General features: G+C 39.3%; 1 protein-coding gene across 1 annotated transcript; it reads left to right on the top strand.

Annotated features, from left to right (window-relative positions):
* The first annotated feature begins 41,809 nt into the window (after positions 1–41,809).
* LOC106910740 (proenkephalin-A-like) lies at positions 41,810–68,740 on the top strand. Its single transcript, XM_088014834.1, has 3 exons — positions 41,810–41,990; positions 42,358–42,504; positions 68,061–68,740. Exons 2-3 carry the CDS (start codon positions 42,361–42,363, stop codon positions 68,655–68,657), a joined length of 741 nt encoding a protein of 246 aa, XP_087870960.1. The 5' UTR covers positions 41,810–41,990; positions 42,358–42,360; the 3' UTR covers positions 68,658–68,740.
* The last annotated feature ends 3,349 nt before the right edge of the window (positions 68,741–72,089 follow it).

Raw genomic sequence — 72,089 nt, 5'->3', positions numbered from 1 at the left:
ATGTGACTCTTTCTCGGCCTGGTAAAGCATCTCAACATTCCCCCTGTTAGGCTCTAAAAGAGCCCAAGAAGGAGAAGACAAACCCTAGAGTAGACACTGTCCCTTCCGGAAAACATCCCCCGAGGCTTTTACAGATCTTGACATACATTTCATCATTTCAGTCATTGATGTTGTCTTTCATTCATGTCATTTCATCTCATTTCATTTCATTTCCATTTTGGGGGTAAAAACGGACAGGGCACCCCTAGGCCTCTTAGGCGGTGGATCGAAACCACAATGTCCCTCTTACAATCTAATGAAGAACACGTAAGGAAATAAAATTGTTAAAGGATGTTAGAGTGTTAAATTTGGATGAACATAAGTCAACCCACCATGGCATGACTGTTTTTTCTTTGTTTTTTGTAGAAGAAAATATTTTTACAGTTTTGTCAGAGCTTCATCATCTGTAATTACACATCCATCATAAAGTCGAACGATTACATTTTCTGGAACCAAATATTATTATCATTACCTTTATGTTGCTTGTTATTTATTTATTATTTCTTTTTGTTACCTCAGGTCAACGTCATGCCATAGAAGGTTGATGACCTATTAACCCCTAGAACCCGACGGAACCACCGGTGGGTCCAGCTGCCGGGACCTCGGCTCCACGTGCCTTTAAATTTTTTTTTATTTTTTATTATCCGCTAAAAGAGGCTTTGATCTTTCAAAAACTATTCCGCATAAAGGTTTTGCCCAAAATGTTAAGTTTAAATTTATTTATACCCCCTGAGGGTATAAGAGGTTTTAAAGAACAAAGTATGAAATTTTTGTGTTAGTTTTTTATATATATTTTTGTAATCCAAGTTAAAAAGAATAAATGGGTGAAGTGTTAGGATATAATTTTCATCTTTAAAGTAAAAAAGTATTAAAATTATATTCACTAAGTTGTTAGAGTTAACCAAAATGTAAATATAATAGAATGTTAGGATGATATTTCAAAACTTAATAAAATGCAAAAATGAATAAGTGTTAGGTTAATATTTAAAATTAATAAAATGTAAATTGAATAAAAGGTAGATATTACTTAAAACTTAAAGTAAAATTAGAAATGTTAAGCTACCATCCTTTAAAGTCAATGAACCCATAATGAGTAATGCATAAAACAATGTGTTAGTTTTATAAACCAAACTTATTGAAATTTCTATGTAATATTTAAAAGTTAATGAACTGCAGAAAGGATGCAATGTTAAACGAAATGAAATGGTAAGAAAAGCTTAGAAGTGAGTATTGAAAGGCACAGAACAATGAACACATTCATAAAACAGCAAACCATTGCAATAAATCAGGATCAAGGGCAGCAAAATCAAAATATACTGGTATGAATTAACTGTGATGAGGAAACAAGTAAAAATGCTCTCTAAGGAAAATGCAATAATAGTAATAAGATCTAATCATATCAGTCTCTCTATAGCGAGCCCTATCTACGTCAAATCAGTTTCTGCGTGTGTCCAGATGTAGAGCCGGCGCAGCTCGATAGGAAACCCCAGCAGGCCTGCGAGGCTTCAGTGGCGTTTCAGATTTAACTCGGTCCACCAATCGTGGAAGGCGCCCACAGTCTCACAGCCCGGCACACCCAGAAAGGATTGGACTTCATTCTGCAACAGAAAAAACACAACAAAAAGCGAAATCAATGGATTATATAAAGAACATTAAAGTGAATGAAAAAATTCTGTTTTGTCACTAGATACTAGTACTGCCCTTATACTATAGAAAGCTGGAGTTCAACGGTCGTCTTTAGGTTCTGGGAAACCATCTGATAGGCAGGTGGGGTTCTATTGGTACCGCTGGTTTTGGCATATTCAGAGGATCAGACAAAATCAGAAACCAAACAAAAAATCATGTAAAGGATCAGATTATGAAATAAATGTGCAAAACTGCCCACAGTCATGTTTTATCAAAGAAATATCATTTGAAATGTATATAAGATTTATCCCTAATAGAAACTTTACCAGAAATCTTAAACCATATATAAATCTTTTGCTTTTGTTATTTTAATTAACTTCAATCAAATAGTCCTCATTTAACAAGAAGTAACCCTCTACACTAAAGGCCTGTAAAATATCATCAATAGTGTGAAAAGTTTATGATACGTGTTAAATTAAGATCCCTTGTACTATATTGCATTCATGTAATAAAAGACAACCTTATTTTGTCTCAGACCAAAAACTGTAAATTATGATTATGAGAAATGTTTAGGCATTGGATCAACAATTACACATAGAACTAGATTCTTTTTTATTCTGTCAATCCTTTTGACCAGCTTTAAGTGGTTCCATAATTGCTCATTTGTAAATCCCAATTTAGACCAATTTTTATGTGAATCCTCATATTTTCTTCCCATTTTAAACCCTCATATAATGATTAGCCTGTTTTTTTTACAAGAATAAAGTTAACCCTGTCACTCCATATTTAACTGACTTATTTTATTCTCATGATTTTAAATCCCATAAGTTCAACAATTTTAACCTTTGAATAATTTGTTCTCTTGAATCCCTTCTATAGAATGTTTACTTAACTGAATTACCCTCTTTTGTAGTGTTGATTATATTTATCAATGTTTTTGGCAGTTTTGGGGAGAAGTTTGATACAACTAGATTTATTAGATGATATAATGTTCAGGTTAGACCTTTCTGCATGACTTGGTTAAACAAATAATTTTGAATTATAGCAAGAGAGAAGCAGCAATCAAACAATTTAAACTCTATTTTGTAGAAATCTAGTTGACACATGACATTGTTAATTTTAATGTATTCAATTCAGAATATTCAGTATTACTTTAGAAACTCATTCAAATAGTTAAAACATTTGTGAATTTTGATTTAACCTCTTTTATATTTTGCTGAAGCCCAGAACTGATTTCTCAATTTCTTAGATTAACTCAGAATTTGCTTGAATAGTTTAATTCCATTCATCTCCCCCTGTTTCTGTATTGAAACACTGTATAGTGTTTCGGTACAGAAACTCCTAAGAAACCCACGAAAATCATTTAGCCCAAATTGGGTTTCATTGCTAATTATAACAGTTGGATGTAATTAAACCAGGGTGTTTACACCTCAGTGAAAGAATTTAACAGTTGATCGAAAAAATGTGCAGTAAACCCATAATTTGGTTGAGTAATTTTCCGAAGAGTAGATTTTCCTAAGATTTGAAATGGATTCCAAATAAATTTAAGTCATAACTTGAAATAATAGTCGTCTTAATTGTAGCCAGTGTAATTTTAGTCAACTAGAACTTAGACCATCCTCTTTTGTATTTGAAGTGTGGTCGGATGTGGTTTTGTAAATCAGGAAATTAACAATTTTACCGTACTTTTATCCTGTTTCAATTGTTATCCTGGTGGAGGAGAGAAACATATTAGCCTCATGATGTTGGACAATCAGAGTTATAATCATTCAGGCAAACAAAATATTTCTGTAAACTGCAGAGAGTTCTAACACCCTGCTGCACCGTAAAACTTATTCTGGGGGTCAAAGAGCAGAGGTCAGAGTGCAAAGGCAGTAGATAATGAAGTTGCTGTAAATAAACTAAGTTGAGAAAAAGTGGCATCACACAATTCAAAAATTCTAGAAAAACTATTAAGAGCTACAAGGTTTCGTTGGCAGCCATTTTGTCTCCAACCTGTAGACTGAGGGAAATCCCAGGACCAACCATGGCAACAGACAGGACCGCCTCTGAGTCTCAGTCCGACTTTACGTGTGATGTTCCATTTGCCCCATCAGAAACTGTCCAGGGCAGCATTCAGTCCCGCTGTGCAGAAAAATCTGGACAAAGTATGTGGCCCCCCTTGTGTGGGAGAGGGAGAGACTGAGAGATACAGCAGATGAATCATTGTTTTCAAACCTCCGTCTCACGTCGGGCAGAAGCCGTTGGTCTTTTCTGCCATAGGAGACCCTCAGAAATGACGCCTGGGTCTCGTCCTTTAGCCAGGTGTTTCCTCAGAGATCACAGTCAGACATCCAATGCGAGATCCTGTAGGCTGCAATCCGCCTTCAGGTGACAACAGGAAAAATCAATCCAACCTCACTGACCTCTGTAGAAGGTGTAAGAATCGTCCAGTAGGTCTTTGCTCTCAGACAGCAGTCCAGCAGAAGATGGCACAATTCATGTGTAGAAAGTGCAAATGTCCAAGTCAGCGTGGCTAAGAACAGCGGAGGCCCCTACAAAAACCCGGCCCCTACAGTCCGTCAGACCACAGGAAGCAGAACTGCTAGAGTAAAACACAAAGTAAATTAAGAAAATAAAAGTGTATGCCACCTTTTGCTCACATAATTATAAATTAAATGTCTTTTCTTTAGCTTGTGACGTAGATGAAGAGTTGCCTCTTTATTTTGTTTCCTTTTTTTTTTGTTTCAGCCAGGCTCAGGGTCACTGGAGCTGCTCAGATAAGGGCCACTGCCTCAGTCTCTGAGCTCCAAGGAAAGATAAAATAGAAATGCGTTAAGATGATTCACCCTCAGATGTTTCAGAATTAACCAATTATGGAATCTACTCCTCTCAAAATTAAACTCTCAAAGATCATTAAAAATGTAAACCAAATTTAGTATTTCAGCTACATACACTTTTCAGAAATTGGTTATTCAAATGCATATGTAAAATAATTAATTCAATAGTGTCCAATTCTACATAAAAGCATCTTTGTGAAATTGCCACGCTTTAAGACAACCAGTAAAATTTCCTTAATAATTTAGGTCAAAAAGAAAACTGTAATCAAATATTCTCCATACCATTAATGAAAATATTACCATTATCCTGATATTTTTCAAAACTGCTGAGTGTTGTATTTATGTATTATTTTTTTTAGAATTTAAAAAATTGTTCACATTTTATCTGAATTTTTCCTACGTCCCCTTAGGGGCTCTGTAGAAGTTTATAGTACTTTTAACCAAAATTTTCTTAATGACAACAATTACATCCAACTGTAACTTTATACAATTAAAATTAGAGGTGATGCAGGAAATTCATTAATATTTAAATAAACATGGCATAGATATTGATTGAAGCTATTCAATTTTACATTACCAATTTTAATGTAGTAAGATCTTCTATATGACTCTGTATTTCAGTCATGCAGGAAGGCACTGTAAGAGCTCATTAAATAATCTCACAATATACCAATGTCAAATGAATAAATTCATAATTAACCATATCTTTAAATCGATTAGATTTAAAGATATGGTTATCTTCTCCACCCCCTGTTGATATAATTTAAAAATTTGAAAGCAATTTTGCATGTTACTATTCTCCAAAACTAAAATATTCCAGGGTGTGTCACAAGTTTTCCAAATCTTCTGTCTAGAATTGAAAGTAGACTATGAGATGTTCTAAATGTAAAGATTTATCATAAATGTTCTAAATATAAAGATTTATCAGAAATGTTTTATGTTTATAATTTATCATTTCCCCCTTTTGTTTTCTTATGTAAACAGAAAACAAACAAAATATTTTTCAGAGACTCTTTTTTTGTACATATGTCTAAAATGTCCAACTGAAACTGTACTGCAAAGGCCAAAAGCTTCATTATTTTAACGAGTTCAGATCAGAATTTGGATTGCTTTCCTAGAAGGCAGTGTCAATGTTTATTTTGGATTGACAAAAGAAAAATTGATCAATTTAGGCAGAGGAGCAAAAGATGTAGACAAAAATTATGCAGTACTGTAAGATGTCTTTGCGTTTCAAATCAAATGTTTTGTTGGACTTGGATTCATGTATTAATTTAATCAAAATTTAAGGCACACAAATGTTGTGAGCCAGTTGTTGTCCAATCAGTTTGTTTTTACATAATCAATTATTATCATATCCACTTTAAAAGTTTCATGTCCAATTTGTGCCTTTCTACCAAGACACGCATGTGTTTCGAAATCAGCAGTTAGTTCAGTTAGTAAATTAGTTGCTTGGTTTGTTATTAGGAAAAAAATAAAAACAACAATAATATATATAAAAATGAAAATTAAATAAAACATGTCAAACCAAATGAAACGGTCACGTAATAAATGCCGTCTGGTCTTAAACCAAAGCTGAAATGTGATTACTCCTTTTCCAACCTATCATTTCCCAGTTTGAAGTAAGGTAACCGAATTATCTGGATTTGGAATCATAAATTGTCTTTGAGACAAGAATATTTTGTAACCAATGTAATGAACCTTAATTGAATCCGGAGCTGTTTCATAATCACCTTTTAATTCATACAAATATTCATATTCATTTACCAATTCTGTTCCCTCTTTAGGAATCCTGTTTTGATAAGATAATGAGAGAGACAAATTTTGATTAGTCCATGATAAAGTTCAAGTCTGGTATAAACCTCATTTTTAAAGTTTCATTAAGTTCAAATTTAACCCCATCAAGAGCTAAGCAAAAATTTCTAGAATTTCAACCCATTAGATGTCACTTTATTTTGTTTACAATTTTACCTGTTATGTAATTTCATTTCATCCTTCATACAGTTCATTTTACCACATGTGAATTTAGTGAATTATGCAGGATTAGTTTAGTTTCAACCAGTTTTCCCTTAGTGTCATTTATTCCGTCCAGCCAATATTTCCCCAAAGGCTGTCTAACAGGTCGCCTCCTTTCTGCACCAGGTATTCTAGCCCCCCTTTTTTTTTTAAATTTTTCTCTTTCTCCCTTATTTTCATATTTGTCATACTTTGACAAATAGGTTATTAATGCTTCTATTTGCTCACCGAGCCCAATCCATGGCCCGATGCCCCACTTTGGATAGTATTTTTCCTTTTCAAGTTCACCCTCCATCTGTTTAGGCTAAAATTTAGGCTAAAAAATCACCTCTTTTCTTACAGTTTTAAAAATCACCTCTTATATCTTTTCTCTTTTTTTTTTTTTCAGTTTTGCTCGCACGGCGGCAAGGAAATCAAACACAGAAGAAAATCAAACCCAGCAAACAAAATCAAAAACCTCCCACAGATTATAATTTCCCAATGTTGACCATGGTTTTAAAACACATTGCAATAAACATAAAAGAGTACATTTAAACACATAGCGTCTGCTCAGCAGCAGAAGCTTACACACACAGCTTTCAGATACACAGAAATGGATCCACGCTTTACAGCTCCTATTTTTGTCCTCTTTTTAACTCTTATTTCACTTATTTACTTCACTTATTACTCTTTAGAGGAACAAATCGCGATCAACCTTTATCTTATTCTCTTATCTCTTTATTCTCTTGTCTCATCTTTTTTCCTATGGTGGACCGCTTTCACCGCATTCGCTTTTCTCAAGCAAAGTCTCAGATTGGCTTAACGCGTTCTTTTCCGGGGGCAGTACTCCTCGAGGATAAAACCGACAAAACCTAGTCTTTACCTTCCACTCATCTGGCAGAAGGGTGGGACGACAAGTTCCCACTGCAGAGCCAATCGACCTTTTACTCTGACTATTAACTACTTAACTCTTTAATCTTTAACTTTAAACTTTAACTCTAACTTTACTCCTTTGAACAACTCTAAAGCCATTAGACAAACCAATCAAAAGCAGTACGAACAACAGCTGACAATGAACAATGGCTGACAATTTAGACAACTCGGTGACAAGCAGACAAACCTGGGAAACGGTAGACAACAGCTGATAACTGATAACTGAAATTTATACAGACCTGAGAAACAGTACAACGGTGTATATTAAGGAACAAGTGTCCTTACCTTTTGTTTGGGCCCTACACCAGAGTACTGTTTCGGAAAGTCTGCGCCTGAACGGCCAGTCCAATCTCTGCTCATGTGTCAACACAAAGCCATCCTCTGCTACCAACTGTTGAGAACGAGAATCTCAATCGATGAATCATAATTTGTATTGACACACAGAGCATAAAATCAGCCAAAAAAAGCATTCAGACTTTACTTATTTTATTAACTTTCAGCGCTGAAAGGAGACGCTTTACCATTACATCCGAGAAGAGTTTCTAAAAAAGTCTGTGCAGCGTCTGAGGAGAAGGAGGAGGGTAGCTGATTATATGGACTGAAGACACTCCCTGAAATCACACCATGTCTCTGTGGCCTGATAAGTTTCTGTTTCTCGTGAGAAATGGACCCTGGTGTCTAACAGAATCAAAAATGTAACTCTTTACGATGGGCCCTTTGTCTAACAGCGTGTGACTCTTTCTCGGCCTTGGTAAAGCATCTCAACAGTAGACTGTGAGATTATCAACAATTTAGCATAGTTAACATAGCTACAAACTACTGTTTGCCTCCTTTTCACTAGCATTTAATGAATTAAGAAAAAAAATTACCAACATATTCATATATTGAACTTGTCCCTTGTACCTTTTACCACTTAACAGGTGAGTCAGTCACCTGCGTTAACTGGGTCACGAGCAGCAGTTCTAACCCATGTCCCTCCTGACCTGTCCTCTCCTAAGTGAAATTAAAGCTGCAGTATGTAACTTTTATAAAAAATATTTTTTTTTTTCCACATATTTGTTAAAACTGTTATGTTGAGACAGTATGGTATGAGAGGTAATCTGTGAAAAATCTATTTCCTCTGCCTTCTCCCAGTGCTAGAAACAACCAATCAGAGGCAGGAGAGTTTTAGCGCTGTCAATCACAATCTCATGTTTCTCATCCTTCCTCCCCTTTGCTCTGTGCTATGCTGCAGCTAGCATAGCCTGTTGTAAATGCTTAGTCTAGTAAGCATAGCTACCAGTGACGGCAGATTTAGCAGTGAGTGAATGAAGTTGATTGACGGTGCTAAGAGCGTCCCAATGGTTCTGATTGGTTGTTTTGGTCAGAATGGTGCATTACTTTAGCTAGCAACAGTAGTTCAGGAAGGATGTGGAGGAGATTGATTGTTTTCACAAATTATCTGTCTCATAACAAACTGCTGCGACATGGTGACAGCTTTAACAAATATGGAGAAAACATTTTTTTTTTATTAAAGTTACATACTGCAGCTTAAATAAAATGCAACTACATAGCAGTTTTTCAGAAGTCTGGATTGCTTCTTGTATATTTTGTATGTTGCCTATGGCTGTTGGTCATGGGGAGACATTTCAGTAATCTAAAACTAATAGAAAAAATGTAAGTAACCTAATTGTTTATTGTATGCAGACTGTGTGCATGCTGAATTTTACTCTTGCATGTAAAATTCATGAGCAGTAAATATAGTACTAGTTATCAGTATTGGACCAAAGTGTCATGGGGTGTGGTTGGTGGGAGGTGGTGAGGATGAACGCAGAGACCCAGGTTGTGATGAAGATAAATATTTAATGATGAAAGCTCAAGTCAGTCCAACACAGGCGGCTTGGCAGAGAGTTTAGTGCACAGCTAATACCGGTAGCTGCTTACAGAGAACTGAACACGAGAGCTAACACTAACCAGGACTATACAGTTCGACTGGAGAACGGAGACAGACAACAATAACAACTGACATAAGACGTACACACGACGAGGGCCCGACAAAGACAACAGGTGGGACTAAATACACTGGGAGAGTAATCACAGGAACGAGACACAGCTGGGATCAATCAACGGAGAAGACGCAGAAACAACAGAGACTCACAGGACAGAAACTGAACACAGAAAAACCTTAATATAAATACACAGAAACACGGATCATGACACAAAGAAAGCAAGGCAGTTGGAAGCCTTTGAAATTGTGACTCTTATTGGGTCAGATAGACTCAAGAAATTGTAACAGCAGTTGTGTGAGGGGGGGCCCAATTTTATTTTTTGTCAGGGGGCCCAAGATTCCTGGCGGCGCCCCTGCGTTTAAGGAAAATTGCGGAATTACACTACTGAGCATTGTTTTAAACATGCCAAACCCATAGAGGACAGTATAGAGCAAAGCTAAAACCTATGTCTGGAGGGAGAGGGATATAGTTGGTGTAAAACAGCTGACCTCGAAGCACTCTTTCGCCTTTGCAATTCAACATATTGGAGCAGTTGGGCATATAAAATAAACAAGCAAAAAGTATCTGAGCAAATGTAAAAATCAGCACCTCCAGGGTGCTGTGGTGGCACATTGGTTAAGCACAACTTACATATGGAGGCCTTAGTCCTCGACGCGGTTGTTGCAGGTTTGATTCCTGGCCTGGTGACCTTTGCTGCATGTCTTACCCCCTCTGTGATTACTCATTTTCCTGTCAGTTCACTATCAAATAAAAGCCACAGCCAATAAAACCTTTAAAATCAGCACCTCTCTGAGAGCATTCATCTTTCCTTCACTACATGGCTAAACAGTAGCAATTGTTACATATGTGATGTCAGTACAGCATTATTTGTAGCAGATGGTTACTTCTAAATCTCCAGATTCCAATGTCCACACATAGGGCTGAAACGATTCCTCGAATCATTCGAGTACCTCGATTACTAAAATTCCTCGAGGAAAATTTACCTGCCTCGAAGCTTCGTTAATTTATGTTTTATTAGTTAGCGCACCGTGTTCCGGCCGGGACTTCATTTGCGTTGCGCGGAGCTCTCACTTCCGCCTCTGAGTTGTTGACAAAAGCTAAGTCTCAGCGGCATAAAGTCCAATCTTCAAGATTGGCCCGTGGGGATTTTATTGATTGATGATAATGCCCGACTTTTTATCGTTTTTGGGGAACCAATAAGCATCCTTAAAATGACTGGGGAATGCCTGTAGTACGGCAGCATTTCTCCTCCGGGGCTGGTGGTTGAAAGCGAACGGCGGGAAGAGCGCTGAGGTGAGCGGATAGCCTGAACAGGGCGGGCGGCTGAGTAGCTGATGCTTACCGTGTAAATGTAGCTTTACCGACGAACCGCACAATAAATTTCATATCCCGGTCTGAAGAAACGGGTGGCGGAGCGCATCGTACATGGCTGGTAGATGAGTTTCTGAGTGTGACCAGTGAAGGTGTCGTAAATATCCCGTATTGCTTCCCCCCGTGTTCGTCCCCCGGTCTAACGGTTCGTCAGTCCGCTGGTCTATTTCCTCCCCTCCACCCCATCTTACGTTCGTTCATTCGCCCTCTCCTCCCACTCCAGGCGGCATTTCCCGTATTTTCAAACCCAAAGCGTGACAGGTTAGGTGGCAAGGTGAGTTTAATTAATCTATTAAACTCACTGAAAATGAATACATAAACTAAAAGCTGGATTGTAGACATTTTTTATAAGCATATTTGTGAGCCTGCCTCTTTGTTATTAAATTCAATATAATTTCAGATTTTTCTATAACTTTTCTTCTGGTTAACTTAGAAAGTGAGCTATTATTGTTACAGGTTAGTTTTCTAAACTACAAAAAAGCAACTGTTAGGGATGCTCAAATATGAAAAATTGGACTGATATTGATATCTGATAGTAACACCTGTATTATGCCAGATTTACCAATATTTCATTTTATAATTTTTTTTATCCGATTACTCGATTAATCGTAAGAATAATCGATAGATTACTCGATTACTAAAATATTCGTTTACAACAGCCCTATCCACACACAAATTCAAAAAAGGAGAATTCGTAAGTCTGACCTTTGGCCAGAGGCTTTATTAACAGTAATTTTTAGTAATTTTAAACAGTTTACATGTAGATGAAAGGCCAAATTGCATGTGGACAAGGTCTTAAAACCAAGAACTTGTAGCAGTACATTGTTTTCAATAAACGTTTAATCCTTTTCTGTTTTCTGTAACTGCTGCTGCTGTTAGACCCATTTCCTTTTGCGACAGAACAATCCAACCATCGAGACTGCAGTACAATAATGGGCCCACTCCACACAAGAAATTATTCTGGGTCTAGATGCCTAACATCAGTATCCAATTATCTAACCATCTGCTCTCCCCACAGTTTATTCAATATCTTTCAGTTTGTTGATAGAGCTGCAGCACCTGCTGACTGCATGCATTTGCTGAAGCTGCGCAAGCGGCAAACTGCAGTCTGTGGTTTCTCCGTCATTGGCTTATTTAGCAGTGAGTATGTGACCTTCGTCTTGGCTCTGACTGGTTATTTTTGGTCAGGAGTTTTGCAAATCACAATAACAGCTCAGATAGGAGGTGGAAGAGATTGATCTTCTTACAGATTATCTGTCTCATAACTGTCATGATATGGTCACAGTTTTACCAAATATGTAAAAATGGATACTTTTTCTTAATAAAAGTTACATACTGCACTGTCAAGCCTGGAGCCTCATCTGTTCAGTTAGCGTTCATGCAGATCAGAAACCAATGTGTTTTGTCCATGCTTCCATTTTCTTATCTGTCCGTTTTGATCTGTTTTACTATGCTGCATTAAAGCGTATTAAAATAAGAGAACTTTAATATAAGATATTGTACTTCTTGATTGCATTTCTCATAACAGAATTGAAATGTTCAAAACTACTTCTTCAGTCTTCAAATCAGCATGTCAATTGTGCACATAAAAAATCAATTTCTCATTTCTTTGAGCAAGTTGTTTTGTACATCATGCAAGTGTTTATGGGTATTTTTTTTTGTCTGGTTGCAGATGTGTGGTGGGGAAAAATTGTCAGCAAACTTTGCTGTACAGCAAACAAAGGTGGTTAATTAAGCCTCCAGCAATACAGCAAAGTTAAAAATCACAGCCCTCCCATCAGTCCTCCTGCTACATCCAACAGACCATTTATATGCTGGTCAACCCTGTCTTTTCAATTTACTCTAACCCTTGTAACAGAATAAAGATGGAATTTTGCAACAATTTCTTAATATTACAAGTCATTTTAATAAGAAATAAAGATTCAGATTGATCTGACGTAACAAAGCTCAATCCATGTGGTTCTGACACATTTGTCAGTAATCAAGAGGATGTACATTGCCACTTAAACTGACCAGGTAAGTATTGAGGTAAAAATAAAAAATAGAGCAAATATAGAAAATGGAAACAGAGCTACAGATAGGAATACTTTCTATTTAAAGAAAAGCAAAAAAGTTTTGACCCTAGACCAGTGGTTCTTAACATTTTTTGAGGTACCGAACCCACCAGTTTCATATACGCATTCACTGAACCCTTCTGTAGTGATAAATAAAATATGATCCCCACCTCCGCCCCCCCCCCAAATTCAAGAAATAGGGGTGACCCAACTAGAGTCTAGTTGGGTCACCCCATGATCACCAAGTCTTCTTAAAAGGTAGAGTCTCTGAGAACAGTTCTTCAAAATATAGTCAGTGTTTTCAGCAAAGTTGAGCTGACTGTCCAGGAACGACCCAAGGTATTTAAAATTTGCCACAGTTTCAACAGGTTTTCCATCGAAAGAAACTGAAACCACTTTAAGGTCTTGTTTAGATCATTTAATTAGCTCTACATGAGAATGAAAATTTAATAATAAAGACTTTGCGGTATTCTGATTTAGTAATGTAATTATACTAGTTGTGTTACCACCCCCACGCCACTAGAGGCAGTAGCAACCCCGAAAAGATGTGACTAAGGAGCAGATTTAGAAGCATAGACATAATATAAGCATAGACGCCTCATGGACCGCTCCAGCGCAGGAAATACGGCGGCCATCTTGGAGCGGTATACCCTCCTACTTTGCTCAAGCAAAACAGCAGAAGATGCCTCAGCACTGAGGGATATTGTTGTTCTGGTCGATGGATTATTGATGCGAGGGCTCCACAGACAACATTTCACAAGTAAGATGGACATATTGTGTATATATTGTGATTAGAATATTACTTTACTGTATTTATGTCCACCGGCGAGATACCAGCTAATATTAGCTACAGTGCTTGGTGTAATACGGGTTCAGCCCCGCTATGAAGGCTAACTGAGATTCTGTACATCTAAAAAAATTAATTATTCTCTAACATTGACTTAGATTATCTGACACAAGGGCCTATATTAGAAATGAAACAATATAACACATATTATAAAACTTATGTGTTATAACATTCACCGGCAATGTTTACACAGGTGGTAAAGACTATTATTTATATTCTTTCACTCTGTCAAAAGTAAGATACATCCTAAATCTTCCGTTTTTGTTTTGAAAGTTTCCTAAAGACACGATGTGAGGAAGAAGAGGGAGATATCTATAAAGAGAGACGGATTCACTGCAGCACGGATGAATCTCACATCGGATTTTGGACCGTGTGTTAGCTTTAGTGGCTAACACACGGTTAGCCACTAAAGCTAACCAAGTCGGATTTTGGACTCAGCCGACGAGTCCAAAATCCGAATATATATATATATATATATATATACACGTTTATATATATAATTCAGTATTAATTATTTATTTGTGCCATTATTAATCTTTATTTATTAGTGTTTGTATAGTTATATAAATATATATTGATATTACTAAATAATTTATTAAATACATTATGAACGGCTGTGTGCTTTGTAATATGCTCTTCATACATCGATATCAGAATATTCCATTCCTATTCTATTGTTATAGCCACTAAGCACATTTAAATATGAACTATGTATTAAAAACATACTTAAAAAATACAATTGTTTATAAATGTTGCTTTGATAGATGTTTGAATATGGTTTACAGTAACAAAAAAGTGTGTTATGATCGATTAAATGCGCTGATACATCATTGTGCCTGCTAAACGCATAACGCTGAGTGGAGTGGAGTACCGCTCCAAGATGGCCGCCCTAAATCTCGTCAGCGACAATAGGCGAGAGCGGTCCATGAGGCGTCTATCCTTATATTATGTCTATGTTTAGAAGTACACCGAAAGCTACAGAATGGGGTATATGCCACGGACTTCCGTTTTAGCACTTCCGCATTTTTTTTCCACATAGCCTGCTTCCGGTGCACAGGTCACTCTGTGTTAGAGATGGAGTTTTTCACTTGGTCCTTGCTGGATTTGCCCACAGTAACCGTTAACCATTTTAAAAACAAAAAGCAGCAGGAGGATGTAACTTCATAATCTCATTTTCTAAGCAGAATCTCAGAGAGAAAAAAAGAGAAATTACGTTGTGTAAAGCAAGAACAGATTATAGCAGTCAAGTGGAAAAATTCACTCTAACGTGGATAATAATTATGAAACAGCAAAGGTAGATAATCATATATTCGGGATTCGGGAAATACGTGATTTGCACCATTTGTTCTGTGGGTTTTTTATGTGGGTCGGTGCCACTTAAACGGCTGTAAAGCAAAGGTTTTGGACCTTAATCTGACTGACTTCTTGTGTGGTTTGGAGCATTGCTGCTCTCGGCTGTTTTTAAATTACCGTGCTCGGTATCGCTCCGACTGCATGTTAAATGTATTTTATATAATTGTCACATAAACAAAAACTAAGGAGTTGCCTAAAAATAATTTCATACTCCATATAACATAAACGCACATCAACACACACGTATTGACTTACCTTGTGCCGAATCGCTGCCTCTGTTCTCAGCCTGTTCCCGTTGCAGTGGGTTTCCTCCGGCATTATTTTCCTCCAACAAATTATTCCACTAAACGAACCACGTACAACTCCCTTTATATCCCCCATCTTCCCATTTCTGACGCTGGATCTTCAATATCCTCAAGCTTTGAAATAGCAGGCAGCTACAAACCGTGTGTTAGCTGTAGTGGCTAAGTTTTGGCTACAGTCCGCTGTCGCCTTGATATCAGCTGGAAAATGAAAAAACTAAGCACTGGATGGTACCGACTAATTACTGGAAACAACGGCACACCACAAAATTCAGTCGTTGTACCAGCAGCTCACAGATATTTTAAGTTTTGCGTCTTTTTCATGGTACAGATCTTGCAGCTTCGGCCAAGAACAATAGGAGCAAACAGGACCCGGAACCAACCTATGTGGAATAAATTCAAACGGAAATACGTCACCACCTCTCATGGCATATACCCCATTTGGTAAAAACGGTGAGCTTTGCTGAAGTAATTAAAGACACAAATTCAAATCCATGCTGAGAGTGGAGCTCCTTCAATCAGTGCTCCTCCGCAGCACTGATTGGCTCAGCAATGTAACATGGTCCTCTGCAGCAAGTAATGGCAAAACGGGGCATCATCACGACTTTACACAGTGTGTCTTTACCTCCGCGGCAGAGGCTCTGCCGAACCCCTGAGACCGACTCACCGAATCCCTGGGGTTCGATCGAACTCAGGTTAAGAACCACTGTCCTAGACATATGACTTACACACTGACCAGGGCTGTGATTTACTATAAAAAATAAAAATAAAAACACACACACACACACACACACAAAAACTACAGTTTAAACTATTTTAATCAAATCATGGTCTGTTTAAGAAAAATATTCTACTGATGAGATTATATTAATTGAATAATGAATCTAAATTTAACTTGAATTTAGGCCTACTCAAAACAATGTTGATTTGTCTAATATTTAAACGTGGTTAAAGTTAACACTAGCATTAAAAGTAGCATAATTAAGCTAACACCATCTATATATGTAGATAAAGTTCTATCCATCTTGCTATATATATATATATATATATATATATATATATATATGTGCACCGCTTGGATTGATTACAAGAAAGCCTATGACTCGATGCCACACACTTGGATCATTGAATGCTTAGAGATGTACAACATCAATAGGACTCTAAGAGCCTTCATTGCAAACTCGATGGGGCTGTGGAAAACCACCCTTGAAGCCAACTGCAAACCACTTGCACAAGTGTCCATCAAATGTGGCATATACCAAGGAGATGCTCTGTCCCCACTGCTGTTCTGCATAGGCCTGAACCCCCTTAGCCAAATCATCAACAAGACTGGCTACGGATACCGACTCAAGAATGGGGCCACAATCAGTCACCTCCTCTACATGGATGACATCAAGCTGTACGCCAAGAACGAGCGAGACATCGACTCACTGATCCACACCACCAGGATCTACAGCACTGACATTGGGATGTCATTCGGACTAGAGAAGTGTGGCCGGATGGTTACAAAGAGAGGGAAGGTCATCCACACAGAAGGGGTCTCACTCCCAGAGGGAACAATAGCAGACATAGAACACAGCTACAAGTACCTGGGAATACCACAAGCAAATGGCAACCTCGATGAGGTCACAAGGAAAGGAGCCACAGCCAAATACCTCCAACGAATAAGGCAAGTCCTGAGAAGCCAGCTCAATGGCAAGAACAAGATCCGTGCAATAAACAGCTATGCCTTACCAGTAATCAGATACCCTGCCGGAATAATTAGCTGGCCAATGGAAGAGATAAAGGCCACGGACGTTAAGACTCGGAAGCTGCTAACCATGCATGGAGGGTTCCACCCCAAATCCAGCACCCTGAGACTGTACACAAGCCGTAAGGAAGGAGGCAGAGGACTAGTGAGTGTGAGAGCCAGTGTCCAGGATGAAACATCCAAGATCCATAAATACATCAAGGACAAAGCCTCAATGGACGATGTGCTCAGCGAATGTCTCAGACAATGGGGAACAGAGGACGAGGTGCTGGAGGAACCATCATGGGAAGACAAGCCCCTACATGGGATGTACCACCGACAAATAACTGAAGTGGCTGATATCAGGAAATCCTACCAATGGCTGGAGAAAGCTGGACTCAAGGACAGCACAGAGGCCCTCATCCTGGCCGCCCAGGAACAGGCACTAAACACCAGAGCAATAGAGGCTCAGATCTACCACACCAGACAAGACCCAAGGTGTAGGTTGTGCAAGGAGGCCTCTGAGACAGTCCAGCACATAACAGCAGGGTGCAAGATGCTGGCAGGGAAAGCATACATGGAACGACATAACCAAGTGGCGGGCATAGTGTACAGGAACATCTGTGCCGAATATGGACTGGAAGCCCCGAGGTCAAAGTGGGGAACACCCCCAAAGGTGGTGGAGAATGACCGAGCTAAGATCCTGTGGGACTTCCAGATCCAGACAGACAAGATGGTAATGGCGAACCAACCGGACATTGTGGTGGTGGATAAAGAACAGAGGAAAGCCGTTGTGGTGGATGTAGCAATACCAAGTGACCACAACATCAGGAAAAAGGAGCATGAGAAACTGGAGAAATACCAGGGCCTCAGAGAGGAACTGGAGAAGGCCTGGAAGGTGAAGACCACAGTGGTGCCTGTGGTCATAGGGGCCCTCGGGGCAGTCACCCCCAAACTGGAGCAGTGGCTCAAACAGATCCCAGGAACAACATCAGACATCTCAGTCCAGAAATGTGCAGTTCTAGGCACAGCCAAGATACTGCGCAGAACCCTCAAGCTCCCAGGCCTCTGGTAGAGGACCCGAGCTCAGAGGATGAAAGAGACCACCCGCGGAGGGTGAGAAGGGAATTTTTTTTTTTTATATATATATATATATATATATAAACATCATCGCACAGATAATCAAAACACTTAACATTTACATAGCATCTTTGTAAGATTGTCCTTGTTAGCTAGTGTAACCTGTGTATAGTATTAGTGTTCTTTACTGATAACCTAGTTTTATAGTAGGTTAACCTTGATGTGTTCTGCTTTGTGTTCAGTTGAAGAAGGGAGTCAGACCACAGGAGTTGCTGGTTGTTCTTTAATGCAGGTTGCTGGCAGAGACCTGCACAAATAGAAATAAAAATGCCCTTTAACATGCAGCTCTTCCATTCACAGGAGTCGGAATTCTCCTCTTCTCAGGCAGCCTAGTGCCAACTCAAAGTAATTGGCGTAGTAGTACTATTAGTACTATTAGTAAAGTAGTAGGGCTGCACAGTGGCGCAGTTGGTAGAGCTGTTGCCTTGCAGCAACAAGGTTCTGGGTTTGATTCCCAGCCCCAGTCTTTCTGCATGGAGTTTGCATGTTCTCCCTGTGCATGTGTGGGTTTTCTCCGGGTACTCCAGTTTCCTCCTGTTAGGATGGCCCTTAGCAGCTGGAGGAAGTAGGAGACTTGAGGCACAGAAACTGTGCAAACCCACTGGGTGTTTATTCACCAACATTTAACAGTCGCTGGCTGTTCCAATTCACAACCCACCAAGAAACAGGGTAAAACAAAATACATACACACACAGTTTGACTAACTAAATCCTCAGAATAATATATATTGCCAAATACTATTAATTTTAAGCATCTCTAAAACACATTTATCAATATAAATATAAATCCAACATTAAATTTATAAAATGCCTAGCTCTACTGCTCCCCCTCTTCCATCTGCTTTGGTCTCTTCTGGAACCTTTAAAAGGTGCTCAGGCCCCCGGGGAATCTTTTAGCCTGAACACCCTGTAGAGGAAGAGAGAGGTAAGCCACACCCCACAAAGCCTTCAAACAATCACAATACTTATATTATCCTTTTGTTTGTATTTTAACAGGACACCATCAGTTCCAGCTGAGATGCAACTGAATAAAACAATCAATAAAACATTTCAATCTGTTTGTATCCATTTCATTTCATTCATCATGCATTTCTTTTATCATTTAACAGATTTTAAGTGTTGTACTGCCAAGTAATGAAGACCTTCATTACACCTCCCACAGTCCAAAAACATGTCGGGTTAATTGGCCTCTCCAAATTGCCCCTAGGTGTGAGTGTGTGTGTGCATGGTTGTTTGTCTCTGTGTTGCCCTGCAACAGACTGGCGACCTGTCCAGGTTGTACCCTGCCTCTCGCCCAGAACGTTATCTAGAGATGGGCACCAGCAACCCTCCCGACCCCACTAAAGGACAAGGGTGTAAAGAAGATGGATGGATGGAGTAGAGTAGTAGTACTATTGTTCCCAGAAATAAATCCACAATAACACAAAAAAAATAATGTAAGGTAAGTGTTGAGAGAAAGGAGGCAGCGACTACTGACAAACAGCTGTGCAAGACAATGGTACCAAATCAGGACACACAGAACAGCAAACATACGCTTTGCATGGGACACAGAGACAGAAGCTCCAACATAGTAACAAAATGGGTGCACACATAAAAACACAACATAACCCAAACACCAACCATACATTTAAACACAAAATGTTCGCTCTGCGGCAGAACCTTCACTCTCAGCCGGTTTTTTTTTACACACACACAATCACTCCCAGCACTTTTCACACACACATAGAAATGGATCCACACATTACAGCTCCTATTTTTGTCCTCTTTTTTTACTCTTATTACAGAGGATCAGATCAACGATCAACCTCTTGTCTTAAATTTTTTCGTATGGTGGACCGCTCTCAACACATTGCGTTTCTTGAGCGAGTCTCAGATTGGCTATCCCATTCTTTTCCGAGGGCAGTACTCCCCGAGAGTAAAACCGACAAAACCTAGCCTTTACCTTCCCCGTGTCCGGCAGAAGGGGGGTGCGGCCAACTCCTACTGCAAGCCAATCAACCTTTTTACTTTGACTCTTAAGAGTCAGAGTCAAGGTTAAGACAACTTAACTTTAACTCTTAACTTTACTCCTATGAACAACTTGAAACAATAAGACCAGTCAGAAGCAGTACGAACAACGGCTAACAATCGAACAATGGGTGACAACTTAGACAATTCAGTGACAAGCAGTATGAACAATGACTGATAGCTGAAATTTATACAGACCTGAGAAACAGTACAATGATGTATATTAAGAAACAAGTGTCCTTACCTTTCATGTAGGCCCTACATCAGAGTATTGTTTCTGAAAGTCTGCGCCTGAACGGCCAGTCCAATCTCTGCTCATGTGTCAACACAAACCATCCTCTGCTACCAATTGTTGAAAATTACTTGTTCAACACCGATAGAGCAAAAATGTGCCAATGCACGGAGCAGAAAATCAGCCAACACAAAGCAATCAGACTTTACTTTTTTTAGCGCTAAAAAAAAAGAGACGCTTACCCTTACAGACTAGATGTGAATGTGACCGAGTCTATACAGCATCTGATCAAAAAAGGGAAGATTTGTTGCTTATGATCTAAGAACACGCCCAATGGTCATCCGATATTTTGCATCACCTAAGTTTCTATTTCCTTGGAGATGGGAGTGAGAAGATGGTTCAGTTTCTGTATCTGTTACAAATACAAAGGCCTTTGTGTGAAAATATAAGAATGTAATGTGTGAAAGCATGTGAGTGTACTTGACCTTGATGAGCGTCTCAACATAAGGTAAGGTAATTTTATTTATATAGCACCTTTTCAGCAACAAGGTAATTCAAAGTGCTTTACATGAATTAAAGGGAAATATAAACAAAATAACCAATAAAAATAAAGAAAACTCTGAGATAATTGCATAACCCAGATGTTTTGTGTACTTAATATAACCAGCTTAAACATTGTAGAACAAAAGAACCAAATATACATGCCAGCACAAATAGAAATAAAATACCCTTAACATGCAGCTCTTCCATTCACAGGAGTCAGAATTCCCCTAGATAAGCACATGGAGAAACCCTGTGACTAACATCTGCTCTAACATTTACAAAAAATGTTCTGAACTTGTCATAAACAATACTCCTCTGTATGTATTAAAACATATAAACATTCACAGCTGCATGTACTTACAATTATTTTATATATTTCATAAAATGCAAGCTTAACCAAAAGCAAAGAAAATTTCCTACCTCTTCTCAGGCAGCCTAGTGCCAACTGAGGGTAGTACAGTACTGATGTCATAAGACACTCTTAAAGTGACAGTACAGGTACTAGTGTTTACCAAAATAAATAAAATACAATTCTTAAAATATAACAAAAAATAGGATTCTTCAGTTTTAATAAGGATTTGGTTAAATTTCAAACATAATAAAAAATAAAAGCACATTTTCTAAACTTGTTACATTAGGTCAGACATATGAGGTATTATGGTGAATACAAACAATTTATTAACTTACCTTTTAAGTTATTGTGAAGTTTGACACATCCAGCTTAAATCCTTTGTCGATGTTGGAGCGTTTCAGGACGTCTGAATAATTCTATAAGCATCAATAGTCCTGCAGCAACCGAGGAGCCATTGTTAACATACTGTTTGTTGCCTGTGCACCGGAAGTAGTCTATGTGGCAAAAAAATGCGGAAGTGCTAAAACGGAAGTTCGTGGCATATAGGCTATTAGTATTTTATATATGCACAAATTTCTTTTATTTTTATGAAAGTATTTTATTTTACCTGAACACTGTCTCAGCTGTGTGTTTGTGTGAGTCTCTGTGTACACACAAAGAAACATTATGACCACCAACTTCTCCAGAATAAGAAATATTACAACTAATCAGTCTTACGTTTTGACGCATTTTCATAAATGACTTCCCTGTCCTATTTCTTGTCTGTAACATTATTTGTTACATAACTAAATTGTTTTTGATATCTGCTATCATTCTGAGGTCTCTCCACCTCATCTATGTCCTTTATTATCTTTACCTTATCTCATCTCCAAAACCTCTAATAGAGGAAAATAGTGCGTAATTTTCTAATTTCCACTATTCCCACTGCCCTTTGGCACTGCCGCCCACCTGAATGTTCTCATCTCCCCAGTCACGCTGTCCAGCACATCTCTCTAATCATTATCTTTTTTTTTTTTTTTTGCTTTGCATTTTGGTCCAAAATGTTTTAGCAAACAACCTGTTTCTCTCTCTCTCTCTCTCTCTCTCTATATATATATATATATATATATATATATATATGTATATATGTATATATATATATATGTATGTGTGTATATATATACATATATATATATATATGTATGTATATATGTGTATATATATATATATATACATATATATATATATATATATATATATAATTGGTTTCTGTTATATATATATATAAATTCCCTTCTCACCCTCCACGGGTGGTCTCTCTCTCTCTCTCTCTCTTTCATCCTCTGAGCTCGGGTCCTCTACCAGAGGCCTGGGAGCTTCAGGTTCTCCTCCAGTATCTTGGCTGTGCCTAGAACTGCACATTTCTGGACTGAGATGTCTGATGTTGTTCCTGGGATCTGTTTGAGCCACTGCTCCAGTTTGGGGGTGACTGCCCCGAGGGCCCCGATGACCACAGGCACCACTGTGGTCTTCACCTTCCAGGCCTTCTCCAGTTCCTCTCTGAGGCCCTGGTATTTCTCCAGTTTCTCCTTTTTCCTGATGTTGTAGTCACTTGGTATTGCTACATCCACCACAACGGCTTTCCTCTGTTGTATATCTGTTGTTTATATATATATATATATATATATATATATAATTTATTTTTTTAACCTACTTTCTGCTTTGTATTAATTAAAATACTCTTAGGAAATAAAACATGAAAGGCAGTCTGACTTTCTCAACTTGAGGACTCAAAGGTTTTACCACCATTTTCAAACATGCTCTGCTTCTACTTGTTTCAAAATATGCACATAAAATGTTGTGCAATCTGTGAAGGCACATGCACCTGGGATGCATGCGCCTTCTCCATTCTAGCTTGACTGTTCACTGAAGAAGCATATACACACAAACACCCCTCCACTCACACACATGCACACAAAGTATGTCTTTCTATCTTTACAAGCACTATGAATTAACTTGCATTCAATTCACACCTTAGTTCTAAACCTAAACCTTGGGCCCCAGAAGGACCAGTTGATCCCCACAATGTAGTATGTCTAGAAAGTGACAATGTATCAAATGCAAGCACTCAGACACAATATGCAAACACAAACTAGAGAGATGACTTCATAAGGCAAATCTTTATTGAGGTCTGTGATAATAAAAGCTGAAATGACCCGAACACCTTAGTGATGTTAGCAGAACACCTTTTCCTAATTAAAAAACATGTTTGTTATACTTGTGCTGATAATGACTTCAGCTGGACGATGAAGCCAAGGTAAAGAGTTGTATAATGTTTCAGCTGTGTCAAGCAGTCAGAAATCTGGCTGTAACTTCTAATTCCTGAGGTTTAAGTTTTAATAAAATGTTTAATCATTTTAATTTTGTATTCTGTAATAAACTTTTAAATTAAGTAATACTATAAAAATGTGATATTATGAATTACTTGATAGGTATTGGTGAACTTATCACTTATAGAGAAACTGATCCTTGAAAAAATGTAGAAAAAAAACATTGAAATGAAATGTATGTCTAACTCCTGATGAAGCGCATCAGAATTAGCACCCACCAGTAGGTATCACAACATCAGTGACCTGCTCCTGCCAAATTGAAGGTTGATATAAGTATGACATAAAATTAACCCCCCTCCAAAAGAAAACTAAAAATTTGCACAGCATTGTATCTTTAAAGCCACAATGATTTTGTACTGATATGTTCACGGCTCATTTGACATATTGTCTACCCACTAATGCAGTAACAGCACACAGATCAACATCTGTGGGAGACTAGAGCATGCCCAGGGATGAAAATCCTCTAAGAATGGTTTTCCAAAGAAAAGTGCAAAACTATGGAGAGCCATTTCAGCCAAAATTAAATAAATAAATAAATGGGTTAAATAAATAAAAAAATGAGTAAAATAAATCAAAAAATGAAGTAAATGAGTGAAATAAATAAAAAATGTGTTAAATAAATAATTTAGCTTTTTCATTAAACCAATTTTCAATTTATTTATTTTTCATATTATCAATTTCCCAATTTCTCTTTTTCATTTATCTATTTGTCATTTATCCCTTTATCCATTTACCCATTTTTCATTAATCTATTTTTTAATTTAACCATTTTTCAATTTCCTTTTTCCATTAACCCGATTTGCTATTTCCCAGTTTCATTAATCAATTTCTCATATATCCCTTTTTTCATTTACCCATTTTCTTTTATCTATTTTTCATTTACCCATTTGTCATTAATCTCTTTATCTATTTACCCATTTTTCATTAATCTATTTTTTAATTTAACCATTTTTCCATTTCCTTTTTCCATTAACCCGATTTGCTATTTCCCACTTTCATTAATCAATTTCTCATATATCCCTTTCTTTATTTACCCATTTTCTTTTATCTATTTTTCATTTAACATTTGTTTGAAAAAATTTTTATTTTCCCATTTTCCAATTCCCCTTATTCATTTAGTATTTCCTTATTTTCTTATTTATCACATTCTATTTCCCCGCAAAACTTAGGAAAAAATAAATGCAAATGAGGAGAGGTACGTCACCAGGCTACACCTTCCCCAATTGGTTGGTTAGCGTCACCTGTACTTTGCTTCAAGAAAGATGGCGACCTACTACCGGGTTATCAATAAGCTGAAGCTCATTAACTTCATTAGGAAATAGTGTTATTACTCCTGACTTTATTTTTGGTGTGGCCGCTCAGACAGAACGCGTTTCAGCTGGCGGCTCTCATGGACTCGGAGCTTCACCGTCGGGGGTTTTTACAGTTTGGACGTAGCGGCCGCTGAAGTTGGCTTACGATTGAAGGTTGGGGACGCCTCCGTAGCTACCAGCTGGGGTCCAACTATAAGGAGCAGATTTTACTGTACATCGTAAGTGAAGTACAATATCCAGAGGCAGCTCTATGGAGCATCGAGCTGAGAGAGTGAGAGTGCCAAGCCTTGGAGATCTGCTTCTGCCATCTTTCAGACATGCACTGCTGCTGTCCGTCCAGGATCCTCCGGTTGCCCAGACGTTGCACGGTAAGCTAACGCTGATGGTTGTTTTCCAACTACAGTCATATTTAATCAATAGGTGCTCAATTACGATCGCGGAAGGTTTTGAGTTGATCTCGGCACTAGGTGACAAACTGAACGCCGCCAGGATGTTGAGACCAGCGCGTCCAATACATCTTATTAAGGATAAAATCAACAAAACGTGTTCAAATTAATGGCCGAACAAAATTAATAATCTCAGTAATTATTGTTTAAACAAGGTGTTGCGCCTTTCTGTGCATTTCGGTACCATTACAAAAGTAAAAAGGGACTCAAAGACCCTTGTAGAAAAGGGTATGGATGTGTAGGAGATTTCCTATGCACCCTGAACGCAACACAGGTGTGCAGCTCGGTAACCCCTCAGATAGAAAAAAAGGCAGCAAAGAAGCAGCTGAATGACTGTGTGCGTTCATAAACCTGTAAGTTTGTTATCATTCATGCTATTATGTTTCGGTTAGAGAGGTAATGTGCCGATTTATTTAGCTGTATAGTGTACTTACAGCTTTGCTTTATTTCTATGTTTCGGTTGTAACTGTGGTTCTAATTGGCTTGTATTATTCTGTTTGTTTACAGAACCACACACACACGCACTTGTATACCTGTATACCTGCTTCATGTACATTCTGTCGGAAAGGATATAAAGAGTACAAATTGAACGGGACTCTTCCTGATTCATTCCACATCCACATCTGTTCCGCATCCACATATGCTAATAGGTGTTCTGATCGGACACTCTGAGGCGATCATTGCCAGCTTAAATCCAGAGGTCTTCTCAACATTTGGTCCTTCGAGCCGGATCTGAGTGACTGCTTCAGCAATATATATTGTCGGAATGGAAAGGAGGGATCCACATGAAGAGTCTGATCGTCCCCACCGACGCAGCCAGCTGCCGACGTACCTGCAGGACTATGAGGTGGACTACCACGCTAAAAACCACCTCCCTCAAGGACAGCAGGTCAGACCATCTACTCATCCTGAGATTCTCCAATACATTCATAATATGAAAGAACAACATGATCAACTGCGATTAGATGTGCAACGCCTGACAGAATTGATCTCTAGCTCTCCTGTACTAGCCCCGCAGCATGCTTCATCACTATCTGGACTTTATGAGGATGGGACGTCAGACCCACCTGTACCCACTAGTAAACTGATGTCAGCCAGAGGTCACAAGGACCCACATCAGCTTGAAAGTACTCCACAGGTGTCAATTAGGGATGAGTCTCAATGTCCACCAGATAACCAGAATGACCTGATTGAGGAGCTCACACACAGTTTAAAGGGAGCAAGCGTTGACAGGCAACGCAGAACACAGTCACCATCATCTTCAGTTGAATCGCCCCCTGAATCTCAAGATTTCTTTCTGTCAACAGGACAGGGTGGGAGGTCCTGTCCACCCCAAGATTCAGCCCCACGGGGTCATTTCCAGTCACAGCATTATACTGCGCAAAGAAAGGCTGATGACATCTGTTTTCGCAGTGACAGCAGCTACAGACCTGCTGAAGCCCCTCCTAGACTGTCAAATATAGGAGCTTACTATCATGATGAGCCATATTATAGACAAGATGTCAGACAAGATGTCAGATATTCTGCCCCTGATCCCAGAAGCTGCCCTGACACTCGCTATTGTCTTTCTGATAGACATCCAGATCCAGGTCATCTGTACAGACAGTGGAGCAAATACCCAAATGATCGTCCACGGCATCCGCCCGATCATCTTCAGTCGAATGAAGGTCCTCAGACAGCACTCCCTTTCAGCAGGAGCAGATCAACAGAAACTTATCGTGGGCCTCAACCTACAATCCCCGATTTTGTGCACGAGGATCCCCGGGAGTTTACAAGATTAAAGTTAGCTTTAGAGAATATATTACCATTTGATGCTCCTGAGCACTTCAAGTTTCAGATATTGACAGATCACCTTAAGTGTGAAGAAGCACTGCTCATTGCTGATTCTTACATTCATAGTCCATTTCCGTTTACTGACACCATGAGAGCTCTTACAGAGATGTACGGTCAACCTCAACATCTGGCCTTAAAAAGAATCACCAAACTGATGGATGCACCCAACATCAGGAGTGGTGACATCAGAGCTTTCAAGTCCTTCGCACTCCAAGTCCGTGCACTAGTGGGTATGTTGCATCAGTTGGGAGAACAGGGTTGGACAGAGTTAAAATGCGGTTCACATGTGTCCCGCCTCTTAGCTAAGCTGCCTTATGACCTAAGGGCAAATTTTCAGAGATTCGTCAATCCCATCAACACCCCTATACCCTCATTACTTGATCTGGCTGAATGGCTCGAGTATGAGGTGCGTGTCCAGATAATTGGAGATCAGTACTGTGACCACCCAGACAGGGAGAAGCAGGTTCAACGGAAGGAGAAACGCTCTGAGTATAAGTTTCAGAAGACAACAACTATTCTCCATGGTAGTGAGCCGAAGTGGAAGACGGAGAAAGATATGCCAATCACAACACAAGGAAAACCAAAGAAGTACTGCCCATTCTGTAACACAGTGCAGCATTACCTGAATCAGTGCAACAACTTTAAGCTCTTGTCTAAGGAGCAGAAGACAGAATGGATCAAGGCTAATAAGAGGTGCTGGAGATGTGCCCGTGATCATCAAGCAGCTAAGTGTAACCTCAAAGCTAAGTGTAAGCCATGTGGACGGCGGCACCTTGAGGTCCTTCATGACGTCAACAGCACACAAGATGTTGCACTACCTGCATCACCCAGTGCGCCTGAGGAAAGCACCTGCTTGGTGAGTTCCATCTCTGAGACACTCTATGTAGATCGACCAACCAATAGCAGTCAAGTGTTACTCAAGCTGAGTCCTGTTGTTATTAAGAGCAGTACAACAATGATCGAGACTTATGCTGTATTGGACGATGGTTCGAAGCGTACCATACTATTAAGTGAAGCAGCTGAGCGCTTGGGGCTACATGGGGAATCTGAAGACCTTGCACTCCGCACTGTCCGTCAAGACATCTGCACGATCCATGGTTCCACTGTATCATTCTCCATTTCCCCAGCTTCGAATCCTGGCAAGTCCTTCCAGATCCACCGAGCCTTCACTGCAAAGGAACTTGGCCTGGCACGCCATAGTTACCCAATCCGAGCCTTGCAGGAGAAATACCGTCACCTCAAGGACCTGCCACTGCCAGACATCAAGGAAGTACAGCCCCTTCTGCTGATTGGATCGGATAATCCACACCTTCTCACTCCAGTGGAGCCTGTACTTTTGGGTCCTCCAGGTGGGCCTGCAGCTGTACACACCCGACTTGGATGGACTCTGCAGGGTCCATCAAAACTCCTACGTCACCGTCTAAACCCACAGCAGTGTCTTTTCACTTCCACTTCTGCACCAGAAGCTGAGCTCTTCAGCAATGTCGAGAAACTATGGAAAATGGACATCTTACCTTTCCGGAATGAGCGGCTCATTACCAGGTCCCGACAAGATGCTGAAGCTATCCGAAGACTCGAGGAGAAGACAATCAGAGTAAACATTGATGGCGTAGACCGCTATGCCACCCCCTTACTGTGGAAAGAAAATCTTCCCCCTCTACATTCTACACCAGAGGCAGTTATGGCTCAGCTTCGTAGCATGGAAAAGCGGCTTGCCAGAGAACCACAAAGGGCAGCCACCTACTCGAGGGAGATCCACAAGCTACTCCAGGCTGGCTATGTCACAGCTAAGACTCCGGAAGAGGCTGCACCAAACAACTGTTTGTGGTTTATTCCACATCATATGGTGCACCACAACGGAAAAGACAGGATAGTGTTCAACTGCTCTTTCACATACAAGGGTCAGAGCCTAAATGATTATCTTCTGCCAGGGCCCACACTGGGAGCTAGCCTGTTGGGAGTCCTTCTCAGGTTCAGAGAACATCCAGTCGCCATTAGCAGTGACGTAAAGGGGATGTTCCATCAGGTCCGTCTGCTAGATGAAGACAAACCTTTCCTCTGTTTTCTGTGGCGAGACTTGAAGGTGGATGATGAACCAACCATCTACAAATGGCAGGTGCTTCCCTTCGGGACGACATGCAGCCCTTGTTGCGCTACATTTGCACTTCAGTCCCATGTCCAGAAGCATACTGAACTGGGAGAGGACGCTCGTTTGTCCGTGGAACGTAATTTCTATGTCGACAACTGTTTGCAGAGCCTCCCTTCAGAGGTCCAAGCCAAAAGGTTGGTTGATCGCCTGCAGTCGCTCCTTATAGAAGGTGGATTTGAACTACGACAATGGGCTAGTAATGTCCCTACCGTCATTAGCCACCTACCGGTTGAGTCCCAGTCTGAAAGCAGTGTTCTGTGGTTCTCCCAAGGATCAGCCGACCCTCAGGAACACACTCTAGGACTTGTATGGCACTGTAAGACTGATTCATTGCGGTACAAGCATCACCAGAGCTGCAGTACAGAGCCAACGATGCGCAACATTTATCGGCTACTTGCCCAGCAGTATGATCCTCTAGGGTTTCTTATCCCATACACAACAAGAGCCAAGGTTATTGTGCAACACCTCTGGGACAAAAAAAGAGGATGGGATGATCCTCACTTACCTGAGAACCTGCTCCATGCCTGGCATTCATGGAAAGGTGAACTAGACCATCTTCCCAAGATAACACTGCCGAGATGTTACACTGACCCAAACTTGGATTGCAGTAAGAGTAGCCGAAGCCTTCATGTGTTCTGTGATGCCTCAGAGCGCGCCTATGGCTCTGTGGCATACCTGCGTACCGACCAAGGTGAAGGACAAGTTCAAGTTTCCTTCTTGGCGGCGCGGTCAAGGGTTGCACCCAAGAAACAACTCTCAATCCCTAGGCTAGAGTTGTGTGGCGCCCTGACAGGTGCACAGTTGGCATCTGTTCTAAAAAGGGAACTTACCCTTGACATCCAGGATACAGTGTACTGGACAGACTCGACCACAGTTCTAAATTGGCTCCATTCCGATTCTTGCCGGTATAAAGTGTTTGTGGGAACCCGAGTCGCAGAGATACAAGAACTCTCTGCTCCAGTATCATGGCGATACATCGACTCAGGAAGTAACCCCGCAGACGACATTACAAGGGGGAAAACCTTGGTTCAGCTTGCTGGTGAGAATCACTGGAGCAAAGGGCCAGCATTTCTTCAGTCGTCATCCAGCTTTTGGCCTAAAGCTCCAGTGGGAGAAACTACAGAAAAGGTTGAGGAGCTAAGAAAGCCAGTGTTCTGTGGCTTGCTGACAGGATCAGTTAGTCCACCAGTTCCTGACATTCAACAGTTTAACACTTATGAGGAACTCCTGAACGCCACTGCTCACTCACTTCACGGGGCGGCCAATGACACCCACCACCCTGATGCTGATGCCTTTCAAAGGGCAGAGCTGGCTCTGTTCAGACACTCTCAAATGGAGAGCTTTCCAAGAGAATTTGCGCTACTTAAATCAGAGAAGCCGATCCCATCCAGCAGCCGACTAATCACTCTCGCGCCTGAGTATGACAAGACCACTGACCTGATTAGAGTTGGAGGTCGACTCCGCAGATGCGAAGGATTGAGCCCTGAAACACTACATCCTGTACTTCTGGATCCCTCACATCTGGTAACAAAGCTTCTAATCCAGCGTTATGACAGTCAGCTTCACCATCCTGGAGCTGAACGCGTTTTTGCTGAGCTGCGCCGGAAGTACTGGATATTGAGGGGGAGAGAGGCAATCAGGAAACATCAGCATCACTGTCCTGAATGTAAGAAGTGGAGAGGTCAACCAGACGTCCCAAAAATGGCAGATCTACCCTCCTCAAGTTTGAGGCTCTTTCGACCTGCCTTCTATTCAACTGGGATGGACTGTTTCGGCCCTATGATCATTAAAGTGGGACGGCGCACAGAGAAGAGGTGGGGCATCCTTTTCAAATGCCTTACAACTCGAGCAGTGTACCTGGATCTGTTGACGAACATGGATGTCGACTCCTTCTTGATGTCTCTCAGACGGTTTATTGCCCGTAGAGGAAAGCCATTTGAACTCTTTTCAGACCAAGGTACCAACTTTCGAGGTGCAAATAAAGAACTACAAGAAGCATTCAGTGCCATGGAGTCAAATCTTCAACAACAACTGGCAGCCGAACAGATCAGATTCTGCTTCAATCCCCCCAGTGCTCCACACTTTGGAGGTTCTTGGGAAAGAGAGGTGCGGTCTGTGAAAACAGCCATGCGTACCACATTGGGAACTCAGACCGTGTCAGAGGAAGTGTTGAGGACTGTCTTAGTTGAGGTGGAAAGTATCCTTAACTCCAGGCCGTTGGGTTATGTCTCTTCAGACATTGCAGACCCAGATCCCATCACGCCCTACTCCTTGTTAATGGGGCGGCTGGATTGCTCTCTGCCACAAGTGCTCTACCCAGAATCAGAAATGCTTAGTCGCAAAAGGTGGAGACACACACAAGTCCTGGCTGACCAGTTCTGGAAGCACTTTATAAGGCACTTTATACCAACCCTCCAAACACGGCAGAAATGGCACACAGATAAGGAGAACATTACTGTTGGATCCGTTGTTCTCATTGTGGATCCACAAACCCCGAGAGCACTTTGGCAACTAGGAACAGTAAAAACCATCCTACCTGGAGTTGATGGTTGCGTCAGAGCTGCAACCGTCCAGGTAAAGGACCGGACTTATACTCGTCCAGTGGCACGTCTCATCAAGTTGCCTGCCCTACCACAGGATTCTACTAAAGTGTAAGACATATTCCATCAATGTCAAATTTGCACACCAAATTTGGGGGCGGCTGTAGAAAAGGGTATGGATGTGTAGGAGATTTCCTATGCACCCTGAACGCAACACAGGTGTGCAGCTCGGTAACCCCTCAGATAGAAAAAAAGGCAGCAAAGAAGCAGCTGAATGACTGTGTGCGTTCATAAACCTGTAAGTTTGTTATCATTCATGCTATTATGTTTCGGTTAGAGAGGTAATGTGCCGATTTATTTAGCTGTATAGTGTACTTACAGCTTTGCTTTATTTCTATGTTTCGGTTGTAACTGTGGTTCTAATTGGCTTGTATTATTCTGTTTGTTTACAGAACCACACACACACGCACTTGTATACCTGTATACCTGCTTCATGTACATTCTGTCGGAAAGGATATAAAGAGTACAAATTGAACGGGACTCTTCCTGATTCATTCCACATCCACATCTGTTCCGCATCCACATATGCTAATAGGTGTTCTGATCGGACACTCTGAGGCGATCATTGCCAGCTTAAATCCAGAGGTCTTCTCAACAACCCTGATGAGCAGAGCATAAGTTTAAATGGGCTAATCAGCCACCGCTGTGTTCAGAGGAGAGGCTTTTTAAGGAGAAATAAATATGAAGCCTGAAAACCTAAAATCTTAACGGACTGAATCCGTTGTGTTTTTAGCTAATCTCTGCTGGGTTTGTGGGGCGCAGGCGGTTGCCACGGCAACAGGTTGATTTATACAGTAAAAAGGCAGGAGAGGTTTAGTCATTGCTGTTATTTTACTTTTGTTTACCTTTGCTGGGATGCATCACAGCCGCTGTAGTTTATGAACGTTCATTAAACGACAAACTTGGGCCGTTTCTCAATATGCGTTCTTGTCTGTACTTGTGTTCTCGCGTCCTCGTGAAACGTCATCGACAGCGGCCCAAGTACTGTTCCAATTCAAAGTACACATCTAAGCAAGAACGCTCAAAGTACCCGGATGTGTTCTTGCTCCGCCCATTTTATCGAGGATGCATCAATGCATCCTTCTGCGGACTTGAGGCAGCAAGATATCACACAATGCAATGCGCCACCAGCAGCGGTAAATATAGAAGGTCAGTACAGAAATGTATTGCATTTTTACCACCATTAATTGCCACGAAAACTCATTTAAATTTCTTTTTAGGCGAGAAAGTAGACCTTATAGCTTCGTCTATCCATTCATTTCATCCAGAATATTCTTACTTTAATAATTGCTACGGAGTTTTCCGGAGTAGCATAGCTCCGCTAACAGACCGGAGGAGCTGCCAGTTTAACGGGCGGCAGCCTGATTTCAGCAAGTCGCTGTCGTTTTCCGCTGCTTATTATCTGTTCTATTTTTTATATTTATTTAGTTAATATTGGTATTTTATAAATTGTGTTGACACAGACTTTCAAAATCAATTAGTTTCACTCGCTAATTAACTGTTTTGGGGCATTTAAATTCGTAGTAAGAAAAATATTTTAATACAATGTCCCTTCATGATCAGAGAATCATACTTTAATTTGTAAATAAAAAAAAAACACATTTCCCTTGGATTGGTATTTCATGTATGAGAGTGAACTCTTATTTTTCATTGTTTTATGCAGGCAGCTCTTCAGGTGAGCAGACTGCAGCTCCAGGTTTACTTCCAGCTTCCCAAAAACTCCTGGAGGTTCTCTTCATCCCCGTGTCCTGCCAATGTTCTCTTCACTGTCTCTTCATCTTCTTAGAAGAAAAAAAAAACTATTAAATTATGGTAATATTTGCTTTTGACAGTCACTGAATTTCCTGGAGTTATTGATTGATTATCTGCTTGTTTTTGTTTATTTATTTTTTTGTTATTCTAATAAACATATTCCTACAAAAATTATGTTTCTCTTTCAATGCTGGTATCTTACTAGAGTATACTTGATTATGATAACAAAGTAAACATAAGTTTGTTAATAAGTGTTTAGTAGTTATTATAAAATAACCATCCAGTTGTGTAACAGGAACTCTGGCCAGATGCAGGTTGGTAAAACATTAAATATAAAATAATTGTTTTAACTTTCCCCGTTTATGAATCCCTGGCAAACCTGGGGAATAAGGAAGAAATCAGTTAACTGCATGACAGGCTGGCCAACATCTATTATGATTTTTCATTTGAAATAAATATTTTATAAGCAAATAATCTGATGAAGGTGGCAAACAAGATTCAAGCTTCACTGGTAACAGAAGTCTGAAAAAATAATTTGAGGTGATATATTGTTTTTTTATTAAGCTTTTTTCAATCAGTAATAAAAAAACTTAATCCCGTTAATTTGAAGGTGTTTCTACTTAGAAATTACTTTTCCTTAATTATGTATATTTGATATCTGTTAATATTTGTCCCAATTATAAAATTATCCAGTCCCAATTGTTAAATTGTTCAGTTTAACACAGGAATCATCCTGTGTTAAATTGAATTTATTGAAATTTACGCTAGTTGAGTGACGTCATCAAGAACGCCCTGTTCCAATTGGCGAACTAGCATACTGTGTCCTTGTGAACTTGGTAAGAACGGACTTTCAACTGTTCTTGCGGGTACGTACTTGCCAAGAACTCAAGAACGTACTTGCGTTCTTGAGTATTGAGAAACGGCCTTGGACTAACTACCTCGTTCATTTGTGACTGTTTCATTAAGTAACAAACAAATGGCTTATACCACAATAATTATGTTAATTTTTTTAAAGTTTTGTGCGCTCTGGCATCTTGCTTTGAGTCTAAGAGGCTTTTCGATGCATTAAAACTCTCCAAAATAACCTTTTTCAACTTTTAAAGCTCCACTGTTGAAAATGAGAAGCTGACATTCACAAATGACATTGAAATAAATTCTAGTCCCACTTCTGGTTGTTGCGATTTCTCTGTATCCTGTTGGAGGAAAAATATACCAACTTCACAAGATGTGGCTTTAACCTAACTCCTGTCAGTCTGAAGTTTCTCATACTGAGTTCATCAAACCAAAGTCCAGATCTACCATAACTGACTGACACAGGTGATCGCCACCAGGTCAAAAGTACAGCTTGTTGGCGCAGCACATTCATTAATGTTTCCATCATGTATGTTTTCAGATGCTAAGCTGTCACAGCAGACCATCCTGCAGGCCTCTGGTCTCTGTTTCCAGTGATCTCACAGCTTCAGGGTGACCAGAGACCTTCACCTTTTCTGGAGCAGGAACACCCGGCCACATGCACTGGTGACACATTCATTTTAAAAAATGTGGCTGTTCTTATAGCATTGATATGCAAGAACCGTCTGTATTTTACAGTTTTGAATAAACAAAATGTTTATTATGAAATCTGTGTTCCTTCTAATCTGTGTAGTTCTAATGTAATCAAATCTCATGTTTTCACATCCCAGAGACAATAAAATGGATCGTTTGTTTGTGGCTTAAAACAAACAAAGTAATCTTAATACAACAAAGCTACAAAAATAGAACACAGATTGAAAGTTTTGGACTCGTTTTATTTTTTGGTTTCATTACACTGAAGATTCTTCAACATGAAGCTAAACAGTGAGTGGAGTACCTTGTATGTACTAGAAATGAACAAACATGACATATTGTGTTATTAATAGTAACCATAACAGTTATTTTACACAGCTTGGTTTATTAAATAATGATTGTGTTCACTTACGGATGCCTTCAATTGGAAATCTGCAATCTGAAGTGTCAGTGAAATAGTTTAACCAGTCAGTCCTCAGGTCGGTCTGCCCTGCATGTTTCAGGTGTTTCCTTCTGTCACACCTGGCCTCAATAAATATCTGATTAATGGATGAGCTAATGCTATCGTTTGTATCAGTTGCTCTGGAACAAACACTTTAAAATGTTAATGTCCTGTATAACAGAGTGATATAGACAAATGTTTTCTTCTCATTGTGTTATTTTCACTGTGTCTGAAGTTCATCACATTTCTGGATGTTCTGTGTTTCAGTTACATTGAAGTTAGCAGGTTTTTAATCAGGGCCACAACACCCTGTGTGTGTTGGGTTTAAGAAAAGAGGCTGCTCTGTTTGAGCACCAGCATTCATTTTTCCTCTGATGTTTGGGTGAACTCTTCTCTGTGGAGGTCGGCCATCTCTCTGGTTCTTCCTGAAGGAGACCCATCAGGAGTTCTGGTGCTGCTCACAGTGCAGATGGTTCAGACGGTCAGCCGTGGTCCCTCTCAGACAGAATCTCCACTGTCATTCTGTCAGAAATTGAAAAATGGTTAAATTAAAAAATAGATTAATGAAAAATGGGTAAATGGATAAAGGGATAAATGACAAATAGATAAATGAAAAAGAGAAATTGGGAAATTGATAATATGAAAAATAAATAAATTGAAAATTGGTTTAATGAAAAAGCTAAATTATTTATTTAACAAATTTTTTATTTATTTCACTCATTTACTTCATTTTTTGATTTATTTTACTCATTTTTTATTTATTTAACCCATTTATTTATTTATTTAATTTTGGCTGAAATGGCTCTCCATACAAAACTGGTGAAATATGGCAAACACATTTTTGTACTTTCACGATGTACTATGTACTTTAACTATGACCCCTAGAAAAAAAAAAAACATGTTTTCATTGAAGTTAATAGAATAATCTCAATACAGAAAAAAAATCTATTATGGCCATTGCCTTTAAGAATGGAAAATCCTAACCGATGGATCAAAAACATACTGACACATGGAGCAGAAAATCAACCAACAAAATCATTAAGACTTTACTTATTTTATTCACTTTCAGCGCTGAAAGGAGACGCTTTTACCATTACATTCCAGAAGACTTTCTAAAAAAAAGTCTGTGAAGCATCTGAGGAGAAGGAGGAGGCTAGCTGATTATATGAACTGAAGACACTCCCTGAAATCACACCATGTCTCTGTGGCCTGATAAGTTTCTGTTTTCTGAGAAATGGGCCTTAGCGTCTAACAGAATCAAAAATGTAACTCTTTACAATGGGCCTTTTGTCTAACAGCATGTAACTCTTTCTCGACTTTGGTAAAGCGTCTCAGCACGTTCCTATGCAATTCCATTTGATTCTCATCTCCCTTCAGTGGTCTGTCTGGTATTTCTCAAATTGAGCTAGAACAGAAGGAGTTGTGAACGATGTGTTTCTGTGCTGTTTTAGAATTCTAGTCTGGCTATGGTTGTAGTTTTGCAATGACAGCAAAGGAAGTGAACTAAGCAATTCGGTCCTTGTTGGCCACACTTCTAATTAATTAAAGCTGAAGAGGAATGCTAGTCATTTTAGGGCTGAAAAAAAAATATCTCAGCACTTGTCCCTTTGCAGTAGGGTAGGGTTTGCCACCTTTCAGAAATCAAAATAAGGGACGAATACTAATGTGCGTCGTCCTAGTTTCATAAGGAGGGGTGCGGTGGGGGGACTGCGGCGGCGGCAGCGTGTCGGTTGGTCTGTGTTACCCAGAAAGCAGTTGGGCACAATATCGCAACACCAACACCATGAGTGAAATAATGACTGGGGCAGCCTACTATATAAAGTACTCGGGGACCACAATTTTATTGTTAAACATACACATTTGTAGAATACGGAACAAATTGGCTCAATACGGACGCAACATTTAACAGCCAAATACGGGACGGTTCCGTGTTTAACGGGACGGGTGGCAACCACAGACATAATATAACAATAGATGTCTCAAGGACTGCTCTCCATTTAATCGACCATAATACGCATTTTTGTTACTTAAAACCTTATTCAAACAGCTTTCAAAGCTACAGTTATAAACAATTGTATTTTTTTTTTTTATTGATTTGACACATAGTTCAGCATATTTAAATATGCTTAGTGGGGAAAACAGAATAGGAATAAAATATCCTGATATTGATGTAATATTGATGTATGATGAGCATTTTACAAAGCACACAGCCATTAATAATTTATTTAATTATTTAGTAATATCAATACATATTTATATAAATATACAAACCAAATAAATTATTAATAATGACACAAATAAATAATGATTAATACTGAATAATATATATTAGATACACGTTTATATAAACATGCATCTAATTATTCATAGGCTGTTTTCCAGCCGACGAGTTCTAGCTTCAGAGTGATTCAGCAACTGAGATTTAGTCCAAAATCCGAAGCGAGATTCATCTGTGCTGTGCAGTGAATCCGTCTCTATAGATTTCTCCCTCTTCTTCCTCACATCGTGTTTTTATGAAACCTTCAAAACAAAAACGGAAGATTTGGGATGTGTCTTATGTTTGACAGAGTGAAAGAATTAATAGTCTTTACCAGCTGTATAAACTTTGCTGGTGAATGTTATAACACGTAATATATGTTTTATAATGCATGCTACATTATTTCATTTCTAATGTAGGCTCTTGTGTCAGATATTCTAAGTCAGTGTTAGAGAATATATATATATATATATATATATATATATATATATATATATATATTTTAGATTTACGGAATCTCCGTTAGCCTTCATAGCGGGGCTGAACCCTGGTATTGCACCAAGCACTATAGCTAATATTAGCTGGTATCTCACCGGTGGACATAAATACAGTAAAGTAATATTCTTATAACAAAAATGCACACAATAATATGTCCATCTTACTTTTGAAATATTGTCTGTTGAGCCCTCAATAGTCCGTCGATCAGAACAACAATATCCCGCAATGCTGAGGCATCTTATGCTGTTTTGGTTGAGCAAAGTAGGAGGGACGACCACTCCAAGACGGCAGACGTATTTCCTGCGCCAGAGCAGCCAATGTGGGGTCTACTCTTATAGTATGTCTATGGTGGCATCCCGACAGTGGGGTTAATGTTGCTTACAGCACAAGCAATTTCCGGTAAGCTTCATAGTATAGCTTCCTTCATTATCAGGGTGGCAAATTACATACATCACAGCTAAACATTGGCGATTGGATAAAATCAGATCCAATCATTTCAAACTTGCTCAAGTCCATGCCTTCAGCAAGCAATGGTTCTCAACAGCCGAGGGTCCAGACCCTTTGGACTAAAAGCGTAGAACAAGGGACTAGTTTACCAGGTTATGAAAAGTAACCTAGTGTAAGCCTTGTACTGTCATGTTTGTTAAGGACTGAGACCCCAATGCAGGGCATCCATAATGCCGCGACAACTCAATGGAAAACAATAACAGATACAGCCGAAATGCACATATAACTGAATCTAGAATAAACAAATAGAACGCTAAATGCGGTAACTTACTTTCTGTCATCAACTTAACACTCGGAGCATCACTTCTCAGGACTACACCAGGAATGCAGTCTCACATGTGGAAATGAAGCAAACTGACCCTGAAGTATATTAGGTTGCCCTCATGAGCGCTAGCTCAGTACTAAACTCAGGCTTACATCACTTCCTAGAATGACCTCTAAGCCATTATTACAAAATAAAATAAAATACTGAAAAAAAATCAGAGCCTTTTATACAGATACAAACTATAATCAGAATCACATTTACTTGGTAATTCATTGTAGGGCTTTTATGTTGTTTTCACATTGCCCATTATATATGTATATCATCCACTTGACATTGCAGTAGAGTAAATGAAGCACCGCATTGGCACAAGTCAAAAAATTGGATGGAATGCCTCAGATGGTGAGGCATTCCAACTAGTGATGGTGAAATGAAGCTTCATTTCACCATCACTAGTTGAGAGGCAGAAACAAAGTCAAATCCAGATAACAGAAATTAGTATCCAACGTGGGGGCCAGGCAAGACAGGGAAATCCAAAAGACAAAACGTGATTGTGGTCATGGTCAAGCAAAGAAGGAAGCACTGTACATCTACTCACTCATGGGCTTTCAAAAATCCGCCACATTCTGTTTATCTGAGAGCTGAAAATATCTGCTGGTGAACAGGTGGATGACATGAGCCTGATTGTAGAGGTGAGATCTGAGGAGGAAAACGGAGCAGGTGGAATCATGACATAGTAATATTTGATCTTGACTGGTCTTGAAATAAAATCCTGAGTCCTCAATGTCCGAGACCAAATACTGACACTAGTACAGTATTTACTGCTAGCAAATTTTACATGCAACAGTCCACATACACTATGCAAATAGGTTGCTTATATTTTCTTTATTAGTTTTAGTTTACTACTGAAAGGTCTCTCCCACCAACATGTGGAGGACCAAAACTGACGTAAGAAATAAAAGCATAAATATATATTTAGTTTTTCCTTGTCCTTACACATTTGTTGTCGTCAAGAAATGTTTTTGTTTTTCCTTTCCTTTATACATGTACTGTCATCAAGAAATGTTTATTAATTTTACTTTTCCTTACACGTGTGTTTTCGTCAAGAAATGTATTTATTTTCTTTTTCATTTCCCCTAAACATGCGTTTTTGTCAAGAAATACCAGCAGATATTTTCTGCTGTCAAACAAATGTTAATAAATGCCTTGCCCTGTGACCAATTGATACAAAAAAGTGGTAATTCATGCTTTTACATGAGACAAACTACCCTCTATTAAAATGTGAAGTCAAATTCAATATTTTAAATAATTTTAATATTAAATAATATAATGTTTTCTTCAATAGCTTCGATATCATGTGCCCCATTGACTAAAAATCGGTGTGAAATTGTTCTACTAAACTGCATAAATGAGGCACGAACATGTGATTTCTGTAGATCGCTGTGAATGGTTGACCTACATTGGACCTTAATCCAGTGCCCTACAACATCTCAATATTAACATACAACTCTGACATATTTAGTAATTTATTTACCAGGAAATCCAAGCTCATAGAAAAAGCATGGGATAATTTGTTAGATAGCTAACAAAATAGTTTGTTGTTTCTTGTTTCTGCAAGTCTGTCAACTTGCAGAAACAAGTTGACAGACATTTAATGCTTTTTTGATCCAACCTGAAACTAAATGATTGTATTCTCCAGGCTTTTGAAAATTTCATCTGGCTCGTCATATAATATGAACTCTGCTGCACCAGTTAGTTATTTGGATCGCCTTGACACCAGGTAGATCCTCAAGATTATATGACAAGTTTTTTTTTCCGAGATAATACGGATCATATCCTAATATGCTTATTTTTTCTAGATGCCTCGTCAGTTCCAGCCTATTTAGGGCATTAGTGTACTCGCTGTGATCCATTTTGCTCTGTTTTGAACCAGAGAAATCCACTTCCGGACCTCCATCTGAATTTCATGTGTCATCTGGGTCACGTGACTGAAACCCAGCAATGCAGTGGGCAGAATATGATTAGATACTGAGGAAGCAATTCAGTCAGTAATTAAGCAATATTATCACATAGAAATCATTACTGGAAAAAAAAAATCAGTTCCACTTCAGCCCTAATGGCCTCGGGGCCAAAGCAACTGCTTGGTTTGCTTTGCTTTGGGCCGGCCCTGAGCTCAACTCTAACTAAAGTAATTCTGTCAAAAGCAATAAGTACCTTGTGTTTTTCACCATGTAAGTAATTGTTACTTCATAAATATAAGTCATTAGTGCATGTTGTTGTACCTTAGTAAGACTAACTCATTTCTGTAAGTCAGGGTATAGCTAAGACGAGGACTAAAGAGCATGCGTGACAGAAAAGGGGACACGGTCGTGTTGCGATGAGCTCCGGGGTTTCTGCAACGTCACGGACTTTATCTCCTCCCTGCACTTTTATATTCGGTGACGTAAGGCCCAGAAAGTAGTTTAAAAAGCTGGCGAACACCCCGCTGCAACACTGCATCAGGTTCAGCTCACTGGCTGGAGTTCGTCGGAGATAAGTTGGACCTCTGTTCGTGGAACAGCTCGTTTAGAAACACCTGAGGAGAGACCGTTTCATGCGCAGATTTATCAAACACAGACGCAAGTCTCCCGCCTTCTTTTCATCCTTGTTTGGAGAGAAATTGTAGAAAAACTTGTTTTCACTCTGCCAGAGGTAAGACGCAAATATATTTCCTTATTTACAGTCACAATTGTTAGCAACGAGAACTTAGTGGGGTTTTTTTACATACAGTATCAACAAATGAGACAGTGACTTTTATTCACATCATTTAGGCAAATATCTTTAGTCTAATAAATAATTTGATGCCACAGATTATTTATTTCAAGGCAATCATGTGCTCTCAGGTAGAGAGCTTGTTATTGCCTTGAAAATACATAAATAATAATAGCATAGGAAGTTGATAGTTGTTAAATCATCAGTTAATGTATATCAGGTCCGTGCTTTACTTGAGCTGTTTCATGAAATTCATGGCAGAATCAGAGCAGTAATGAAAATAACTGCTGTGATTTTCCGTCCCTAGCCGATGGCTGTAATCGTTCAGTGCAGCTGCCTGTGGATGTTGCTTGCGGGAACATGCGTGTTGCTGGTGGCTGGAACAGACTGCGGGACGGAGTGCGTACGTTGCGTGTACGGTCTGCAAGGACAAGTGTCTGCTTTCTCAACTCAGGTACTGTAGTAATACATTAATTTTATCTTCTAGGGTCAGAGAGAGAGAGTGAGAGAGACAATTTGATCACTTAGTCACTTCAAACATGACATACACAAGAATGGTTTTCTACCTCATTATAAAGAGGTATAAACTGGTGATAGATAGATAGATAGATAGATAGATAGATAGATAGATAGATAGATAGATAGATAGATAGATAGATAGATAGATAGATAGATAGATACTTTATTATGCAAAGGCGGTTCAAATTTTATAGTTATGGCTTCAGAAATTCTGTTCAGTTTTTTTTCCCAACTGTTCTTATTTCCTTATTCTTTCATTCCTTTGTGGCTTATTCTTAAAATTAATTTCGCAACTGTTATTTTTATATAATGTCTATTGTGATATCAATATACATATATTAAACTAATGATACCAGTGTGGAACTAGTTAAGTTTATTTGTATGAACATTTTAGCAATGAAACAGTTCATAGCATTTTACATAATAAAAACATAATACAATAACTAATCATAAGCACCAGACATTACATATTGTCAAATGCCATCATCAAAATTATCAAGGATAATCATTATCAAATATATTCAATGTTATAATAAAAAATTAGTATGTTAATTTTTCTAAGCTACATTTAGAAAAAAACAAAAAACATTAGCCACATAAAACTCTCTATGACATTGTTCTGATACATAGGCAGGTTTTTGTCTTAGTGGTTTCTCTTTTTTATACTTGAACACTCATCTTTTCTTCTCTTTCTCTTTCCACTTTAGTGCATTGTTTTCATTTTTCTCTTCCCAGTTAAAATCTCAGTAAAATACCTGACACGTTTTAAAATAAATACCTTGATGAATGAAAAGGAAGATTGAGTATTCACCATGTCTGTGAGAGGGAGTGAATTACAAACACGGAGTAAAGCTCTCTGCAGAATATAGGGAGGTTAAAAGGGGATATTTATTTGGAAAAGATTTACCATTTACATTTTACTCAGTGGGTTGATGATTAAAACAAATAACTAGCGTATGCACTCATTATTTCTAAACACTGGTGAGTAATCTTCCCTTCTGATGCCTGCTTTCATGTTCGGCATTTCTTTATTAAAAAAAAAACATTATGCTCACATTTTTAAAATAAATCAAATCTTTACTTAAAACATGTATTTGTGAATATCCCAAATGTCATGGTGTAATCCATTCTGATCATTCTTCATATGGTCACTGCCCAATCATGTAAGCATGTAGTGCTTTATTTGGAAAATAAATAATTTATATGTAATTACATGAATAATGTATGACTTCACTGAACATAGATCGTGTTTCTGATTTATAAAAAGTCAGAATCTTTTTACCACCTTTTCCATGCAGGCCCATTTACCACAGGAAACTCCCACCCACAATTTATTTAGTTATCCTGAATTTATTTTCTATATGTTTGCCAGCAGAGGGCACTAATTCATTCTCCTTGGATCTCAGGTAGTAGTGATGAGACATCTGAAGCCAGGCTTTGAGGCGTGTACCTATTAAAAAGGGGGTGTGTCAGATGACTTTGATGCTTGTGTCATATTGCTGAAAACCACATGACTGGCAATGAGCTGGGCTGCACAGTGGTGCAGTTGGCAGCACTGTTGCCTTGCACCAAGAAGGTTCTGGGTTCAATTCCCAGCCCAGGATCTTTCTGCATGGAGTTTGCATGTTCTCCCTGTGCATGCGTGGGTTCTCCAGCTTCCTCCCGCAGTCCAAAAACATGACTGTCAGGTTAATTGGCCTCTCCAAATTCTCCCTAGGTGTGAGTGTTGTTTGTCCTGTCTGCTTCTGTTGCCCTGCGATCTGTCCAGGGTGATCCCGCCTCTCACCCTGAACGTTAGCTGGAGATAGGCACCAGCAACCCTCCTGACCCCACCAAGGGACAAGAGTGTACAGAAAATGGATGACAATGGGCCTCACACTGCATGGGTCATGTGACTGCTTCATTTTGCGTGTCGGTTTTCAAAATAAAAGCGTGAAAAGCCCTGCTGCTTCATGGCTTATTGTATTTAGTTGCACATCAGAGGAGAATATTTGTCTTCAGCAGTGGCTGAAATAAAAGCAACATTGACCAATATATTTGTGTATTAATGATTTAAATGATGGCACTTTTCAAAATGTAATGATTGTTACTGGTTGATTGTTACTGACTCAACTGTTGATCATGATGCATTTTATGACTTTATATTTCTGTGTTTTTATGATGTAAAGCACTTTGAACTGCATTGTTGCTGAAATGTTCTACACAAATAAGCTTGATTGAGAAGGACCCAGCAAGAAGAAAATCTCTGACATCTGGGAATACTTTGAGATGATCATTCACAAGATTCTTAAATGAAAATAATTAACCCCTTCACCTCCAAAATTCTCATCTTCTCGAAATTTCCACTATTAATTTGATCAGTAAAGACATCAGTCTTGCACAGCAGAAATAGACTTAAAGCTGTTGGAAGAGTAAAAATCTGCCCTGGGGATTAAGAATATTAGGGAGCCAACTAGAAATCCAAGAAAAAGATAAGTTTTGAAGAATTTCAGTTTTTCAGGAGGCAAATCAAAACTCAAAATATACTGACCACCCCAACAAGCAATGCACTCCTAATACACTAAACAAATGTCTTTATTGTCAAATCTGTCTGTGACATGAAAGAAAACAGCCACTGACAGTCAACAAATACCAGGATTAGTATGACTACAAATCATTTAATAACTAAACAAGATTACAGATAAATAGGATTTAATTGACTCTTCTGTTACTGAACATGAGTTTGACAAAAACTGTGACAATATTGCATTTACTAATTTTTTAGTAAATGCCTAACTGAGTATGTCTATATGAGTGACAAGGCTGCCACAGTTTCAGCAGCAGATATCATTAGTGAGAAATGAATGAACCACTTCATTTGGGCAAACCAAGGTTCATTAGACCTTTGATTTGCCCAAAGGTCTAATGAACCTTTGGGCAAATCAATGGGCTGGGAAGCTTCATTGCTTCACGAGGCTTCATTTGGTCATCACTATCAGGTAGTATTATGTCCTCATTCAGTTCAATTTTCCTGTTCATTAATTTGGTCTTCATAAGCCTGCATCTATGAAAGCTCAGCACAAATCCTGTCAGGGAAATCAAAGCAATTTTTCTGTTGACAGTTTTAAGTCAAATCCAGTCGTACTCTGAGATTTGCTGTCTTGACAAAGTGCAGCAGCTGGGATTGAGCGGTTGCAGTTAATGCTCCGGTTGTAACATGGAGTGTCATCTTTAAAGACTGTGTGGTGTTTGATTGTAACCTGATGGACAACTTTTTTCAGGAAAAATGGCATTATTACTGAATTATTTTTTTAAAAGACATTTTACTGAGGTTTTTAAAAGCCTCATGAGAACCTCTAGACCAGTGGTTCCCAAACTTTTTCTCCTGGGCCCCTCCAGTAGTTTCCAAACATTTTCTGTCCATCCCAATGTACATCAGGAGGTTGTGTATGTTGTACAATGCCTAATTATTTAGTGTTACTGTGGACAGTTTCAGCAGCAGATATCATTAGTGAGAAATGAATGAACCACTTCATTCATAGCATGCATTTCATACATGCTATGAAATGCATGTATGAGCATTTCATAGCCAGTTTGTGATTTGTTAATTTTATGTAGTTTTATTTTTTCAATGATGGAGTACAAACTCCCAGACTTTCTTGGACAGATTGTGCATTGAGAGATATCTGATCTTGAGTGCTTGGATATATGAAATAAGTCATGTGAGAACGGGAATTAGATTGGAAATTGAAACATAAAACAGTCCTTGTTTTTCAAAGTGTCTCGTCCAGAGGTGTTCAAGTTATACAGTGAATCAATGGGTGGTGTTGTCCTGGTAGATCAAATTGTCAGTCTGTACCACACAAAAATCTGGGAAAAGTCAGTGCCCATCAGATGCAAGAAGCAATAATACACAGGAAAAATGCATTTCTACTGTAATGCTTGTAAAATCCAGCTGTGCTTTGTGCCACACTGAAATTGCTTCAAGGATGTTCATCAAAAATTAGAGATTACACGAAAATACCCAGCAAGCTGATGCTTTGTCAACAGTTTGGTAACTGTGTAATCCGTTTACATTACTACAATAACATGTCAAAGCATTTGAAAGTTCAGTGACACATTGCTGAACTTGTTGAAAACAACATTTAGTATTATATATATTCTCTATTCAGACATGAAAACTGATAAACAAAAAAGTAGACATCCAGTTTAAAAGTTTAAGATCATGTCGAATTAGATATTACATGAGACTCTATGGGACAAGTATAGAAGTTTTCTTCTTATTTTTAGCGACATTTTAATCAAAAAAATGGCACTGGCTAAAATCGAAATCGGCAGGTCAAACTTTTTATAGATCGATAATCTACGATCTGTGAGAAAGCTGCAATCGGTGCACTGACCCATGTAAGATGACGGCTCATGTAAGACAAAACTTTATCCCACTTACTTGAAGGTCTGTGACTTTATCTTGACCAAAACCTCACATTAAAAACAGAGAGCCCTATTTTTAGTGCTTATCCTAAATCCATAAGACTTTGGATTTTTTTTTAAAGAATATCAGTAAAATACAATGACATTCCAATTTCACAAGCTTATGTTTTATTCTCAATAGATTAGTTTGCTACTAATTGTCAACACTAGGACAACTTGATAAGGTTCAAGGGCAGCGGTCCCCAAACTACGGCCCGCGGGCTGGATCCGGGCCGCCTCCACATTTGGTCCGGACCCCTGAACAATACCAGAGAGCATTCAGATTTTTTTTTCATTTATTGTTCCGGTTTATATGTGGATTTTTCTTCAACCACCAAGGGGCTCTTTAGCAGGAAGTGTGTCCTGTTAACTGTGGGTGTTTTGTTTTGCATGGCGCATTGCTGCCATTTGTTGGACTTTTAGGGAACTGCTTGACTTTTATGTTATTTAATCAGTACGGTTGTTTGCTAGCGGTAGAGCAGATGAACGCACGTGTCTGTTTTGAACGCCGCATTCCAGGTCGAGTTCTTCAAAGCAATGCCTGTAAGTAGCAGCTTATACTTCAAAACGAGCCTTTATGTTAACATATGATAAAAGTAACTTGTTTATTGAATTAGTTTTGGAAATACCTGCGGGCGATTTCATTGTGTGCTACGTCATTGCCAACTAGCAGGCTGCTAAGATTTCTCAGGTCGTTACGTAGCATTGCAGCTCATAGCATTCTGAGGTAGTTGTTGTATCAGTTGTACTTCTAATGTATGTATCTGAATGTAAAACACTTCTGTAAGCTGCTCTGAGCTCATCCTGAGTTGTTTGTGTTTTGACAGTTTCACTCCATTCTACATGGAAATAAAGGAAGAACTAATTAATCCTGACTCGTGTGAAAGGAGTTTGGCTGATGGTTAGTTTTGGTACAAGACACCATAGCGAGACCATTACAAAGTGAATCATTGGAAGTCAAAACTGGAAATAAAAGAAGAAAGCGCCCATTAAAACGGAATTAGGTTTTAATAGGGAATTGAAATTTGAAAATGTTGTTGATCAGTTAAATTGCATTGAGGGGTAATGCTATTTAACAGTTTTTTAAATGATACTGGGATCATTATGAGAATTTGAGGTATCGATATTAGGATCCAGTAGATGGCAGTAGTGCAACAATAATGGATGCAAGCTGCCGTTGAAATCTAAAGACGAAGAAGCAGAAGAAGAAGACGCCCATTTTCATTTAGCACATGCTAGTAGCAGACACGAAGGATCAGCACTTTTATTGTTACAGTTACCGTTCATAAACTACTGTAATCAGTTCAGTTAAATCTAAACTTGGCAACTTTTTCTTTTTCAACCGTAATAAATGTGATATTCAATTGACCTGTTATGACTCAGATTTTGGGTGTCTGCCCCCCTCTGCTGCATCACTGTGGAAAACCTGGAGCGGCAGAGATATCTGAGGCTTATATGTGTATGTTTACTGGTTTAAAAAAAAAACTTTGGGTTTGTGGTTTATAGTCCGGTGCGGCTCATAGTTAGGAAAATACGGACAATAATCCTTCCTGGATTTTTTCTGTGAAGAACCCAGAGACGGTTATTTGATTGTGTTTTCTGGAAAACAATACATTTTTACATTTAGGCACTCCTGCAAACGTCACACTTTTTCTGTTACAAACTGACTAGAGAAGGGAAAAGTTATGTGGCCCTCACAGGAAAAAGATTGGGGACCCTTGTTCAAGGGTATCATATTTCACAGGTCATTGAAAAGTTTAAATAAACAAATGCTCATGTGCAGTAAAATTCGGTGTTTCGGTGACCAACACACCAACTCTGACAGATCATCCTTACAATTAGAGCAGCTGTTTAAATTAGCTAATCAACCACCGCTGTGTTCAGATGATCATTTTATAATCCCAAAATAAACATCAAGCCTGAAAACATGAAACTGTTAAGAACTGAACGTGTTGGCCTTTGTATGGGAAACGTTTGCGGATTTTATGGTGTTAAATCCTCATACATATGGTGGAGCTGTTTGTTGCTATGGCAACGAGTCTGCGTGTAGTAGTGAGGTGTGGTCAGGGGAGGCAGGTGAGGCAGAGCCTATGGCTTTAAACCTCTGAGTGCTCGCTTTAGAGTCAGCGAGGTCTGCTGCCTGTCTGCAGCTCCCATTGCATCGCTGGTAAAACTTTAGCTTGTAGCTGAGCTTGAGTTTGAAGTTACATTGCTTCATTTAGCACCAACAAATGAAACGGGGATCTGCTCCATGGTGGAGCCTCAACCCGCGCAGGAATCCGCTGCTGATGAATGGTGGATCCTCCGGTCGGTCTGATTTGATCACCGTCACATCGTTCCAGGTCAAATTTAGATTTTTTTCCTGCATATTTTACAAAATGCCTTTCACTCATTCCTAGTCTTTGAATCTCAGATCATCGAGCCAAAGTTGTGAAAACTTATATTTTCCCATGGCGAAGCGCAAAATGACTAGCTAGTCTTAACACATTAGGCAGTTCCAACACTACGCATGCGCACAGCAGCTTGGAGTCTATCAGTGACAGCTCAGGTCCTGCCAGTTCGGTAGTTATGATTTACTATACATATTTTAGTAAAACGAACTTAAAACAATAAGTGAGCATCACTGGAAAATTTTAATTATTTTGAAGGGATGATGAAAAATTTACGACCTATTACTACCTTTAGTTACTTCTTACTACCTTTTACTGGCCTTAATTTGAGCTCATTTAATTTATTACCTTCTACCGCGTGGAAACCCTGTCAAATGATTTTAACCATAAAAATTATTTTCTTTTGTACATAAATATTATGTTGCCAGTAAGAAATCGTCTATTTCAGATCAGCCTATGTAAATGGTCTCCATTAGGATAAACTATTTTCAGTCATATTTGATCACCACAAAATGCTAAGTAATTTTAAATTATATGATGTGCCTTTAGTGGTGCATGTCTGATGCAAAGGCTAGTTGACACCTTTCTCATATCCAAACTCTGAAGACCGAAGACCGTTGTCAGCAGGTTTATTGGCAATCAAAAGGGTGAAACCGAAAACAAAAGATACAGTAAATATGAGTGTGTGCAGAATAAATGACACTTTTACACTTAGTTTCTGTCAAAAATCTACATGTGTAGATCTAGGCTACCAACACCATATTAAGTAATTTCCCAACTTACCATTAAATTACACAAGAAAACTTATTTGCAATCAAATAGTACATTAGGAAGCTACATCTAGCACAGAAACAATCCTACATAATTATTTTCACAATACATACCGGCAATGTGACCATAAACGAAAGATGTCTGTAGATTAGCACTCGAACCAGACATCACAAAGTGAATGAGGACACCATACTGGCTCCTTGACTGCTCCTGCTGTTCAATAAAGTTTATTTCAAAAAACAAAAGATTGCTAGGTTGCAATTCCTGAAAAGAACACTTGAGGGCAAGCTTTCCTCCCTTTTTGACCTACATAAATTAACTTAATTACTAAAAATATAATACATCCCCTGTTTTTTGCAGGAGTTGAGTTCTGAAAATAACCCGTGATAAGTGAAATCCACGAAGTAGTTACCTTTAGTTTTTACAATTATTATACAGCATAATTAAATACTCTACATTGAAACCAAAGAACAAAACCTGTTTTCAGGTCAGCGGATGTGCGTGTTTATCAATCAGGCCTTAATGTGATCCGGAGTCATGTCATTAAAGCGTCTCCTCCAAGCTGCTTTGCGAGATTAACAGCTGTATCTACGGCAGAGCGATGGATCTCGTCAACCGAGCCTCCGGTCGGGTATTGCGCTGATTCTGGCCAGTTTTTTCCAGCAGGCATTCAAAGTTTTCAGCTTTCATCTCCTGAATGGTCAATCTGTATTTCTTATATTTAAATACCGTAACATTATTGGCACCAGGTAGAGAAGGAGCTCGGAGACTGTTTAGCCAATCAGGACGCAGAAGACAATGCACTGTGAAAAAAACTGCACAAAAAAATCCGCGAAGCAGCGAGACCGTGAAAAGTGAACCGCTTTATAGCAAGGGATCACTGTATATACAACTTCGCAACAGAACACTCCCGGTCTGGCATGAATAAAGTATTTTATCTGTGAAAAACAGACAATCTGCCAAGTGCAAAAGTATGTGAACTCTTTCAGTTGGTAGCTTGTGGCACCTCCTTTTGCAGCCATTACTTCAACCAAACATTTTCACTTACTATAGATGAGTGTCACATCTGCTTTTGGGGATTTTTGTCCACTCCTCCTTGCAGAACTCTTGTTTGTTGAGACAGATTGGAGGGACATAAGGCCCGTTTCAGATCTTGCCACAGCATTTCTATGGGATTGAGATCCAGACGTTGACTGGGCCAATTCAGAGTGTGTCATGTTGGTATTAAGCTTTCTAACCCACATGCAAGAACACAATCAGGAGAGGCAGATAAATGAACAATGATAAATTTATTGGATCCAGAGGAAAGGGAAAAGGGGGAGAATACTTGAGCGGTTGACCAGGTCGTCTTACTGTCAATGAGAGACAAAGGATTAGCGAGGAAAGGTGAGTAATTTCCAGGAGTGAGACAAACTGGTTCATACTTGGTTTGGAGGCGAGTAATTGTGAGCAGAGTGCTGGATAATGGAGCTTCGTTGGAGGGCGGACAGGTTTGTTTGTGGCGGAACGAGCGGAGTTTGACTTGGTCCAGTTGTTTTCTTTCTCCAAATGGGTTCGGGCTCGGACCGACAGATCCTCTAGCGTCCCAAAGGGGAATCCACTGGAGACGGACTGATAATGGGGGAAGGCGAGCACACAAGGAGTGGCGTCTGACTGGTAACACCAGCGGTATCGCGGGAGGACACACGAGGAAGGTAACTCACAACAACGAGGATCATAGGCTCTCACTGAGCCCCTGGGCAGACGGCACACTCAGGGACAACAAGGAGACAACAGGATCACCTGGCGTGGAAAACAACAAGGAGTTAACACAGAGTAGATCACAGAGGGCCTTTTGTTGATAGTCCTGGGAATTGATGGTTCCCTGGATAATATGGAGTCGTCCAGGTCTGGAGGCAGAAAAGCAGGCCCAGACTTTCACATTTCCACCACCATGCTTCACTGTAGGGAGGAGGTACTTTTTTGTAAATGCAGTGTTGACTTTTCTCGAAACATGGCACTTTTGATTGAGGCCAAATAATTCAATTTTGGACTCATCCATCCAGATAATGGACTTCCAGCCTCTGGTTTGTCCAAGTGCTCTCTGGCAAAGTTTAAATGGGCAACTTTGTTCTTTCTTGAGAGCAGAGGTTTCTTTCTAGCAGCTCTCCCATGAATACCATGTCTATTGATGTTTTTGCCTTATTGTAGATGCATGTACATTTATCCCAGACGCTGACAGAGAGGTCTGCAACTCTCTGGAGGTGATGCGTGTGTGGCGACACTAGATGAAAATTCAGATTTTGTGGAAGTTTAATTTTAGTAAATTGCTCAACAACGCCACCCTGGGAATTTCACCCAGAGAATATTACCTCTTGTTTAAGGCACACAGGTTCAGTTATGCATGGATTAAAAACATCTGAGACCATTTCAAAATTATAAAAAAACTTTTATTAAATTCTTTTGAAAATGTTTTTAAAACCAGTTTCTTTTAAAAAATTTAACTAAAGAAATCAAAGGAAATCAAAGAAAATAGAAGAGCTGCAGCAGTTGAGGTTACCGGCCGGAGGGGGCGCTATGGGGACGACATCCACCAAACACAGCAAATCAAAAAAAAACTTTTAACACCAGACGCAGTGAAACAACCCAAACTCCAGAATCACAGCACACAGACGAGGAAGACACCGTCACCACACCAACACCGCCACCGGACCTCAGCAACTGCAAACAAAAACAAACAGTTAAACAATAAAACCATATCAGCCCGACTAAATAAACAAAAGGGCTGTGAACAAAAGTAGAAAAATAAAAATCAGACAATACAAGTTAAAACATTAAGACCAGGCGTGGCCCTGCCACGCCACAGCGGGAGATGAAACGGGCGCGCCGATGCCACACCCCAAACACCGCTCCAATTAGGGCAGATAACGCCGCCACAGTCCAATTTGAGAACAATTGTGCAGAAATCCGGGAGATTTACGTAGCCGGCGCAGAACAAAGCCGAACAGATCCGGGAAACGAACGTAGAGAGAGCAGCAATGGTTCAACTGTGGGGAACCTATAAAAAATTTGTCACCATTTTAAATAAAACAAGAAACTGGAGCTTAGATGAGTGTTAATTTCTTACCTGCTGATCCACAAAACATGCACACACACTTGCAGACCGAGGAAGAGAAGGAACGCAGCGCAGTGGCGTTTTACCTACGATCACACTTCAGTTTAGATTTTCTGACCAAGATCAGCTAAAGTACAGGGAGAGAGAACACCTACCACCAAAACATCAGCGCAACATGCACCAGCCAGCGATTTGTTGCTTTCCACTGCCAGAGTCCACCGGACGCAAGCCACACAGTGGGAGAACAAAGACAACACATGCCTGAATGAACGCCGCAGCTCCCTTATATACACCACGCTCACTTCAAGAACCGGAACTTCTCACCTGGAAACTATTTGTGGGGAATTATGTATATTTCTATACCACTACACGTGGATTAGCATTTACCTGCTTTATTATTTTTCTGGTGCTTCTTTGTGGAAGTTTTGATGGCTGTCCACTTTTGGGCAGAGTTGCAGTGATGCCTAGTGCCCTCCATTTGTAAATGATTTATCTTACAGTGGATGGATGAAGCTGAAATCTTTTGGTGATGTTCTTGTAGCTTTCCCCAGACTGATGGACTGTCACCATCTTCTTCCTGATGTCCTCAGATGTCTCCTTTCCTCTGTGTTGTTGATCTGTTCTTTATGCCTTGACACAACCAACCAAACCACTTTGGTCCTCTCCCTTTAAACCAGTGTGGCCCAAAACCTTTCCCAATGATGTCTCATTTGATTTGTCTGCTTAACTGATTACTTGAGCACTCAGATGTGTTTCACCCGAGTCTTTTACCTAGTTGACTTTACCAGTGCAGCTGTGGTTCATCTACTTTTGCAGATGCTCTGATTCTATTTTTCATTTAGTTTGCTTTCAACTCACACATTTTCCTCAAAATAAGTGAATGGAATTGATGAACATAAACTTGACATTTCATATACAAAATCTGGTAAAGAAAAAATAAGAAAATCATGGTAAAAATAAAGAAAAATCTAAACTACTCAACTAGTTCACAAACTTTCAAGCAGCACTGTAGGTCTTACAAACAACTTTGAAACATCTTCTTTGGCTACCTTCTACTTTACTTGGAAACGCCTTAGTTATGAGTCCAAGAGGCCATTCATTTCTTGGTACTTGACTGTCTTTGAGTATGACGACACTTCCTAAACTCACATTCTGTGGGCTGGATTGCCACTTGCGGCGTGACTGGAGAGTAGTAAGAAACTCTTTCTTCCACTTGTCCCAGAAGATTTTCGACAGGTGCTGCACCTGATGCCACTGGTGTCTGTAAATGTCTGACCAGTGGTGGAGAAAGTACTCAAAAAATTTACTTAAGTAAAAGTACAAATACACAGACAAAAATGTACTATAGTAAAAGTAAAAGTACCACATTAACATTTTTACTTGAGTAAAAGTAAAAATGTACTGGCTTTTAAAAATACTTAAGTATTAAAAGTAAAAGTACTTGCTGAATGCTTTACCTAATCGCTAATATAATATCATTAACTGTACCTATTGTATTTAATTTTAACACATCAGTAATGTGCCCTTTCAATGAAAAATGTCCTAGTTAAAGCATGTTTTTATTGTTTACTCTCTGTAACATAGTTTAGACTTAGATATGTGATTGTATGCATCATGATTTCAGGGATGGAAACATTTCTTCTCCTGTCCTAACATAGCATGAACTTCACTTTTTTGCCAATAGTGGCATGTATTTTGAAAGAAACTCAACTGAAAGGGGATGGAAAGAAGGTGGGTGGGGGAGGATGCAACCAAGAAGTCACATAGCAGTGTTGTAGTCAAAACCACCTAACCTGAGACCAAGTCAAGACCAACACCAGGACCCCATGCTACATGACACAATAAAATTAAGTGCACCTATCAAAATTGGTTCTCAAATTGATCTGAAAGATCCACATTCCCATAAAACACCTAGATATTAAACACTTAGAGCTGAAATAAATTTAAGCAGTATCATTATCAATTCAAACTCTTCTTAATTTTGCTTTGTTTCCATCTCCAATCCACAGAGGTCTCCTACCATCTCTAAAAAGATAACGCCCTGGGCAGTTGTCCATATCAGAAACCACAACTGTCTGCACCATTAAACATAGCAATTAAGGCAATACATTAACGTTAAACAACGCTCAACTATGAACACTGTCGAAGGCAGAACAAGCTATAAGTAACCAAGCAGAAGGAGCAGTTCCCGTCACTGTTCCCACCCTCCTTCGCGCTGCAACGTCTGCCACCATGACAGGTGTCAAACACAATCAAAGAGGAATGAGCATGCTCTGCATTCTTACATTGTTTTATTTATTCGCCAATTAAATATATCTATATATTTTTTAATGAAATAAAATAATAATAGCTACTGCAGTGTACACAGAGCATCACAAGAACAAAGAATGGCTCTCAATGAGGCTTCAGTCCTATAGGACTTAGTAAAGATCCGTTCAGAAGAATCGGATCATTCCTGAGTGTCATATCACTATATAGCAGACTTTGGTCACAGCATTGTCCCATATATGTGACACCTCAAAGATTTTGACATTATTATCAGGGTTGCTATTAACAAGAACCCAAAATACAAGTCATGTTTGTTCATTTCTACTTTATACAACATCATTCTATCCACTCACTGTTCAGCTGACTTCCTGGAGAATCTTCAGTGTAAGAAAGTGAGAAAATGTGTCCAAAACCTGTAACCTTAATTAGTGATAAATAAGACTTAAAATAAGTTTAAGAGTTTAAACTTTTAAGCCCCCGATCAATTCTTAGTGACCAAAATGTGAAAACATGGAAGGTTTTATTAAAACTAGAACCAGTCAGATTAGAAGGAATATGGCTTTGTGTTCTCAGAATAACTTGATCATCAGATGCATCATAATTAAACATATTGAGAAGTTAAAAACAACATATTGTTAATGCACTTCAACTCTGTAAGAACATCAGCCACATTTTTTTAATTAGAAATGTTTCATCATCACATTGAGCTCATATGATCCCTGCTCCAGAAAGGTGAAGGTCTCTGGACATCTTGAAGGTAAACACTGACTGACAGTCAGGAAGACGAACACTGATGAGACATCCTACAACTCAGAGGAGCACGAAGAACCACACTGATGGTCTGCAGCGGCAGTTTACCAACATCTGAAAACACATTGGAATGTATTATGAATGTGCGGTGCCACCATGCTATTCTGATACTTTTAAGTTATTTGCAACACCCTGGCTAAAATTAACACATGTATATTCAGCACTATATTACAAATTTTATAGTAGTTTAATTCAAAAATCATCGTTAGCCCCCCTTACACCACCTGAGCCACATGCTTTCCTCCCGCTGCAAGGCGGAGATCAGCTCCTCCTTGCCACAATCTCAGCATTCCTCCCACTGCACTTTTTCTTGAAGTCTCAGAAAATCACAATCAGGCTATAAATTAATAGCTCAACTCTCTCTTCTTCTTTTGTCTCAGAAAAACAACTCACTTTAGGTCGCATAGTAACACGACATCTGGAGGCAGGTCGCTATACCCCCACCTTTCTAGCAGCTTAGGGCGGCACCCTGCTACAGAGCCAAGTCGGGCCGGTGGAAACACGGTCACTCCGACATGGAGTTGAGCCGAGCCGGGCTGCTAAAGTAGAGCCGGTAGCAAAAATCTATGTGGAAACATTGTTATTGGTGCTGATGTTCTTAGTACCAATTTTATTTAGTGCTGGAGGGCTCCAGCATTAATAAATTTTCTATTCTCTTCATACAACATTGGACCGGCCCTGCATGATGAACTATATGCACTGCACTCTGCATCTCTGATGGATGCAGAAAAACAAATGTGGAGATTTAATTTATGTGGCTGTAGTAGCTCTTCCATTTCGTGTCTATTGAGGTTTTAATAAGCACCACAGAGAATGTTTTGGCTTTCCAGATTTACAGGGCAAGTTTTTGTAGCAACTCTGCCTAACTGTAAGTAAACAAAGCATTTGATATGCCACAGTTTGATGCATTGTGTTGTAAAAACCAAAACAAAACAAAAAACAATCAGTGTTTTGCGTGACATATGAGGCAAGCACGAAATCTCCATGTGCTGAACCACTGGCACTCTAATGCAGCGTCCCACCGAGGAATACGTACATAAACTTTTGCGAACTGCGCTCCAGACAGAGTCATGAGCTGGGCAGCATGTGTGAGATGCCAAAGATTTATGATTCCCACTGCATAACTCACTGTACAGCCAATGCTCAACTCACACTTCTGAAATTGTGACTGTATGTTATATTTGTGGTTTGATGTGGTTAATGAACTATAAAAGAGTAAAATGTTAAAAGAATATTTTAAAAGTTAGTACAGCATAAAATGAACAAAATGTTAAGATTATATTCAAAAAGTTAATGTAAAATGAATAAAATGTATTTAAAAGTTAATAAACCATAGAAAGGATGCAATGTTAACAGATGAAATGAAATGTTAAGAAAATCTTAGAGGTAATGAGTATTTAAGGGTTCAGATTATAAAACAAATACAATGATAAAATTTCAAACCAATAGTGTAAATAAGCATTATAGGCAGTACAATAAAGATATAATGATATTAATAAACTAAAATGAGTATAAAATGCAGTATAATTAAAATGTAATGAGACTAATAAAATCAAATGAGTAAATAAGCATAAAAATGCAGTAAGATTTACTTGTAATGAGATTAATAAAATAAAATCAGATCAGTCTTTGTTATAGCAAGACCTATCAACGTCAAATCAGTTTCTGCATGTGTCCAGATGCAGAGTCGGCACAGCCCGATGGGAAACCCCGACAGAGCCCACGAGGCTTCAGTGTGGCGTTTCAGCTTTAAATTGGTCCACCAATCGTGGAAGGCGCCCACAATCTCACATCCCGGCACACTCAGAAAGGATTGGACTTAATTCTACAACACAAAAAACAACAAAAGCACAATTAATGGATTGTATAATGAATAACAGTAAAGGAAAAATATACTTTTTTTTTTACTAGATACTAGTACTGCTCTTATACGCTAGAAAGCCGGAGTTCCGTGCTCGTCTTTCGATTCCGGGAAATCATCTGATAGGCAGGTGGGGTTCTATCGGTACCACTTCCCTTCTCTATGTTGGAAGTGGTGCACTGTACAGCCAAGGACTCCAGGCAGGGAACACAGCAGCATCCACAGGTGATGAGGAGAACAAGGAAGATTCTTTAAGATGGTGCATCATCTGATTATTAAACATAATGTTCTTTTTTTTAAAAGAAGCTGAAGATCCTTGAAGCTGAAGATCATTGCCTCAAATCTCATGCATATTTCCCCATACTAAGCCAATAGAGCATCAATATATCAATAACATCTGTTATTTAAGTTCTCCTCTTAATAATAGTTAAAGAAATGCTTAAAGCAAGTAACACATAGTACATTTCAACCTTCAAAAAAACATTGCTTGTTTTAAGTGTTAACATATCTTTTGTATTTTAATTAAATTCAATCAAATAGTCCTCATTTAATAAGAAGTAACCAGCTACACTAAAAGCTTGTAAAATATCATCAGTAGTGTGAAAAGTTAATGATCCGTGCTAAATTAAGATCCCTTGTAATATATTCCAGGCATGTAATAAAAGACAACCCTATTTTGTCTCAAACCAAAAACTGTAAATTATGATTATGAGAAATGTTTAGAGATTATTACCTTGGATCAACAATTACACATAGAACTTGAAATTAACAATTTTTACCATACTTTTATCCTTTTTCGATTCTTGTCATACTGGAGGAGAAAAACACATTAGTCAGATGTGAGACAAACGGAGTGATAATCATTCAGGCAAACAAAACATTTCTGTAAACTGCAGAGAGTCCTAACACCCCTCCTGCACTTGTATCGTAAAACTTCTTACACCAGGAGATGGGTTTTAGAGGGGTTTTTAAAACCCAGTCATCAAATAGCAGAGGTCAAAATGCAAAGGCAGTAAACTATGAATGTGCTATAAATAAGCTAAGGTGAGAAAAAGTGGCATCACACAATTCGATAATTCAAGAAAAAACATTAAAAACTACCAAGTTTTGTTGGCAGCCATTTTGTCTCCAACCTGCAGACCGAGGGAAGTCCCAGGGGTGGACCCGGAGCCCAGGCCACATGACCAGAGGTGAAGAATCCAGGACTAACCATGGCAACAGACAAACAGGACCACCTCTGCCATAGGAGACCCTCAGAAATTGTGCCTGGGTCTCGTTCCCCAGCCAGGTGTTTCCTCAGAGATCACAGCCAAACATCCAATGCGAGATCCTGTAAGCTGCAATCCGCCTTCAGGTGACAACAGGAAAAAGCAATCCAACCTCACTTGGAAGAATTGTCCAATAGGTCTTGGCCCTCAAACAGGAGTCCAGCAGAAGATAGCACAATTCATATGTGTAAAATGTGGAGGCCTGAAGCCGAAACTACACGATCCCCCTTTTCTCACCTCCTCACACGGCCCTGAACCCGCAAAACTCTGCCCCCACAGCCCCTGTCGGACCTCAGGAAGCAGCACTGCTAGAGTAAAACAAAGTAAATTAATAAAAAAGAAGTGTATGCCACCTTTTACTCACATAATTATAAATTAAATTTATTTTCGGTAGCTTGTGATGTATATCAAGAGTTGCCTCTATTTTTGTTTTTATTTTCAGCCAGGCTCAGGATCACTGGAGCGGCTCAGATAACGGTCCACTGCCTCAGTCCCTGAGCTCCAAAGAAAAAGGAAAAATAGAAATGCGTTAAGATGATTCACCCTAAGATGTGTCAGAATTAACCGATTATGGAATCAACATCTCTCACAAAATTAAACTCTCACCTACAAAAAAATCATTAAAAATTTAAACAAAATTTAGTATTTCCATCTACGTACACTTTTCAGAAGTTGGTTATTCAAATGCATATGTAAATTAATTATTTAATAATTAATAGAAATATTACTGTTATCCTGACATTTTTCAAAACTGCTTTTATTGTTTTTATTTATGTATTATGTTTTGCTTTAAGAATTCAAAAAATATATTCACATTTTATCTGATTTTTATAGTACTTTTAACCAAGATTTTCTCAATGATAACAACTACATCCAACTGTAACTATGTATAATTAAAAATTAGAACTGATGCAGAAAATGTATCAATAATTTCTATGCAAATAAACATGGCATAGGTATTGATTTAAGCTATTCAATTTTAAATTACCTAATTTAGTAAGAGCTTCTATATCACAGACACCCTATTTTACTCAAGCAGGAAAGCACTGTAAGGGCTCATTAAATAAATTCACAATACACCAAAGTCAAATGAATAAATTCTAAATTCTTGATTAACAAATTCATAATTAACCGTATCTATAAGCCGACTAGGAATTAGGGTCTATTTCTCCTTTACCACCTAAAGGATAACCCTAATTCTAATAATAATAATAAAAATGAAAAGTAAAATAAAAAATTTCAAACTAAATGAGACAGTCTCTTACTCAATAAATTCTATCTAGTTTTAAACCAAAGCTGTAATGTGATTACTCCTGTTCTAACATATTAATTCCCACTTTGAAGTAGTGTAACCAAATTATCTACATTTGAAATAATAAATTGTCTCGAGACAAGAATATGTTGTAACCAATTTAATGAACCTTAATTGAATCTGGAGCTGTTTCATAATCACCCTTTGAATCATGCACCTACTCATATTTATTTACCAATCCTGTACCCTCTTTAGACATTTTAAGGTGACCAATTTTCAAATGAAAAGAAATCATGTTTTTGATAAGATAATAAGAGAAAATTTTTGGTTAGTCCATGATAAAATTCAGGTCTGCTTCAATTGAGAAACCTCAATTTCTCAAATTTCTTTAAGTTTAAATTTGAATCCAACGGCTAAGCAAAATTTCTAAAATTTCAACACATTAAATTTTGTTCATCCTACATACAGTTAATTTTACCACATGTGAAAATAGTGGATTGTGCAGGATTAGTTTGAATACTAATCCAACTAATTGAATGCTAATCTCTCTTGCAGGAGAGACTGTTGTCAGGGAGGAACCACGCCATAAATTATTATTTGAATATTTTTATTGGTTTTCAACAAAGTAGATTACTAACCCAAACATTCAAATCCACACATCCGTTACAGAACATAAAAAAAAAAAAAAAAAAAAAAAAAAGGGAAGGTTGACTTAGTTAGTTTCATGCTGGGTTGCCTGATTGGCTGGAAGTCCCTCAATGTGACACAAGAATGGCCGCCATACTTTGTAAAATTTGTCAGCAGAACCCTGCACAGCATATCTCTGTTGTTCAACTTTGAGATTTGAAAGCATGTCCTTAATCCATTGTTTATAGGAGGGAGGTGCCTCTTTTTTCCATGATAGAAGTATGAGTCAAAGAGCAACCAATGTGGAAAAGGCTACAGCTGAAGCTTGTCGGGTGGACACACAATATGTCCGAGGAACAACCCCAAATATTGCAGAAAGAGGATTCGGCGGAATATTAATATTCCACGATTTCGACAGGGTCTTAAAGATAGCTCTCCAGAAGATCTGCAGTTTTTGGCATTCCCAAAACATATGACCAAGAGTGCCTTTCTCGCTTTTACATCTTGGGCACGCTTCATCCAATCCTGGAAACAACTTTGCAAGTTTACTATTTGACAAATGAAGTCTATGAACCACCTTAAATTGTATTAAACCATGTCTGATACATATTGATGAATCATGAATAAGCCTTGTTGCCTGCTGCCACTCTAACTCAGTTATTCTCAATCTCATCTCCAGCTGCCACTGTTCTTTAATTTTGTCTAATGAGGGTGTAGCCACTGTATGAATTAATGTGTATACCTTCGATGTGGCCCCTCTCTTCTTGGGGTCCACCTCCAGGCACCCATCAATCCAACTGGAGGCTGGAGTCTGGAGCGTCTGTGAGAAGTGTTTTTTAACAAAACTTCGCAACTGCAAATACCTAAAAAAGTTCGAAGAAGGTAGGCCAAATGATTTCTGCAGCTGTTGAAAGGACATAAAATACCCATCTTTGAACAGGTCTCCTACAGTCCTTATCCCTTTATTTGCCCAGGCATGGAAAGCGGAGTCAATTAGAGAAGGTGGAAACAAGGCATTCATTGATATAGGAGCTGCTAGGAGACCTTGTTTTTGTTTGAAATGGATCCTAAGCTGTTCCCAGATCTTAATTACCCCCAAAATAACTGGGTTAATTGTAATTAGTCGTTTATCTAGTGGCAGTGGCGAGCAAACAACTGAGGCCAACGAACCAGATTTACAAGAGTTTTGTTCCATCAGTGACCAAATGGGCACCGCCTCATTTTCTGCTGGCTTAAACCAGAAACAAAGTTTAGAGACATTAGCAGCCCAATAAAAGTGCATATAATTCGGCATGGCCAGTCCCCCCTCCTCCCGTCGCCTCTCTAAAAACTCTTTTCTGATACGAGGAATCTTTTTATTCCAAATGTACATTGAGGTTATCTTGTCTAGCTTTTTAAAAAATGATTTAGGAATAAATATTGGAATTGCCTGAAAAAGGAATAACAATTTAGGCATTATAACCATTTTAACTGAATTTATCCTTCCTGCCAGAGACAGAGGGAGAGATGACCAGTGTTCCATATCCTGCTTAAACTGATTGAAGGCAGTAATAAAGTTATGTTTGAATAGATCTTTATAATTTCTGGTTATGTTAACTCCTAAATACGTGAATTTGTCAGAACTCACTGTAAACGGAAGAGAATTTTGGGGAATCTTGTTCGCTCTATCATTGACAGGAAAAATAAGGCATTTTGATCTATTAATCAAGTATCCCGATATCCTCCCAAATTCCTCAATGCACTTTATAACTTTAGGCATGGATTTGCATGGGTTAGCCAGAAAGAGAAGGAGGTCATCAGCATACAATGAAACAGTGTGGATTTGTCCTGCTCTACTTATTCCCATCACCCCTGGATCATTCCTGAGTGCAACAGCTAGAGGTTCTATGGCTATGTTAAATAGCAGGGGGGATAAGGGGCATCCCTGTCTCGTCCCACGAGAAAGAGGAAAATAACCTGACACGATATTATTTGTCTGAACTGCAGCCAGTGGAGATCTATAAACAAGTTCTATCCATGAACGAAAACACAGCCCAAACCCAAAATGTTCAAGAGCCTTCACCAAGTAGCTATGTTCAATTCTATCAAAAGCTTTGTGAGCATCTAATGACATGATGACCTCTGGCACAATATCTCTGCCTGGTAAATACATTATATTGAACAAACGACGTAGATTACTATAAAGTTGTCTGCCCTTCATGAACCCAGTTTGGTCCTGGTGAATAATCTTGTCTAGCACTTTCTCCAATCTGTCCGCCAGAGTCCTAGTGAGTATTTTATAGTCACAACAGAGTAGGCTTATAGGACGGTAAGATTCGCATATGAGTGGATCTTTATCTTTTTTGAGCAGTACGGATATATTAGCCTGTGTCATTGTAGGTGGAAGAGCCTTCTTTCTAAATGCTTCTGTATAGACGTTACATAGGTGGGGCAAAAGCTTGGCAGAGAAGCATCTGTAAAACTCGATCGGGAAGCCATCAGGGCCTGGAGACTTTCCCGTTCTCATTTTCTGAATTGCCTGGTCAATTTCTACCAGTTGTATGTCCCCTTCAATAGTAGCCCTGTCTGACTCTTGCAACGTAGGCAACCTCAAATGCTTGAAAAAGTTATGTATCATGTTTGGATCTGAACTGACCGAAGAGTATAGTTCTTTATAAAATGACACAAACTGCATATTGATCTTCTTTTGGTCCGTGGTTATCTCCCCTCCCTCCTCTTTGAGAGCTGGAATGGATCTTGCTGCAGTCTTTTGTTTTAGTTGATGACTTAACATCCTACCTGCTCTTTCACCGTGTTCAAAGTGTTGTTGATTCAGGTTTAGCTACATCTCTATCGCTTTTTCATTCATAAGGAGATCAAATTCTGCTTGAAGGAGCGCTCTCTCTTCCCAGCGGATGTCTGAAGCTGCGGATGCTTGACACTGGTCAATAATTTTAAGCCTGTCACTAATTTCAGACATGCGTTGGAACTTATTTTTTCTGTTGTTTGCGCTGTAAGATATAATTTGCCCTCTAATGTATGCCTTAAATGTTTCCCAACGTGTTCCATAGCTAATGTCCGGAGAGCTGTTGGTCCCAAAAAATATATCTATGTGAGTGTTAATGTAATCCACAAATTTTTGTTCTGTCAATAGTCTGGCATTAAACCTCCAGATTTTCCGAGGTGTTATGTGGCCAGTAAAATGCATTTTCATTATAACAGGGCTGTGGTCTGAAATGACTATGGCTTCATAATCAACTGAAGCCACCATATGCATGAGTTTCTGGTCCAATACGAAGTAGTCGATTCTTGAATAGGACTTGTGTGGGGGGGAGAAAAATGAAAACTTTTTCAAGGTTGGATTTTTGACTCTCCAAGGATCAGCTACGCTGTACGTCTGCATGAATAAGTTGATGCAATGAGCTGCTTTGTTGCTCAATTGGCCAGTCCTCTGTATGGGATTTGATCGATCAATAGAAGAGTCCAGAACACAATTAAAATCCCCGCCTATGATTACATTGTGCGAGTCCAAACATGGGAGAAGCGAAAACAAGTTTTTGAAGAATTGCATATCATCCCAATTTGGAGCATAAATATTAGCAAGAACAACGGGAATATTGAATAGATTACCTTGTACAATAATGAAGCGACCATCCCTATCTCTGATGACGGAAGTTTCCTCAAAAGAAACGTCCGTGTGCATAAGGATGGCTACCCCACGGCCTCTAGCGTTAAAGTTAGAGTGATATACCTGGGTGAAACCTCCTCTCTTAAGCCTGTTATGTTCTTTGTTTAACAGATGCGTTTCTTGCAAATATGCTATCTTGGTCTTCAACTTATCAAGATGTATAAATACTTTGTTTCTTTTAATTATATTATTGAGACCCCTCACATTCCAGCTAACCCATGCTGTTCCTGGTTCAAACCTATTGCAAACACTAATATCTCTTTGAATTAATAGAGTTGTAAAGCCATCTTGTATGTTTGTCAAATCTCAGTTCAGCGTCCCATGCAACAAAAGCAGTCAACCATATAAAACAGAGTAAATACACAGAATATAATAATGGATGTGTGGAATTAAACAAACCAAAGAACACAGTCAAAATCCTCAAACTCCATAACTCTTGGAACACAAAAACTGACGTATTCATGACCCCTCTCACGCAGATCCAAATTAAAACATTACATCTCAAGAACAGGAAGGGGGGGAAGGGAGCTCTGTGTGAGCTTCCCACAGGGTCCCGGTATTTACAGTTTCTACACCCGTAAGTGTATCCGCTTCCCATGACAGCCTGGACCCGACTGGATCCCCATTGATTGAAAGAAAGAACAAAACCCTTCAACTGTGTAGCGGTCATGCTCGTCCGGCCAGGGCGGTACTCATTTCCCCAGAGAGAGCTTTGTGGATATGAACTCTTTTGCTTTTAAAGGGTCTTTGAAGCGATGCTCTTCACCCTCCGGGGTGGTGATCCTGAGCGTAGCCGGAAAAAGAAGGCCATACCGGACACGCTCAAGACCCCGCAGGAGAGACCTGACCTCGTTAAAAGCTGCACGTTGTTTACTGACAGCCATAGTATAATCGGGGAGAACCAAAATCTTGTCACCGTCCTTGGTGGTAAGTTGTTTACCCCCTGTTGCTTTCCTCAAAATAGCCTCCTTCTCGTTGAAGTAGTGGCATTTGATCACGATGGCTCGTGGAGGCGCGTCTCCGCCGACTGGTTTGCTGCGCAGAGTGCGGTGTGCCCGGTCCAGGAGTGGAGTCGAAGCAAGCTGTAATGTCTCCTTCAGAAGTTCAGCCACAAAGTCAGACATAAGCTTCCCCTCTTCACGCCCCTCTTTTACACCCACGATACGCAGATTGATCCACGATACGAGGACCTGGAGGACCTGGCCTCCAGGTCCTCGCAGCGAATTTTCAGGGTTGCTAGCTCTTGTTTCATGGCCGATATGTCTACCTCCATAGCATGGATCGAATCAGAGTGGGTCGCAGTAGCAGTCTCAAGTTCCGCAACGCGGCCCATGATGTCATCTATTTTGGATTCCATCCTTCCCAGAGCACATTGTAATTCTTGAAGTTTATCTGTGTGTACCTTTGCCGTAGTTGTTAGCGTGGCCATCAGTTCACCGCGCAGTCCACCAATAGCAGTTAGCACTTCGTCATGGCCGCTAGCATTAGCTTCTTGGGGTTCGACTTGGGGGTTACGCTGTTTGGGCATTTTGCTGGTGTATGCCTACCTTTTTGCTCCCTTAAGTAGTAATGTTCTTAGTCTAATGCAAGACCAGCGCTGAAATTGAGTTATTTTGAGCCAAAATTGAGGGTCCAGTCGGAGCTCAGTTCAACGTGTCCTCACATGGCTCTGCTCAAACCGGAAGTCCGGAACCACGCCATAAATTAACTCTGGCACACAGGCCGCGTCTACAACGAGCAGGCAGTGGAGGACACATCTCAAGTTATCTCCCACAGAGAAACACTAACACTTAAAGAAAACAAACTAACAACGCATAATTAATTGGAATTTAATTAGAATACCATTTAGTTGAAATTAACATGACTTGAACTAGTCTAATTTGTAGTTTTATATTAACAGTATGGGTATTGTCTAAATCAGGTTAAATTTGTAACACTAAGTTAGTCAAACATATAATCAATACTAGTATAAAATTAGAAAATGTCTAGAATGAATGTGTTTCTATTAAAAACTGTTCAGGTATGTTCTATAAGTGTCTTAATTCTTAAAATCTGCGCTTTTATCTAAGAGAATGGAAGAGTTCTGAACCACTTTGCTTACCAGGCTTCATGTCAATTTAAAATTACTGCAGAACAACGAGACAGAGGTCTTTCAGAAAATACCTATATTCTTCCCAAAACCATTTTATCTGTTGAAGAACAGCAAACATACGCTGTCCATGGGACACAGAGACAGAAGCTCCAACATAATAACAAAATGAGTGCACACATACAGACACAACATGACCGCGCGCATACAGATATACGAACCAACAATTTATAATGCCCAAACACCAACCATAACATTTAAACCAAACTGCAATCAACAGAAAAGAATACATTTACACAAAATGTTTGCTCTGCGGCAGCACCTTTCACTCTCAGTCGTTTTTTGTTTTTTTACACACACAATTGCTCCCTGCGCTTTTCATACACACAGTTGATCCCACCACTTTTCACCCGTGAGAATAATGCACACACACAAACTACCCTAATTGGATGCAAAAACTAAATTCCAATGCGGCCACAGTCAAGGTACTGCCTTTCTTCTGTGACTCAGATCAACTTTAATCTTCTTCTATTATCCTCTATTCTAATTCCTATGCGGCCATCAACATTTACATTTCTTCAATGGCACAGATCAGCTGATCTTGTTATAGTTCAGATGCAGCCCTCCTACCAATTGTTGAGGATGGAAAATCCTAACCGATGAATCAAAATTTGTACTGACACATGGAGCATAAAATCAGTCAACAAAATCATTAAGATTTTACTTATTTTATTCACTTTCAGCACTGAAAGTAGCTTTGCTTTTACCATTACATTCCAGAAGAGTTTCTAAAAAAGTCTGCACAGCGTCTGAAGGGACTGCCAGCGTATTTGCTGGCGTATTACGGCGGACTGCCGTATTAGAAGCCTGGCAGTCTGCCAGGCTTCTAATACGCTGGGAGAAACCCTGGTGAAACTTCTAACAGTGTGTTTTCTTTTCTTACAGACATGCTCTCTTGAGTGTGAAGGTGTGATGGACACCCAGAGACTTCGCATGTGCCAGGACTTTTTAACTGAGAGTGACGACAATGTTTCTGTGGATGCTGACCCCCTTCAACAGCCAAGCCAGAAAGCTGTGGATGCAATGATGATTGAGGAGGCTGTCCGTTTACCTAAACATCAAATTGATAAAAAGTATGGTGGTTTCATGAAACGTTATGGAGGTTTCATGTCTCGTCGTTCATCATCTGTCCAGAGGGCACTGAATAACCTGGAGAACAACAATGACGAAGAGGACACCCGACTGGGAATCTTAAAGATCATTGGTGCTACAAAAGATCATGACATTGAGGAAAGTAGGGATGAAATGGAGGCAGTGAAGAGGTATGCAGGCTTCAACCACCATAGTAAAGGGGATGTGATAAAAGGCAGTCTTTTTGAGGCAGTTTTGGGTCATGCTCTTAAAAAGCGCTACGGAGGGTTCATGAGGCGGGTTGGAAGGCCTGAATGGCTTGTGGACAACAGCAAGAATGGTGAAGCTCCAAAAACGTCTGGGGAAAAAGAAAGTGGGCGAAAAAAGAGGTATGGGGGCTTCATGGATTAGGAGCTAAAGTGGTAACCTCTTGTTATGGAAATTTCGTCTATCTTAACATGAAGACACTGAATCAATAAAATGACAGAATTGCACATCTTGTTGTTGTGTAGTTTATTGTCACCTCTGACTACACAGCACTGGTATACAAAAACATTTCGCATCTGCCTACTTTCATATCCTCTTGTATTTACACTGCAGGCCCAGTTCATACATAGTTCAAAAACATAAACCTCAATCTTCTTTTCCTCAGTAAGTGAGTCAACACTCTCAGAGCACAAAGTTTAAAGTGTGACACCACAAACCCCCTTTTAATTCCACAAAAAAATTACCTAAAAGAATGGAAAACCTTAAACAAAATCAATAGCAAAAATAAGTTAAACAATATATGTATATCAAAAGTAACAAAAAAATGTTTGATGATTTAGAGGTCATCACAGGCAATTGTTTTTGCGAGGAGTTTTCCTCTGGTTGTAGCAGACCACATTCAAGCAAAACTTATGTAAAACATAGGTATGACAATTAAGCATACAAAAATCTAACTTGAGACAAATAAATCAACAGTTAAACATTTCTGCTCATTGGTGTCTTCATTTTGTGTGTGTGTACTTTGCATACAGTAGAAAGTCACTCACCCCATAGAGGTTCAAGAACATACAAAGTGGGGTAGTATGGAAACCTCAAACTGCTGGTGAAAACTATTTAAGATACAAATAAAACAGGTTTCTTAAAAGAACAATGCACACATTTTAGTAGTAGATCCAACCACTGACAATGCTGCAACACTATGGTGCAAAAGGAACAAAGGCTTCTCTGAAAAAGCTTACTCAGTCTCCACGAAGATGTTCAGGTAACGCATAAGTCCACACCTCACTGTGGTGTGGACATAATTTCCCACATCGGCAGTACTGCCTAAGGTGAAATCAGACCAATCCAAATACTGTGCTCCAAATGCAGAAATCATTTGGAAGCTCAACATTTGGTATGACTGTGATAAAGATAATCTCCCAGTCAATGCTTGAAAACACATTGTCTGGTTTGTCAGGACATATAAAATTCCCGATCTGGAAGCATCATAAGCATCAAAAGTAAATTCAACCTGGAAAGACTCTCACAGAGAGAGAGTGGTATTAGAAAGTTTAATTGACAAATGAAAGTCTTTGGCGCTCTGATCCAGGAGGAACCGCTGGTAACCGCTGTCAGAGAGAATAAGCCGCTATGTATGAAGATATATGAACATCTTCCCTTCTTGGGCCTGGACACTGGTGGTGGAGAGAATGCCGAAGACTGAATGGATATTGAAGAAATCTTGAGCTGAAGGTGGAGGAAGGTTGAAGCTCAGCAAATGAGTGGAAGCAGATGAACAACTGGACCTTATCAAGGGAGCGACGCTTGATGATTGGAGGAGGAGACCTTCACCGATAGGTTGGTGTTACGGAGTAAAGCTTCTTCTCAAACAAGACGGAGGCTCGTATTTCTTTTACTGAACCTTTCTGATTATATACAATCATGTTCAATACAATTAATAATCATCATGTAAATTATGCTTAACATATCAGTCACTTATCATGCAAATATACTGAACAACATAAGTGTAAAAAAGTCACAACATCCTCCCGCCCGATGAACAACTGTTCATCTGTGTAGGATTTACCTTTCATTTAAGATACCTCTAAAGGGTACAATAACTGAATGGGCCTGCATAACAAGCCACCAGTCGAAGTACGAACATTGCATGAACGTATGAGACCATCCCTGCCTGGAAAGACCTCTACAATTCTACCCATTTTCCATGTCTGTCTGGATTTATTGTCCTCCCCCAAAATAACTACATCTCCTACTTTAAGTAGTGTTGGAGTACGACTATTTACCCTGTGGGCTGATTTCAAATCCATCAAATAATCTCTGCGCCAGCGTTTGCAATGGCCTATCAAAAGTTTCTGTTGGTATTTCCACCTCCTACCTAGCTGTTCGCGGTTTGCAGTGAGAACCTGATTTAGGTGAGGTGAAGGAATAATCTTTGGTGGCAAGGAAGTTAAGCGTTTACCAACTAGGAAATGAGATGGGGTAAGTGGCTGGGGCTCTAATGCATCACTAGTTACATAGGACAGAGACCTAGAGTTCAACACTGCCTCAACTTCAGTAAGAACAGTTGTGAGCTCCTCAAAACTCAAAGATGCTTTCCCCAGTACCTTTCTTAAGCATGTTTTTACAGATCTCACAAGCCTTTCCCAGAATCCCTCCCACCAAGCTGCTCGCTCAGCGATAAACTTCCACGTGATTCCCTTGTCAGTGAAAAACTCTGTGAGTGTCGATCCTAAGATATTTTGCCATAACTCTTTTAAATCTTTGTCAGCCCTTTTGAATGTTCTAGCATTGTCAGAGTAAATGACCCTATATAGACCTTGTCTTGCAATGAATCTCTTTAAGGCCAATAAGAAATTCTCTGTAGTCTGATCTGAGACCAACTCTAAGTGTACTGCTCTTGTCACTGCACATGTAAACAGTGCTATATATGATTTTACAGACCCGTCCTTAGTTTTAACATATAAGGGTCCAGCAAAATCTACACCAGTAATTTCAAAAGGAGGTGATTCTGTTACTCTGTCTCGAGGTAAGGGAGCAGTAATCTGTTGTGCTGCCTTAACCTTTAGTTTTTTGCAAATGTAACATTTTGAAACGTAACTGCCTCTCAAAATCCAATATTGTTCTCTAACTTGAGTTAATGTGTTTCTTACACCAGAATGCATCACTCTTTCGTGACATGACTGAACTAATAGTTCAGAATACTTGTGATTTGTCGGTAGTATCCAAGGGTGTTGTTCTCTGAAACTAAGATCTGAATTCTGCAGTCTTCCCCCAACACTTATTAGACCATTTTCATCTAAGAATGGTTTCAAATCTTTGATTTTAGAATCTACCTTCACATTTTGGTTTGACCTTAACTGCAATATTTCAGAACTGAAACAACTCTCTTGTGTTGACTTAATCCAGTGCATTTCAGCTGCACCAAGTTCTTCTGTACTTATCTCTCCCTGAACCTTCAGACAAGATCTTGTGTTACTAACAAACCGCTTTACCCATGCAGTGATTCTTGACGTGGTCTTAGCTTGCTGTACCTTTCTAAGTTTAACAGAGGTTCAGTTTGCTCAGTGCCAGTGAACTGCACAACAGTCTCATACCCAGCCCTCAGCTCTGCATTCACTTCATCCACTACATAGTCATTACAAATGTTCAGCTCCTTCTCATCTGTAGACAGTGAAGTGGGTCCCTTCCACAACAGCTGGCTCTCAATAAGGCTCCGAGCATGGTAACCGCGGGGTTACCATGCTCGGAGCCTTATTGAGAGCCAGCTTACGCGGGTAATAAGGTCAGCAGGGTTCATTTTGCCAGCACAGTGGGACCAGAGTTCTGGATTTGTGAGCCCTTGTATTTCTGCCACTC

This window comes from Poecilia mexicana, unplaced genomic scaffold (assembly GCF_051168715.1).
Source record: "Poecilia mexicana isolate PSO_F unplaced genomic scaffold, ASM5116871v1 scaffold_17, whole genome shotgun sequence".
NCBI lineage: Eukaryota > Metazoa > Chordata > Actinopteri > Cyprinodontiformes > Poeciliidae > Poecilia > Poecilia mexicana.
Note: the sequence above shows the minus strand (reverse complement) of the source record. Positions and strands in the feature narration are given on the sequence as shown.

Excerpts from the sequence above, each read along its gene's own strand:
- LOC106910740 (XM_088014834.1), top strand. The coding sequence starts at position 42,361 with ATGGCTGTAATCGTTCAGTGCAGCTGCCTGTGGATGTTGCTTGCGGGA. Across the intron at positions 42,505-68,060 it reads TGTCTGCTTTCTCAACTCAG|ACATGCTCTCTTGAGTGTGA; the intron begins GTACTGTAGTAA and ends CTTTTCTTACAG.